Source organism: Adiantum capillus-veneris, chromosome 12 (assembly GCF_014529385.1).
Source record: "Adiantum capillus-veneris isolate H3 chromosome 12, ASM1452938v2, whole genome shotgun sequence".
In the NCBI taxonomy this organism is placed as follows: Eukaryota; Viridiplantae; Streptophyta; class Polypodiopsida; order Polypodiales; family Pteridaceae; genus Adiantum; species Adiantum capillus-veneris.
Window position 1 is genome coordinate 122,380,611 of NC_140942.1, and position 72,089 is coordinate 122,452,699.

At 41.9% G+C, this 72,089-nt stretch overlaps 1 protein-coding gene across 1 annotated transcript; it reads right to left on the reverse strand.

Annotated features, from left to right (window-relative positions):
* Positions 1-5,276: 5,276 nt before the first annotated feature.
* On the reverse strand, positions 5,277-57,342 carry LOC147446445 (uncharacterized). The gene is made up of 4 exons (XM_086526231.1): positions 57,220-57,342; positions 6,343-6,593; positions 5,484-6,262; positions 5,277-5,410 (listed from the first exon to the last, which is right to left on the reverse strand). Exons 1-4 carry the CDS (start codon positions 57,294-57,296, stop codon positions 5,357-5,359), a joined length of 1,161 nt encoding a protein of 386 aa, XP_086382357.1. The 5' UTR covers positions 57,297-57,342; the 3' UTR covers positions 5,277-5,356.
* Between the last annotated feature and the right edge of the window lie 14,747 nt (positions 57,343-72,089).

Consider the following 72,089-nt stretch of genomic DNA (forward strand, 5'->3'; position numbering starts at 1 on the left):
ACTCTATTCGCTTGGTTATGTCCCGTGCGCTAATGTCATATTGACGGGTTATGTCCTGTGCGTTGATGTCATAAGTGGTGACGTAAGTTGAGTCAGTACCAAGCGAGTAGGGCCCCCAAGAATCTCCGAAGGGTCCTATTCGCTTGGTTCTGTCTTGTGGCATTCGGAACAGGTGGATAAGAACAAAGCATATTATGTTTTTTTTTTTACCATAAGCGCGAGTGAATAAATTAGAAGAGAAAAAAATAATTTACTTGAGGGGTAGCTACACACGACTGCTGCATGACAGTGATAGATTTATAGTTCACATAAGGAGTAATTATTCCAACCATGAATGCGATACGGTCACCACATAAGGAGTAATTATTCCAACCATGCATGCGTTTTTACCCTAACGCAGTGGCTTCGGTGCGCACACATTTAACAACAAACAGGAAGGGGAGAGGCAGGGAGAAAGAACCTGTCTCTGCAATATCCAATGGCGCCGAGTTGGATGGTGATGTCGCAGACCACCAACAGCAAGAACCAATAGGGGGGCGATGGCGATGGCGACGCGGCAGCAAAGGACTCGACCCAGTGGAGGTCACTCAATGCAGGATCTCGAGAGCTGGGCAAGGGGAAGAGCGCAAAAAATGCAAAGGCGATGGCGAATGCAAGGGCGATCGGCGTCTGAATCTAAACGCAGGATCACGAGAGCTGGCCAAGGGGAAAGCCGCAGAAAAGGCAAAGGCGATGGCGAATGCAAGGGCGATCAGCGTCTGACTCTAAACGCAGGATCACGAGAGATGGCGAAGGAGAAGGGCGCAGAAAAGGCAAAGGCACGAGAGCTGGCCAGGCAGAAGGTGCGAGATAGAGATGGAGATGGTGACTGCAAGGGCGATTGGCGTCTGTCTGACCCTTAACGTTCACTCAAAAAGGCACGTGGGCTGCGCTCTCAAGGACAACCAGTATTAAATGGTCTCAGATTCCCATGCAGTACGGTTTACCAACCGCAATCTCGCGCATAAGTGAAGTTGTCACCCTCCCCGAGGTAAGCATTCTAAGTTAAGGCATTACCCCCGCCAAACATCTCAAGTTTCAACTATTCTGCCTCTTTTCGCGTCCTCTACTACGCATCATTCTAATTAACTCTACCCCCATCGACGCCACGCGGTAAGCAAACTCCATCACCTCTTACTCTCGCGCATCCTCCTTCTCTTACTCTTGTTCTGCAGTGCTTCAGCGACGCGGAACTCTACACACAGTGAAGAGGTATGCTACTTACTACCCTTCTGCGCACTTGTATTTTGTGTATTTGGTGAGTACCAAGCGAATAAGGTAAGGTCACTTAGTCCGAAGAGCCCTATTCGCTTGGTATTGACCAAAAGAAAAGTTAAGTGATGTCTGCTAGTACAGAGGTCAATACTAAGCAAATAAAGGGAAGGTAACCCCTGCTTGTTGCGGATTTAGGGTTTTCCTTGCCAAATACGCCTTTTGATTCCGGTCCCGTGCGCTATAATTTGCTGTAGTTGGTCACTACCAAGCGAATAAGGTAAGGTCACTTAGTCCAAAGTGCCCTATTCGCTTGGTCTTGACCAAAAGAAAAGTTAAGTGATGTCTGCTAGTACAGAGGTCAATACTAAGCAAATAAGGGGAAGGTAACCCCTGCTTGTTGCAGATTTAGGGTTTTCCTTGCCAAATATGCCTTTTGATTTAGGTCTCGTGCCCTTTAATTTGTTGTAGTTGGTCAGTACCAAGCGAATACGGTAAGGTCACCTGGTCCGAAGTGCCCTATTTGCTTGGTACTGACCAAAAGAAAATTTAGGTGATGTCTGCTAGTACAGAGGTCAATATTAAGCAAGTAAGGGGAAGGTAACCCCTGTTTGTTGCGGATTTAGGGCTTTCTTTTGCAAAATACGCCTTTTGATTTTATAAGAAAGAAACAAAATTACAACTGAACACCGGGTTTGAGTTAGAAAACACTTCAGACTTTACAAAGAGTGGCCTATTAATTTCCGGAGGGTTTAGGGGTTTAGGGTTCACAGCCAGCTTATCCCTTCGCAAAGCATGTTTGCAAAGTTAATGGCCTCCTCATATTTATTGGCTAGCTCAAGCACTTCATCCTTCATTTCCTAAAGCCAATTAATGATTGCCTCCATAGAGCCATTCTCGACGAGCAATCGCTGCATGTCTTCAGGCCTTCTTGATTCTAGAGAGTTTTTAAGGATTGAGACCCTCTGCCTGACGATCAGGATTTGCTGCAGCTTCAGGCTAGCATCCTACACAGAGCATTTAGCAAGTAAGCTCTTCAAACTAGGAGCTTGGAAATTGGGAGCAGAAAGCAAAGAATTACCAGTAACTTACCTCTAGAATAGACTCCCGTGTTGACAGCAGCCACTCCCGAGGTGTGTCGGTCGAAAACACTAAAGGTAACATCGGGGGAGGGCCAAGGGGGGACCTCATGAGGAGGGCCCGGATGCGGTGTTGCTCGCGCTGCGGGAGTATACCTTGGAAAGGCATCGCCACTATCCTAAGCTTCTTTTAGTTGTTCTGCGAAACCCTGAGGGAGGTTCTGAAACAACTGCTTCTTAAATAGACTTTCAGACAAGCCTAAAAAGCAGAGCTTGGGCATGAGGTTTTATGAGAGGGTGGTACTGCCATGAGGTTTCATGAGAGGTGGACGTAGGAGAGAGAATCAATGGTATCATCCCCTCGATATTAGCGGAGGTGATCGGAGGGAACGACATGACAGTTAGAACCACAACGATTTAAGATCTCCTTCACACTGCTATTTTGTATAAGTGGATGCAAACCTGTTCGCTTGCTTGTACACTTTTTTGAAGTCACCACTCAGCGAATAAGGTATTTCTTTGCAGGGGTTGCAAACCTATTCGCCTGGTAGTGATCTCAAAAAATGTAAGTGATATCTGCTATTACTATTTCTGAAGTCACTACCGAGCGAATAAGGCAAGACAAACTCTTTCCTATGCACCTATTCGCTCGGTAGTGACCTCAGTACATATAATTCATGTCTACCATTACTATTTTCTGAGGTCACTACCGAGTGAATAAGGCAAGGCAACTCTTTCCTATCTATCTTTTCGCTTGGTATTGACCTTTCCTTAAATCTGAAGTCCCTTGTGCTGACAAATGAATTGTCTTTTGGTGTTATTGTATTTTTAGAGATGCCTCGTGTTAAGGCCTACGCTAGGAGGGCAACAGGTGAATCTTTGAATGCTCAAGCAAGAAGACGCCGATATGAGATGCACAGAAGTGTAGTACAAGAACTGCGCAAGATAGAACGACACGTTCAACCTGCTATTCCACGTCTCCCTTTCCAGCGAGCAGTGCGGGAGATTTGCGAGCAGTGGAGAGTCGGCATGCGATGGGCCAGCAGTGCACTCCTCTGCCTTCAAGAAATTGCTGAGGACTACCTCGTGGAATTCTTCAGTGATGGATATTTTGTTGAGCTCCGCGCCTCTGCATGCGCACATACAGCTGCCTACAAGGTCAGAGGAGGCCTGCATTACCAACCTCGATAGAGTAGACTTCATGTGCATGCGCAATTTCATGGACTCGCTCGCAACAAATGAGGTCGTCAATTTTGCTTTGTGGTAATTCTCATTCTCTTTAATTCTTATGCTCATTAAATGGGTCTCTACCGAGACATGGGTCAATACCAAGCGATACAGTGGGTAATGAAATTGAATTTTGGTATTACTCGCTCGGTAATGACCCATGTCTCTGTGGCCGGTGCCAAGTTTTTCTTTATAATGGTTCACTACCTTAAAGACATGGGTCAATACCAAGCGTGTCAGTTGTTTATGGAATTGGAATCCGCCGCTGACTCGCTCAGTATTGAACCATGTCTTTAAGGTTGTCGTCAAGTTCTTTATTTCAGCCAAGACAATGGTCAATACCAAGCGAATCAGTGGCGTATGGAATTCGATAGCTGCCCCACTCGCTCGGTATTGACTCACTTGGTGTTCAAGTCTAATTTTTGACTTTTGTTCATGTTAGCCACGCTGTCTCGCTTCTGCCCCCTGAGGTTCAAGAGAAAGTATACGTAATAGATCCGCTGATATCGCCTTATCTGTAGAACAAATCATATTCCTTTTTGAGTCTGATGAACTGGTTTAGCAGAGTCAACTTTGATCTAGCACGCTTTCTGGTCACTGCGTACAATCAATCGTGAGTATTTTCTTGCCTTGTAAAAAACATCTTGCATTGCGAATCTCTCCTCATCTTTGATGGTGTCTTTGTAGTGATCATTGGAGTCTGATGTTATTTGACATGGAAGCTACGATTGTTTACTATGCAAACTTCGGGCAAAGCAGGGCGTATCACGGTCGTGTAAAAACGTAAGGTCCATTTGGGTACATTTGGAAAGCAGTGTAGTGTCTCTTTGGAATGTGTTGCTGACTCAAGTGGTTATGTATGTAGTGCCGCGAAAAAACTTGTATGTTGTGTAGAGCATCTTTTGTTAGAACATGATCTAGGAAATGTAGTCAAGCACGAACGGGTGACCGTGCCCACGCAGACTGATGACTATAGCTGTGGCTGGCGAACCTGTTTAAATTCCGCGTTGCTCATCAGTCAAATTATGGATATACCGAACGTAAGTAATCTGCTGTTTTATTGTTTGCTGCAATGTATGTATGAAGCAACAGATGTCTGTATCACGCTTCTACAGGAACTTCGATTACATAACTACACCAACAACAATGTGCGACATTTTTCTGTAATGGCCATCCAACATATTATAATCTCGGTAAATAGACGCACAAGAGAGGAAGCGGCGAGAGCTGACGAGTTCGAAGAGGCTCGCATTAACGAAATGACCCAACGCCACAATCAAACTCAAGAAGAAGTTCGAAATATGCAAGAAGCAATAAACCAATATTATGCGGACGCCACAGAAGTAGAGGAATGGGCTGCACGTCGACCGCAAGAGCAAGAACAGTGGGAAGCTTCACAGTTGCAAGAAGCATGGGAAGCCATGGAAGAGGCCCATGATTTTGAGCGACGTGAAAGGATGCACGAGACCAGCGTCCCCAGAGGCAGAGGTAGCAGCAACCGGAGCAGAGGGCAAGGGACGAGTGGCACAAACCGGGGGAGGGGACAGGGGACGAGTGGCACAAACCGGGGGAGAGGACAAGGAATGAGTGGCACAAACCGGGGGAGAGGATAGTAGTTGGGAAAGGGAGCAAATTACTGTTGACAGATACAACACAATATGTAAAGTTTTGAAACATTGAAAATGTACATTTTTGAAACATTGTTTGAACGCCAAAAAATATCTCTGCATTAGTCATTTTGAAGAGTACATCATGGTTTGCATGGCATCAAAGCTCTTTGCGTGCACAAAGTATGTGACCTAGCTTCCGGTGGACTCCTTGCACAATGTTGTTTTCTCCTTGCGCCTTGGAATCTGAAAAGAAGAAAAAGTTAGATTCAGTCATAATATATTAAAGACAATCAAAATTTATCGATTTAGTAAGCACCTTTCTATTGTTGAGACTGAATGCATACAATTCCGGCAAAAGTGGAAGTTCTTCACATGTAAGATCTATCCTGAGCTGTGCCAGAGTTGTGCTTGACATTGTCTCCATCACAGTAAGTAGGTTGTCTCGAAAGTAGAGCTCCATTGAGAAAGGTTTGTTCTCGAGGCTGTTCTCTGTATCTTGGTCGAGTGGAATAAGCTGCCGACTAAGAAGATGATATCTAATATAGTAAAACGATACTAAGATATTTTGAGAGCTTATAATGAAATTGCAAATTATGGACTTCTTTTGCAAAATACAGATTTTGTTATGTGATTGTTTCCTATCCCACTTATCATCTAAAAAGTCCAAACAGCTCTCAGACTTGCAAATGAACATTGTTGCGGTAGTTCTTATTTGCTCATCGAAGAAAAAAACTGCAAACACTTCAAGAGGCATAAATAGTGCGAGCCGAACTATTTTTGTGGCAATTGAATACTTGAGGGACTTTTGTATATCCTGAAACAACTTATTCCTGAAGCTTTCACTAGTTTGCAAAGTAGGTAGGAACCAATCCTTGCTGTCAAAGGTTGGAAGTGACAAAGGAGCTACATGACCCCAACCAATGGAAGTTCTCGGTTCCACATATGACATATCATAAAAGAAAATTCCATTATCTGCAAGTTCCTTGTGTTGTCTTCCTCGGTACATTTGCTCACCAATAAATGCATGGAAAGCATAAAAAATCCCAACTATACTCTCAACTGGTTGCCAATCTGTCCTATTCGATGGATAAATATCTGAAACATACCAAAGATGATATCCACCACTTAATATTCGAATATAATCATGCACTGAGCGAGATGCTGAAATAACTTACAGTTGGGTCGATGCCTTGGAAAACTTGGAGGAGATGTTTGCAACCTTAAGTCTGCATGCTGGAAAGCATGTTGTATGAGGACCTCTTTCACCCGCTTGCTTTGTGCACACACTTTAAACTCTTTAACTTGACCCTTGAAAGCCTCCACGAAATCATTGCGTTGCCTCCTCTTCCTCCTCCTAGTTTGCAGTAGAACCCAACTTCCGATAGTTATACGAGATGGAATCCATGCTTGATTGTCTGTAGTATAACTGTTAAAAATGCTAACAGAGTCAATGGTAGTGCTAGGCCTTCGAGAAGTAGACATGATTTGCAGTAGAATGAATACACAGAAAGGTTAGCGAAAATATAAAAAAGGGAAGAAGTTTTGAGAGGGAAGTAGAGCTACTCAAAGTCATATTTGGGCGGGAAAAAAGTACTAGATAGATTCTTCAATGAAAGTTCTGAAATTCCTCGGTACATAGTTAGTACGACTTACGGCATTTATGCCTTGAAAGCATGAAATTGTGCAAATTGATGAACCAAAATAAAATTTTCTCCCTTTTTTTAAAAAGAGCTTGACTCCAAAATGTCGATTGTCAACGTAACGTTAGCCTCCTCCTCATTGGTCGAGCGCCACTCTCTCTCTAGAACTGAAAGGCCAAAAAGTGAGTCCAACTTTCTCCTAATGAAAGATCAAGCGCATCAGAGACGAACGGGAAATACAGGATGAGACAGGACAGGTTCTACGAGTTTCATAACCAAAAACCTAGTCGACAGGAGCGGTATAAATCCAAGAGAACCAGAAAATCAAGGGCGAATAAGCATAATCCGATGCCTCTTGTCAATGACAGAACGGGATATCTAAAGCTTGTCAAAGCTGAGGATTGTGTCAAAGACGAGGTCACTGGCCGAATTACCAAATCTAAACCATGGAAAAACAACAAGAAGAACAGACATGAAAAGCGGATGACTAAGTCGCAAAAAGAGAGGAAAACATAGTCTGGAATGACCAAAACAGAAAGGAAAATAGAGTACAATAAGCTCAAGCGAACCCTTAGAGACATATGGACGACCGACTTTGGAACGAATGAGGACACGAGTTCTGACAAGATAGATGCACCATCCCTTTATAAGAAATATACCATATAAGATAGGAAAATCATAGTGCAACAACCTATGAGGGAATTGAAAGAACCAGGTACATCGTACGACGGTCCTGAAAAAGCCAAACGAATAGATCTAGCGGAGCCAGGAGAAGATCCAAAACCTGCATATATTGCCACGGATCTTACTGAAGAAGAGGAAAAGCTTTTGGTAGCTACTCTTAAGCAGTATAGAGATGTGTTTGCGCGGTCGTACAAGGATCTTAAGGGGGTGGATCCCAGTATCTGTCAACACACGATACCCCTTAAGAATGACGCCAAACCCAGCAGACAACGTCCCTATACTTACAATGAAACATTTGCTAAAAAGATCAAGGAGGAGATAGATAAACTTAAGGAGGCAGAATTTATTTACGAAATTGAGCACACCGATTGGGTTTCACCGATTGTGGTGGTCCCGAAGAAAAACGAAAAGTTGAGAGTGTGTGTCAATCTCAAGAAAGTAAACGCTGCTACAATTCGAGACAACTATCCCCTACCCTTTATTGATCATGTAATAGAAAGGGTAGCAGGCAAAGAGGCTTATAGCTTCTTAGATGGCTTTTCGGGTTACAAGCAACTCGCAATAAAGCCAGAGGATCAGCACAAAACAGCTTTCGCAACTGAATGGGGTATTTTTGCATTCCGCGTAATGGCTTTTGGCCTAACAAATGCACCAGCTACATTTCAGAGGCTAATGGGTCATGCTTTTAAAGAATATCTAAGACAATTCTTAGAAATTTACATGGATGACTTGTGCGTTCACTCCCTTGTAAGACTGGAGCACATAGAGCACTTGACCAAGGTGTTCGAAAAATGCACGCTGTATCGGATTTGCCTGAATCCAAAAGAATGCGTCTTCATGGTAAGATAGGGAAAAATACTGGGACATATAGTGTCCAAAAACGGGATTTCAACAGACATGGAGAAGATCAACGTCATTGTTGATCTACCACGACCAGTAAAGGTGAAAGAGGTACAGGAATTTATGGATCATTGTGGATATTATCGAAGATTTATCTACTCATACGCTATAATTGCAAAACCACTTTACGCGCTGATAACTAAATTTGAGTGGACAGAAGAGTGCGAGGAAGCTTTTCAAACGTTGAAGCAGAGATTAATTTCCGCTCCAATATTGAAAGCTCCAGATTGGAAAAAGATCTTTCACATTCACGTGGATGCATCAATGTATGCAATAGGATGCATACTTGCACAACCTGGAGAGAACAACATGGATTTTCCAATAAGTTACTCCAGTAGACAATTGAACAATGCAGAGAAGAATTACACGACAACTGAGAGGGAGGGATTAGGTATGGTCTATGCGGTGAAAAAGTTTAGACACTACTTACTTTCCAATAAATTTGTATTCTTCGTTGATCACCAAGCACTGCTGTATTTAGTAAACAAACCTTGCAGTACGGGAAGGATTGTTCGATGGTTCATCATACTGCTTGAGTTTGATTTTACAGTAGTGGTCAAGAAAGGTACTACACACCAAAGAGCGAATCATTTATCTAGAATGATGCATGGAGAAAACCCTGTAGGAGTTGATGATGATCTGCCAGATGCATATCTTTTCAACATAGAAATGGTTCCAAGATGGAGCGAGGACTTAATTCCTTTGTTGACTATCGGGTCTTTGAATATGACAAGACAATCATCTACCATCGCAGCATCCAGATCATTGGTAATGTTGGCGGGCAGGCTATACAAAAAGGGAACGGATCAAATCCTTAGGCTTTGTGTTGAATCTAGTGAGCGGGAATTGTACCAGAGATTGATGAGAACGGGTGTGTATTGGAAAAAAATGCAACATAGTGTTCATATACATGCCAAATCTTGTGTCAAATGCACGCTTCAAAAGCCAATAGAACACACGACTCTATTCAGATTGTCTGTAGCACCCCGATGGAGTAACTACATCATTGAATACCTCACCACCAGGATACTGCCTGAGGGGATGAGTAGATCACGAATCAAAACGATCATGAAAGAGGCAGAAAACTATGTACTGATTGAGGACGCTCTTTACAAGAGGGGAAAGGACCATCAATTGAGAATGTGCGCGATTGAAGAGGAATACATTCCTATCTTAGAGCAAGCACACAGCGGACAAGCTGGTGGACATTTCTTAGCTGACAAAACGGCCAAAGCAATTCTTATTGCAGGCATATGGTGGCCTACACTATTCATGGACGCTGAAGAGTTTGTGAAACGATGTGATGAGTGCCAGAAAACGAAAATTCCGAGAACGCGAGACGATATTCCCTTAAGGCCAATGATGGGGGCAAGAGCATTTGCAAAATGGGGAATAGATTTTGTAGGACCGATAGCGCCTCCGAGGTATAAAAAGCACGCTCAATACATTATAGCGGCAACAAATTATCTAACAAAATGGGTGAAAGCGAAAGCAACAGCCAGAAATGATGCAAAAACGACAGCACAGTTTTTGTACGAGAACATTTTCACCAGATGTAGCTTACCAATTGAGCTCGTGAGCGATAGAGGTACTCACTTCATCAATGAAGTGATCGAATTCCTATTGGACGAATTCATGGTAATTCATAGGAAGTCCGCCCCCTATCACCCACAAGCAAACGGCCAAGCAGAAAGTACGAATAAAATTTTGGTGACAATTCTCACCAAAATTGTCGGCAAATTGAGAGCTGACTCGGATCAAAAGCTGCATTCGGCTTTATGGGCGTATCGAGTAGCTTACAAAATATCCATCGGAACGACTCCATTCAACATGGTTTATGGAATGCAAGCGATTTTTCCACTTGAATTCCTTATTCCCACACTTCGAGTCGCTAAACAATTAGAATGGACGGGCCATGAATTATCCAATCAGGTAGATGTCCTAGAAAAACTGGATGAAACTAGATTGAGAGCCGTTGCATCAATCTACGTGCAAAAATGAAACATGAAATCATTCTTTGATCAACATGTAATCAGCAAGGAATTTGCTATTGGGGATTACGTCTTAATGTATACCCTAAAACAACATTCCCAAAAACTCTAAAAGCGAGGGAATGGACCCTACGTGATTCTTGACATATCATCTAGCGGTGCCATCAAACTTGCGACATTAGAGGGAGAGTAAATGCCTAACTGGATTAGTGGTTGCAGACTAAAGAAATACAACTTGCCACTAACCACCGAGATGCTTGCCAAAATACACGCTGCGAAGGAGCGCAAGAAAAAAGTAAAAGAAACAAAAGCTCAAGCGCAGGAAGAGGCCAAAGTCACGATTTTAAAAAGAAAACAAACATTACAACAACAAAGACTTCCTCCGCCAGCGGACACGGCTCAAATTCCTTTATCTATCATTCAAACTGATGAGCAATGGGAAACCGGAATTGATGTTCGAATCAATGTCAAACTCTCGCATGGAAGGTATCAGCGAGCATTAATTGACACAGGTGGAAGAGTTAATGCGGTCAACTTCTCCACTTACAGGATAATTACAGATGAACCCCTCGTGCAATCCACACGTGATCTACAAGTGGCAAACGGTGCAACAATGCCAACAATGGGGTTAGTAAACTTACCAATCAATCTTGATGGAAATAGTTGCCCTCATCAATTTTTCATAATGAAAGACGGAGAAATCAGAGAATCAATATGTTTAGGAGTCCCATGGATGAGAACGTACAATGCAGTCATTGAATGGTTAGAACATGCGTTAAGGTACACACACAACTCTAACGTGTACATGACTCCTGTAACATTTAATGGCCTAGAATCTTATGTGTAGCGGAAATTAGCATGAACATAGTGGGCATTTCATTAGAATAGATTCCTAATGAGAATTACAAGAGTGCTTGGGTGGAGAGAGAGAGCAACAAAAAGCATAACACCTAGTTAGATAGCATCGACAATACTTTCAAAAGAGAGAGAAATTAAGCTATTGACAACAGTTGAGGACCGGATTTGCATGGAGCCGGTCCCCCCTCCAAAAGGCTTTGTATTATGGTTTCTCCCATCAAGAGAGACATTGTACAATACAATTCTTTGTGTTCCTTCAAGACTAGCTAGTGCAATGAAGATGGAAGCTTCATACACCAAGCAAAACACTTAATCAAACACAACTTGAATTATCCCCGTTCTCAGACCCAAGACCTCACACACCTTCGAAGATGGTGAGAGCTAGCAGGGTATGAGAGTAGATTGAGAGGAAAAAGAAGTATCTTACGAGAAAGATGTACATCTCCTCACATAATCACTCATATTAGCATAGCTTAGCTTAGTAATTAGCTTGGTAGAGAAGATGAGCATGCATTGAAGCTTGGCTCTTGGTTGGATTTGCATCCACATGCCAAGAGAGTGTTGATGTAGGCTTCTATCTCACAAGCTTGGAGTAGGTGATGAGCTCTCCATTAAAGCTTGGGAGGAGATAGAGTATTCTTCCTTCACACATGGTCAAGTGTGTGTGTGTGTGTGTGAATGCCAAGCAAAAATCAGCCCCCCCCCTCTCTTGGGCGAGCCCTAGCTGCTAAATAAGTCTGGCTTTTGCCTCATTGGACCTCCCCAGGTCAAGCCAATAGGAATTAAGCAGCATAAGTGATAGCCTTCTGACATGTGTCCCCCTTTCCCCTTTTGTGAGAGCTTTAGGTAATTAAATAATTAAACTAAACTCTCATTGGACCCCTTTGCCTCCTGGCCAATAGGAATCAGGCAAGCCATGGGGCTCCTGAATGCTCATTGGACCCCTTGGGAGACTGCCCAATAGTCTTCTAGGAGACTTAATTCTCATTGGTTTCTTTTATTAAATGTTTTTAACTTAATTAAACTATATTTACTCTAGCTTAATTCTCATTGGTCCACTTCAAGGGTCTTCCAATAGGAACTGGGCACACCTTGTGGGCATTTGGCCTAGGGAGCTAACATGTGTCCCTCATCCCCTTTGTGTAAAGGGAGCCTGTGTGTGTGTGTGTGGCTTTCTCTCTCATCCCCTAGCTTTGGGGCTCGCCCCCTCCCATGTAGGGATGTGCAAAGACTTTTAGGGCACACCAAAGCATCCAATTTTCCCTAGGGTTGACCTTTGGACACAACCTTTGAATTTTGAAACCTTAGCATTTTGGAAGTCTTAATGGGCTGAACCTTAGGGTCTTTTTGGCCCATTGTTTCACATGGCTCTTTTGCAGATGGCCCCCCCTTTGGATCCCTATTTTCCCTCCTTTGGATCCCTACTGTGGCCGGTCTGCTAGCTTAACCAATATTCTAGCTTTTTCTCCCTTGGCACTTCCCCACATTAAATGATCAGTTTAATATGAGAAAATCATTTAGGAGAATTAGATATTGATTATTATGACATTACCTCTCTCTTGAAATCATAGTCGTCCTCGACTATGGTGTAGAGAAGATAAAGCATATGCATGAGTCCTTTTCTTAGCGGGTAGAGGATCCCTATGTTACCCTACGACATCATTCCATAATGGATGACTAGTCCATTTGGCGCTTGAGAGCCTGAGGCTGCCGCAAGCATGTCTGCACATTAGTCCTATCAGTGTTCCATAGTAGAGTGACAAGCTCTACTTGGTGTTTGGGAGACGTCGTCTCCGCAAACTTGATCTAAGCATGCATACTACTTCATTTTTGTGCACAAATAAAGAAAAAGAGAGTCTTATAAGTCAAAAATTTTGTTCATTTTTAACATTTTGTACATTTGCTTACTCTTGGGAAGCATTGTAAGCATTGACAAGGCTTAGGTTATCCTTTAATTGTATGCCTTGCATCCATCTAGCATCTTCAAAAGGATAATTCTTAAACTTAATAAGATATCGTCGGATAGTCTTACCGCCTCTTAATACCTTGTCTTCATGTCGGAGAATGGACTCGGGCTGCAGCACCTCCTCGTGGTCCTCGATCTCCGGTGGGTCTTCAATAGTTGGTTCTTGAGGTGGCTCTCCTTTGTAAGGCTTTAATAGGCTCACATGAAAAGCATTGTGTATGAGCCAATGATTGGGCAACTTAAGTTGATAGGCCATCTCATTGATTGGCCTAAGAATCTGGAAGGGACCATAATACCTTTTTGCTAGTTTAGCATAGTACTTTTGGTGGCCCGTAGGATTCTTGCCCGTCGTGTGCCTTAATCGAGCCTTGGGAAACTTTAACAAGACCCAATCGTTTTCTTTAAAGGCTTGGGCTCTTCTGTGCTTGTCAGCAGCAGCATTTTGCCTTTGCTGTGAGATAGAGATAGCATCCTTAATCTTTTGGAAAGATTCTTGTAGGTCTCGGCTATACTCATCTGCAGCGAAGATCTTCCCATGTACCTTAAGTAGCAAGGGACTTTTTGATCTTCCCTCAATTACCTCGAAAGGTGCTTTTCCTGTGGAAGTATGTACAGTGTTATTGTAAGCATACTCTACTAAGGGTAAGTACTTCTCCCATTGGGATCTTTGATCTACTTCCGTTACATAGGCTTTTAGTAGATCAAGAATGGTTAGGTTAGCTATTTCACTTTGGCCATCAGTTTGTGGATGATAGGCCGAAGAGAAGTTTAGCCTTGTTCCTAAATTCTCAAAGAGACCCTTCCAGAAATTACTGGTCATTCTAGGATCTCTATCCGACACTATGGACATTGGTAAGCCATGGTACTTGAAAATTTGTGAAATGAAGAGGGTTGCCATTTGATGGGCTTTGATAGTCTTTTTGACAGGTATAAAATGAGCTTGTTTACTGAACCTGTCTACTATCGTCCATATTCCCGTATTCCCATGGATAGACTTAGGCAATCCAAAGATAAAATCCATGGATATGCTCTCCCAAGGTGAATTAGGGATTGGCAAGGGTTGAAGCAATCCAAGTTGCTTCCCTCTATCAAATTTTGTCTTTTGACATACCACACATTTGGAAACATACTCGTGTATGTTCACTTTCATGGTAGGCCAATAGAAATATGTTTCAATTCCCTTTAGGGTAGACTGAATCCCTCTATGCCCCGCATATGGGGGAGCATGAGATTCATACATTACTTTCTCACGTAGTGAGTTAGTAACGCATAGTCTATTGCCATAGAGAAGATAACCATCTTGTAAAGTAAATGGTTCTTCTTTCTTCCCTAATGCAAGGGCTGAAATCACATCTCTAAAATCGGGATCAATAGCATACTCATCTATCATTGAAGATAGATCATTGTGAGTTGCTATGGAAACCGCATTCACTCTCGGTCGTCTTGAGAGTGCATCGGCTACTTGATTATGCTTGCCAGCAATGTGAGCAATATGAAAATGAAATTGCGAAAGGAAATTTGCCCACCGCATTTGTTTGTCGGAAAGCTTGGTCTGCGTCATGAAGTACTTAAGACTTTGGTGATCCGTTCGTAGAATGAAAGGAGTCCCCAATAAATAGTGCTTCCATGAGTCTAAGGCATGTAGAAATGCAAGGAGTTCTTTTTCGTATATGCCTAGAGCGTGCTCAACAGGGTCGAGCCTTTGACTCTCATAGCCTATGGTGTGCCCTTCTTGGAGCAGAACAGCCCCAAGGCAATCACCACAAGCATCACATTGGACCTCAAATGGTTTTGAGAGATCCGGTAGTGTAAGCACAGGTTGAGAGATAAGCTTTTCTTTAAGCTTTTCGAAAGCATTGTTCTCCTTAGCAGACCACGTATACCTAACATTTTTCTTTGTTAGGTCATGTAATGGTCCTGCAATTCGTGAGAACTTTTCTATGAAGTGTCTATAGTATGCACACATACCTATAAAGCTTCTTAGTTCATGAAGATTCCTTGGTTTAGGCCATCCTTTTATTACCTCTAACTTGGATGGATCCATTTGGATTCCATATTGAGAGATAATGTGACCTAAATATTGAATCTCTTGCAAGAAAAATTCACTTTTCTTTCGATTAACATAAAGTTTATTCTCTCTTAAAACTTGAAATATTACCTGGAGGTGTTGCTTGTGTTCCTCCAATGAATTAGAGTAGATGATAATATCATCAAAGAACACTCCAGTGAAGGTTCGATGAGGCCTGAACAGCTTCTCCATCAAGCGGTTGAATGTGGCTGGTGCATTGGTCAAGCCAAAAGGCATGACAATGTATTCGTAAAGACCAAATGTAGTACGAAATGCGGTCTTTACAATGTCTTGATCAACTATCCTTATTTGATGATAGCCACTTTTTAGGTCAATCCTACTGAAGTAGGTCGATCCTTGTAGCTTATCAAATAGGTCTTCTACCCTTGGAACGGGAAACCTATTCTTGATAGTGATCCTATTTAGTGCTCTATAGTCGACACACATACGATATGTGCCGTCTTTCTTTTGCACTAATAGCACAGGTGAGCAAAATGGAGATGAGCTAGGCCTAACCATACCCTTCTCAACTAACTCATGCACTTGCCGCATAATCTCCTCTTGTTGAGCTTGAGAAACTCTATAAGGAGGTTTGTTAGGCGGTGAACTTCCTGGAAGAAGTTCAATTGCATGGTCGTCATTACCTCGTTTAGGAGGTAGCTCACAAGGGATGTCGTCAATAAAAACATCTTGAAACCCCTTGAGAAAATTGGATAACTCTAATTCCTTTTGGTTGCTTTTATTTTCTTTTGTTAAAGCATTAGGTTCATTTTGAGAATCTTTAACAAAAATCATGTACACGGAAATAGAGCTCTTTATTGACTTGTTGAAAGCTGGTGTATGTAAAATGGGGATGGTGTTACCCATCTCCTTAGCATCTATATACATGTCCTTTTCCCTGAACTTAAAGGAGAAGTTCAGGCACATGCACCACCCTTCGTCCGGGACGACTAAGACAAGGAAGGGGGGAGTAATTGATGAATCTAGCAACAGTCAGGGCCATTAAGAGGTCCAATGTGTATATATTTACATAATGTGTGTGTTTTTTTCATTATTTAGAGTTCAGTTTTGAACAAATTCGATCAAAACCTCGCATTTTTAGCAGCTTTTTTTGCATCATCCGACTAGCATAATAATGAGCTGTAATGACAAATCCGGAGCATTGGGATGCTTCTAGAGAAAATATATGCTGAGGGGTGAGTATAATAATTTTAGCTAAATTTTCGCCAGTTAATAAGTATTTTCATTTTATTGTGTTTGATTTTCGTTAATAAAACATCTAAAATTCAAAAAATCTCACTCACAAGTGTCGGAATCAAGTTCTGGAAGCAAACGCCGAAGTATCATGATAAAATTATCAAGCATGGAAGATATGAAGCTAATCTGAAGATGTCAAATTTTGGCCTCAATGATCATGACTACATTTCGCCAAAATCGCATCAAACGGTCATACGACGCCGGAATGATGAACGGTTCGACCCACAAGTGGTATGCAGAGTAAATCAGGATCAATGGTGAGAAAAATCAACCCTGTGTTATGAAAATCTCGGGAAGATATAGGTCAGGTAAGCCAAATTCTAGCTCATTGTTCATTTTCACCTTTTGAGAGAGAAGGAGAGAGCTTTTTTGACCTAAAGTGAGCTGTCACATTTCTACCCCGTACGGACGGTCGGAGCCAACATTTCACACCAGATTTCATAGGTATGTTCCCTATTAAGTAAGGATCAAGTCTATTATTCATGCAAGCGCGAATCTTTGCACAAACGGGCGAAGGGATCGAATCAAAGTCGGATCGGTTCAAAGAGGTAGAGGGCCCTTATAGGCATCCATACAAAACTTTTTTCAGCCACAGAACAGATCAATGTGCTTCCCACAAGCTCAGGAACAAAGCCTTGTAGTCAAAACCAAATTTGGTGGTGGTACACCAATCGCGCCCTGAGGAAAACTGGGACAGATTTTGCAAAACACCTCCCTCAGCCTCGCCTACAACCTGCTGGTGTCAAAACCAATTTTGGCCTCCATGGTAATATCGCGATCTATGCCCCCACATGCAGGTTTTGCAACTTTTGAGTTGTCCCATGCTTGGAACTCAGTTAAAAGTCCACCCTCTTGAATTTTCAAGGAAAATGCACAAATTTTGTTCATAGAATGGGCCCAATTTGTCAAACACAACCAAAAAGGGAAAATTTGACCTACAACTACCCAAATCTGGTTAAAAATGATGATGGATGGTTTGGAAGGAACACTTGTCCGACTAAGGGTCAGGACAGTTGCAGAAAACCTCGGATGGATCTCAGAATCTCCTACAAGTACAGATATGGTAATTTCAGTCTCGAATGATCACACAAAGCTAGAATTGGAGCCGAGGCAATGCCAAAACCAAAAGATCACTTAAGGATGCTCAAACATCACATGGATATCCAAGAAGTGCCTGAAAAATGCACAAATCTGGAAAACCTCCTACGACAGGGTATAAAGTGACTGATAAGGTCAAAATCAGACAATGGAGTAGGCTGATGGTAGCAGAACATCATGGGAGCAGTGGGAGCTCTAGAACTAACTTCAACTAACTCCAGGATCCAACCAAAATTCATCAGGGAAACCAAATATGGTTAGACTTAGTAAAATATGGTCAAATAGTGAACAATTGCTCTAAATTGTTCATTTTGAGTCCAAACTTGAAAATAAATCATCAGTGGGCTAGGCAAGCATAGGAGTTCATGACCATCTAGTTTTCCCCAAAAACAGGCTCTGAACTACGATCGCGATCGGTGTACCTCAAACCCATAATTTGACCAAAATCTATCAGATCCCTTGTACACATCTTGTTCAAGTCACCATCCAAGTTTCAAGCCAATTGGACATCAACAACTCATAAAAAATCAGAGTCTAGTCCAAAACTCCCTTGTAACCGAGAAATGGGACCTGTAAACTCAAAAGTGGTTCAAAAGATACACAGAGTGGACCAAAATGACCCTCCAACTATCAGCAACCCACTCATATGATCAAATCCAAATTTGGCCTCTGTACTACGATCGCGATCGGTGTACCTCAGACCAAGAACTGGCTCAGATTTTTATCAGTCATAGCTCTAGTCTTCCTAGTCCCACTAGTGAAATATGGACAAGAATGGATGAAATTTTTTCAAGTTATGATCAGTTTTAACTTTTGAACTGTGTTTTACTAAGAGTCTAAATGCAATTGATTACAAAAGGGAAATCCTGACAGCTTGTGATTCTTCTGACACAGAATGCCTCGCCAAAAGAAAGACAAGCAGTGGATAGCAGCACCATATGAAGTGGAGGAGCTTGCCACAAATGAGAAGGCTCACATCTCGGATGAAATACTGGCTCAAATCCCTGCCCACATCTTCATCTAGAATTTTAAGGATGTTGATGGCGACTTGGTAAAGACAACTATCATGCCACGGGAGATATGGAATCTTCACCAAAGGCCGGAAGTAATAGAGGCTGTGCGGGCGATACACTTAGAACAATTTTTCAGATTACAGCCATGGGAAATAGATTACATGAGGGCCCACGAACTCATGAGCTCGATACAATATGATGGGCAGGCAATGCTCACAGACAAAGATGGGTCAAAGGTTAAAGTAAAGATCACGAAGGAAATCATCAATGAAGCCTTGCATTTCCTCCCAGGGCAACACGATTTGTTAGCAAAGACAAAGTCACTAGACAATGAGAAGGCATTCGTCAAAGAGAAGGGGAACAAATACAAATACAGTGACATGATCTACGGAGAGCTGGAATTGCCGATGAGATTGATATCTCAGCATTTTAGAGTTCAAAAGCCTCCTCACGACACAGAGCCAATCCTGCACATTGCCGTAGTCATGGCTCTAGCGACAGCAGAAAATAGATCCATTCACTACGACTACGGATCTTATATTCTGGATAATCTGATTGAAGCAAATTTGAAAATCTCGGCAAAAAACAAAACCTACATGAGTGCAGGGCCGATGCTAACCAGAATAGCATACCAATCTTTGGGAATGATCGAGGATTTTCTAGCTGCCAGCTCACAAACGGCCTTGATCCAGAAAGCTAAGCTTGTTGCACACTCTGTGAGGACGACACCTGGCGCGACATCATCGCGCTCAACAAAGGCCACCAATAAAAGTTCGAGTGATGAAGAGAAAACGGAGACAGATGACGAAGGGAAGTCTCAATAGTCTAAAGACAAAGTGCCTTCAGAGTTTGAGGAAAGTGAGGAGGAAGATTCAACAAAGCCGCTCGACAGAAAAAGAGGAGAGAGAAGTGCAATACCGCAGTCGGACATGCAAAAAGCATATGCGGAAGCCCAGAAAAGAGTCGAAGAAAGACACACAAAATTGCGGGCTGACAGACAGGCTCAAGCAGTTGAAATACAACAGGCACAAAAACGAAGACTCGAAAGGGAAAGGCAAGAAAGGATAGAAAATGCAACTCGCCTACGGGCTGAGAAGCAAAGATTGGAAGCATAACAAAAGGCTGCGGAAGTGGACATATCCTCGCAGTCCACTGAACAAACGAAGGAAAAAGACGCAGCTGAAGAGCAAAATCAGGCGGAATAGCTTAAGAAGATCCAGAGAGATAGGAATCTGGAAGCACGATGCGTGGCGGATCTCACCCGCTAAAGAATAATCAGGATTTTAAAGAAAAGAAAAGCGGAAGCATCTGCTTCGCAAAAAGCGAGGAAACTTCCAAAAGAAGACATGTGCGAGAAAAATCGAGTCCGCCTCCTCCCTCGCCCAAATCACCCCCTCCCTAGCCTAGAAAATCACCTCCGCCCTCACCCAAATCTCGACCTCCTTCCGCTTCTCCATCGAACAAAAAACAGCCAACTCCTCCCCCTTCAACCTCGCAAAAGGAAGTTTTACCACCTACAGAATCCATCGGATACCAAGAAGCATGCCAAGCAGTGGCTGGATTTGATTACAAACAAACACTGCGGGAGTTAGAACGGCAATTTCAGTGTCAGTATGTGGTGCAGGTACAGGAAGCCCGACAAAAGAAAGAATCAGAGCAAGAAGAGTTAGACAGCCTGAGAACGTGACTAGAACGCACAACGGAGGAAAGAGACCTTGAGAAGCAGCAGGCTCAGTCTCTGATCAAAGATTTGGTGGACGTCAAGACAGACCTGACTGCCAAAGAGAAAGAGTGCCAAGAGCTGACGGCAAGAGTCCAGAAAGCGACAGAGCAGCTTGCCTACGAGAGTGCAAGATTTCAAAGGCTTAGCAGCTCCTACAGCACTGTCAAGGGCACTTTGATGACTTTGATGGCTAATCAGGAACCTGCTGGAGCATTGGTCTCCACATATGACAATGCCACAACAGCGAACACTATAGCAGCGCTAAAAGCAAAGCTAGAGCAAGAACGGCTTCAAAGACAGCTGCTCGTATTAGGAATGGTGGCCTAGACAGCGGCAAACGAGTTAAAATTAAAAGAAGTGGAGCAGCAACTCGCTCAAGCATGCGCTGAACTACAGATTCAGAGACGGACCGGTGACATATTGCTAAAGGAAAAAGAAGATCTGCTTGTCCAACAACAGATCAAAGCAGACAAAGACCGGACTCAACCGCAACTGCTGCTTGGACACCGTGCGACAGATTTGCATGGAACCTCACACCAAGGGCAACAGGAGTAGGAATTTGAAGGGCCCGATCTGGACATACGAGATGAACTCAGTGAAAGCATTCAGGACATGCTAGAGGGGCCAGCCAAGGAGTATATGCTCTATGAAAAGAAGATACTGGAGTCAGCAGCCTTGGCATATTTACAACCAGAAGAGCATGTGGAAGGATTTGGCCACGAATACCTCCCGTTTCCTCTGCTATGCCATGAAGCGAATTTGTGGAAAGCAAAGATGCGGCCAGCCTTGCCACGAAACAAAGAAGGGGGTTACGAGGGCATTGCACTCACAGTGGAAGAAGCTCAGGTGCTTGTCGATGACCACCCCAAGTGGAGGCAAAAGTGGTTGGACAAGAGGCAATAGGATCTAACAAATTACCACAACGCTCCTCAACATATACAAATAGATCCTACATTCTGCCCTGTCCCTCGCAGACGCACTTGGAAAGATTTCACAACATGGAAGGGGCCGAGGCAACACAAGCTAAATTACTCCGTTCTAACAGCGTAGCAACCCCCTGCACTGGCTTACATGGTCAGCACACTGAACTCAACAGTGACTTTGCTACGGGATGTCCCCAATTTGGCTTGCCAGATGTTGGTAAAGATAGCCTGGATGATCGTCACTTGCATCCAGGTGTTTAAAGACACTGAAGGCGACGATCATCCGTGGAATCTATTCTTGGAAGGACACAGAGGCATCTCCTGGAATCTACAGGATTCACCGCCCCGGCACATCTTGATGGCCATGTACTCCAGGCTAATGTACCTGCCATCACACTACCTGCAAACATTTGAAGAGGCCTTCGTCACACGATTCTTCGAAATGGATTCAAGGATTTTCCATCCCATGGCGAAGGACCTCAAGGCAAGGTACGTGGCATACCAACACACATTATCAGAAAATCCATTCAGACAACACCAAGAAGCCCTCGAAGCCGTACTGCGAACAAGAAGCTTTTCAGCGACACTCGCTTCATTAGAGCTACATCAACGGCCAAAGCACTGAACATGCACGAGGGCGTGCAAGGATAAGGAAGCGGGGAGTGTTTGGCGGAAGAGGCAACAGGCGGCCGTGGCCAGAAGGACCATATTTTCCTGAGAAACCATTGTAAAATTCTTTTGTAAAGAAGCATCTCTAAGCCGGGACATTGTCAAGGATGTATGATTATTCTTTTGGGAGCAATTGTATATTAGAGAGCCAGTTTTAAGATTAGGGGCTTATGGACGAACAAGCCATTTTTTGCAAAGACCTAATCTATAAAGGTCATTTTCTGTAATTTGGGGATAATCTTTTGGAAGGAGAAACTGAGAAGACAACGTACAAATGAGAGCTCCTTCTTGTTCAAACTTGTAATCTTCGCCATTGCGGCTATGATAATCCGAATTCAATTTTGATTATTGCATTGTGTTCCTCTCCTCTTGCTCTTTCCTTCAAGTATAATCATTCAAGATTCGGTGAAGGTTTCCGACTATGTGTTTGAGGCTTTAAATCACTGTTTTGAGTGTTTATATGCGTGTTTTATGTCGTTTCGACCCCAGAATGGGCTTTAGGGACCCTAAAACGACCCATTACGATCAACTGTCAACGCGAGAGTACACGTGGGGTGTTGCTGCTTGGCCCACCCTCACGAGCCCTGCACTCCAGTTTGAGCTATCTTCCACCAGTACGATGATAGTGATCCAGGGGGTCGACCTACACTTTAGCCTGCTATAGATCTTACCCCCTAGGAGTGGTGCAATGAGAGACAAGTGTGTTGGAAGCTGGTCTATGACCCAACACTCTGGCTCATTTGGTGGGCCCGGGTTGCTTCCGCATCTTCGAGGCTCACCCTATCCCACCGGCAAAGACTATTCATGACTTCTGGCTAGAGTTGATTCATACTCTCAGGGGTCTATTTGAGAGAGTTTAGGGTAGCTCCAACCTCATGAGGGAGCGTAGAGAGGCCTTCCTGTGTCTCTAGCACCCAGGGCCCTTCTTCACCTTGGACCAGGATGTGCCCAAATGGCACTATCGGCCACTAGTGTGGCTTTTCCCTGCTTCCATCTTGTGATTTAGCCGCATTGTACATATTTTTGTCTACACACTTTGAGAGTCTCCCCATGCTTTTGTTGTCACCCTCTCTAGTGGAGGTGGTTTGTAGCCCTATGGGCAGTTTTATTAACTAATGGAAGGATCTTTTTCTCAAAAAAAAAAATCTAGTAATATTATGAACCACCTTACTATTTCACATATGTTACATGGTTTGTTAGCGAGATACAACAATGCTTATTGATCAACAAAGAAAATGAATTGATTTGCGAGGAGGTAATGCATGAATTCCTTCACTGCATGAACCATTCCCAATCCTTTCCTTTTAGTGGTTGAGTAATTTTGCTTAGCACTATTTAATTGGTGTCTAGCATAGCAAATTGGGAAATCCATATTGTGTCAATGTACATCTTGAAAGGTGGGCATGGGAACTCCTTCTACACCTAGTGCAAGTGTTTATGTGACACATAATACATATATGTGTAGCCATTTTAAAAAGGCACGTGGAGATATGAGCTGCCGGATATATTCTATGAAACCTCTTGTACATATACCCTTTCTTGTGTATATGGAATAACATAGCACATGCTGTATAGGTATTGTACATTGTACTTATTAAGGATTGAGTGTGACTCTCTCTCTCTCTCTCTCTCTCTCTCTCTCTCTCTCTCTCTCTCTCTCTCTATTGTGCGTAGCTATGGCTATTTTCTTCTTCAAACCCCCATGAGTTAATTGCACCACCCGATCCTAACAAGTGGTATCAAAGCTTAGGTTACGATGCAATTGATGATGATTGTAATCACTTACTAAGCTCATTTATTGAGCATCCTATTAAATCTTTAATTGGTGTGTTTATTTTTCTATAAAAAGCCCTCTCAACTGAGCATACAAATCAATCATTAATCTGGCGTTTGAGTTAGCATATCCTCTTGGATTTCACCTCTTTTGTGTGTACAAAATCTCTGCCACGTTCTTCCCCCATCTACACTTCGGATGTGCCTAAGGTCGCCACCACTCGGTAGTAGTAGTAGATTGCATCCAAAATCAACTTGCAACAGCGTATAAGAGCACATCGACATCTGGTGCTTCAAACATTGGTTAGGAAGGCATGCAAGGTGCTCAATAGGCGGACAAGTCTTTTGGCAGTTGCCACATCTTTCGCGAGCATCTTCTTGGACTCAATTGTATGAGTCACAGCTTGTCTGCCTCAGCTCCACAATGTCACAAAATAATTTTGCGCATAACTAAAGTCGCCTTGGTGCACCCCTCATCGGCTGCTCTAGCTGCATCGCCAGACAAGCTTGCTACATTGCATTGCGTATGTGATTTTGTGCATCATTGAAGGTCACACACACACACACACACACACACACACACACACACACACACACACACACACACACACACACACACACACACACACACACACATTTCACCACTTGTTGGTAGCCTTTTTAAGCATCAAATTGAGGTGTATCATCCCATAGGTTGTCGACACTCTCGGTTCTATAAAAAGAGACCCACAACTTTTGTTGCTAGACATGGGATAAGACCCTTAAAAGGGTATGATTGTTACAGGCGTGGTTAAAATAACTACTTACTACTTTCATTTGCCATGCCGTGAGATGCTATGGTTAACCTCCTACGCGAGATGGCATCACAGGCGGCTACTCTTTTGCAAATCCCCAAGGGGAGCTTAATCTACTTACTATACTCTACAAGCAATTAGCCATGAGTGATAGCGGCCTTCCTTCTTCTATTTAAAGAGGTGAGGGTGCATTTTTCCCCTCACTGTAGCTCTACGTGTGTTTTACTTGCGTTAAGAGTGAGAACTGTGTGGTTTTTTAACCTCTGTTGCACCAAACATGGAGCTTACAACTCAACCAACTCAGGTTGGTCACTAAGCTTAGCATCAATGATCTCATTTCTGTCATTTTTTTAATTAAATGGTAAGCGTTTTTGCATAAAAATCCTGTACTTAGCAATGATTTACTTAAATGTTAGGGATGGCTATACTAAGTAGTGCATGGTATAAATGGTTGGACCTCTGTTTGGTTGGCTCAGTTTGACAATAACAAGCATTACTTTTTAGCTGTCATAAATAAAACTTGTTGGTTATTTTGAACAAAAATGTCATTTATACTGCTTTTGCTTTATGGCAAAGTCAGTACTCTTCATGTGTGAAAGAGTATCCTCAAGCCTTTTAATTACATTTTCCTTGGTTGCGATGGTGCTCGTTGCCTCCTCAAGCGCACTAGTAGCTGTTTGCATCTGATCTTGAAGATTGTGGAAACTCCCATTCAACAACTGCCAATGACGCAAGTAGATCTCAGACCGCACAATCTCATGTCTGTTGAGTCTCTTGCATTAGCCCAACAAACCTTGCTCTCCATTTCCAACGTATTGCAACAGTGATGGAATGTTTCTAAAAGGCGGATGGACATTGAGAGGAGGATATTTTGGGTACAAGCATCCCTCTGTCCAGAGATCCACATTCTTCTCCCCTTGAGCGCGGTGTTCATTGGCTGAAGGTAATGTACCCAAGCATGTCTTCTTTGCCGGAACATACTCTTGAGGTAGGTGTAGGAAAAGCCCTGGAGACCTACTACGTGAAGAGCTTGTTGGGACATTGGTCACGTCGTCAAGAGGCATTGTAGGATGGAGAGATGGAGCTTGAAGGATGGAGAGATGGGTGTGTAGGTGCAGCAGCAGGTACAGGTGCAAGGGGGATGGGTGTACGAGAGGTGCTTAGATTAGGGGGAAAAGTGCTCAATTTTGGGGGGATTTTCTTAAAAGTTTTGAAGGGAGTCAAAAAATGCTGAATTATGAGTAATTTAGCTTTAAAATCTGTTTTTTAATATGTATATATGTTGGGGGTACTTTTTAGGGGGAAATATAGTTTTTTTGAAAGTTTTTCAAAAAAATCATTTTTTTGACCTCTTTGACCCACGGATTTGACTAGGTGGCATGGGAGAGTTAAGAGGCCACTTACAAGTTGGCCAAAAAGCTAGAGAGAGAAGACCCCCTTACTTTTCAAATGGTTTAACCCCCCCCCCCGCCCCCCCTTCCATACTTTTTAAATGGTTACCCCCCCGTACCTTTTTAGGGGGGGTCTAAGGTGGAGGAGACCCTACCAAAATAGCCCCATTCAAAGCCTTTGTCCCCCTTAATCTTGGCAGGCTTCCTTGAAATTAGGGATTCTTACAAGGCCCATGGAGAGTCCATATTTTTCCTAATGTGTGATTTCATTAGAGAGAGGGACCTTCCTAAGTATTTGGTCCTTACCCTTACAGTACAAACTCGTTGATGAGCCGATACCTTGTGGCCTTCCGCGTCAGCCATTGCTTCTATCTCTTTGTTAAATCTAATGGGTATTCCCCTGTTTCCAAAGAATACATGATGTCAGGTAAGGCATCACTACCTTGAAATAGCGGGAGCTTTAGCTTTATAGCCCCAACCACCACTTCCTGTAGTCTTTCACTTGCTAGGGTATCTGCTTCATGGTTTTGAGCCCTTGGGATATGGTGTATTTGAACTTCTTCAAACTTACCCAGCAAGGTTTTACACTGCTTAAGTGAGTCCTCAAGCTAAGATTTTTGCATGTCCATACTCCATTTACTTGCCTTATCAAAAGTAGAGCATCCCCAAATACGTTAAGGCGCTTTACCCCTTGCGAGACGCACCATTGTAAACCCTTGGTTAGTGCTGCATACTCAGCTTCATTGTTAAAATGTGATTCTAACAATTGGCCAAGCAAAAATACCTTGATACCCTTGTCATCAAAGACCACTATGCATGCAGTTGCTTTGTCGGATGCTCGTTTGTAGGCTTCATCAAAGTAGAGAGAGTGTGCTCCTTCTACCATCGGTGGCACTGGAAGTAATCAAATTTCTTCCCCTTTAGATTGCTTCACCTTCCTCTCAAAGCCTTGGTAGGTCATGAGTCCCCCCAAGCTTTCCCTTGTCGTGGTTTCCACTTGTACCGTGTAGTCAAATTCTTGCAGACGAACTAGCCATTTAGTAATCCTAGCAAAAACATCCATGTGTTGTACAACATAGGGAAATATCTCATCCATGGTTAGAATCACAAATTGCTTAGGCAGCAAATATGATCTAAACTTTGTAGTTACAAATCTAAGAGCTAGGAATAGGTGTTCTACATGGGTGAAACCTTTCTCTGCTGCTGTCATCATTCGACTAGAGAAGTAAATTGTCCTCATGAAAGATGTTGTTGTATCCTTTTAATGTAGCACAACCCCCAATGAGTCATCACCCACACTTGAGGTGACATAGAATTTTTCATCCCACTTAGGTGGTGAGATAGTTCGCAGGGTGGCTAAGACCTCCTTTACCTTGTTGTAGTGATGTTCGCTTTCCTCATCCCAGGTGAAAGTTGACTTTTGAGTGAGCTGTTGTAGTGGTAGAACAAGTTGTGATAATAGATGTATGAATCTACTCAAGTACCTCACCTTTTGTAAAAAAGAGACCAGTTGACGTGCGGTTGTTGGTGAAGGTAGGGCTATGAGTGCGGACACCTTACTTGGATCGGCGTTGATACCTTTTGTTGAAATTTCATGGCCTAATAGAATGACTTTACTTTCCCCAATGTGGCATTTGTCCACATTTAATTGCCCGCCTAGGCTTTGCAACCTGGCCAAACCCTCAGTTACCTTTTCTAAGTGTGAAATGCGAGAGCTATATATACAAAAATCATCAATGAACTCTCTTATGGATGTTACAAAGAACGGTTGAAAGACATATGTCACATATCTTTGGAATGTGGCAGGTGCATTTGTGAGACCAAATGGCATAACCGTGTATGCAAAACATCCCCATGGCATGATGAAAGTGGTTTTTAGCTGATCTTCCAAGGCTATGTGTATTTGAAAATATCCATAATAACCATCACACACGGTGTAGTATTCAAAACCGGCTACTTCATTCAAAATTTCATCCAAGAAAGGGAGAGTAAAGTGGTCTCTCTTTGTAGCTGCATTTAGTGGTTTGTAGTCAACGCAGACCATCTACTTACCTTTTTTAAAAAGGTGTCACTACTACGGGTGACACCCACTCTGAGTTTTCTACAGGATAGATGAACCCTGCTTTTAGTAGCTTCCTTACCTTGACCAGGAGTGCCTTTTCTTGTATGACTCCCAACTGTCGTAGTTTTTGCACAACTGGTTTTACCCATTTCTTCAGCTTAATATGATGTTCCACTACTGTAATACCTGTGATTCTTTCATAGTTGTCAATGAACAGGTCAGGAAATCCCATCAACATTTCCAAAAAACTATCTTTCTCTTCTTCAAATGTTAATTCCATAGAAAACATACCCTTCAACCTACTTTCTCCTAGGCCAAGTGATTTTCCCTCCTTTTCATTGCGTTTCCCTTCTGGTGACGGATCACTAGTTGTGCTTACTCTTTGTGGATCCTTTATGATGATACCCATCACATCGATGGAACTGTCACTTTCGTTGGTGGATGTGGTCTCCTCCTCAAAAGTGGAAGACTCACTAGTGGTTTCATCTGCTGATGTTTCTAGGTCCATTTGCTTCTGCTTGCCAGTCTTCATGTCGTAGTAGATTGTCTCCCCTTTCTTACCAGTCATGCGTAGAAGGCCAATGCCCCAGTCCTATTTTACCTTCATGGCCATCAACCATGGCCTTCCCAAGATTAATGGATAGCTCTCCCCCTTAGTAGGCATTAAAAAAACACCTACTTCTACCTCAGTGTTGAAAGCTTTTATCTTCACAGCACTTACCACACCTACACACTTTACTTTTGCATTGTTTGCCATCTTTGCCTTGCATGGAGAAGGCCTGTCAACCTCAAGCCCCAACCGAAGCATCATAGCTTCACTCATCACACAGATTTTTGAACCTCCATCAATGTAGATGTTTCCAAGCCTCTTTCCTTTTATGTTGACCTTGACAATTGGAAGGATGTCATCCATGTTGCAACCCAAAATTGCTCCGACTACCTTTGCTTTGGAGCGTCTTGTACTTACCATTTTGGACCATTGCCGCCTTGTATTTGGTGCGAGATGTAGTAGTTGTGGCCATGTAATCTTTGGCCCTTGCTCTGCCACATCCAATGTTAGATCATAGGGCTGAGAGCTTTCCCCTAACTGGAAGTCGGTGATGCCTAATTTCCATCGTGTTCTGGATGGCCTCTTGCTAGTCTCATCATCCGATTGTGTAGCTTTTTTTGTTGACTTTGGGACAAACGATCGCGATCGTGGTACCTCTCCAGAATGCTGTGACAGTCATAGGATATGATCCTAATAGTCCCCTGAAGCCTCCCTTCAAGTTTTGTGCGATTCCGAATAGATTTGCATGGTAAACGGGCATGACGACTGTAGAGCTGGGTAGAAGGACATAGTCAGATTACTTGGCAGTGATGCGTTTGATTTACTTGTAGAGATAGTAGTTGCATTTCATCAAGTTCACTTCATTAGGCTTGACAACCTAGTGAGTTTCCATGCCTCATCCGAGTCGCTTCCCCTGTATTGATAAATATGTTGATGCTTGAAAGCTATGCTATGGACGTCCATCGCGGTGACCCGCAAACACTCTCTCTCACTCTCTCTCTCGGTGTGTAAGTTTGCCGTGTTCATATCATCGTGGTTTGCATCCTAGCCGCTCAAAGCTAGGTGGTGCCCCCTGTTCCCTTTACCGTGGCAGGCTTGAGGAGCGCCATTCGGATCCCGGCGTTGTAGAGGCCGTCGGGGTTCGGGGTCCGCTTTGTGTCCGTCATTTGGTGCCCCCACGGAGGAGGGCTTTCTATGACCCTTCAGTTTACAATGCTTAAAGTGGCGCCCACTATCAATCATGGACGAATGGCTGAAGGAATTTTCTAACTGGAGGACTGAAGAAGGGGAGACAAAGGAGGCACCAGCAGCCTTCATTGAGGTGCTACTGCCAGGCTGCAGTGTTGTCAGCATTCAAGAGGTAAATTCTCCATCTCGTGTCCCTCGTTCTAACTATAAATTGAGAGCATCATGTGGGAGGTCGATGAAGTGCCATCAGTATTGTCAACCAAGGCACACTGTCAATGAGTGCCAGCAAAACAAAGGCATCGAAAGGGTTGAAGTCATCTACATCGACATTCATCATGAAGAATTCATTCACATCAAGGGAGGGAAGCAAACGGTGAGACCTATTTTCCTTAAAGAAACTGCAGTCAAAGTTATAACTCCAAAGTGGCCTTAAGGGACTGCTCGAGCCAGAGGCAAGGAGAAGATAAACCAGTCTCGAAACACATGACCTCGAAGGGAGAATCATCTGGCCAAGCAAGTGCTTCAAGCGCAGAAAGCCGGGTTGTACCCACTTTGCCAAAGAAGAAGTCATCCGAAGCTAAGCGGCAAAAGGTCGCCTACCGATTTTCACGACGCATGCGAGTGCTACAAATCCACTTCGACAATCCGGAAGAAGAAGTGGTAAGAAGATTCCCATGTCCTAGAGAAGAGTGGTTCGGCTACTGCTGTCGCTGTTTTGGAAAGCGAGTGGAGGATCTTCCTCCTCTCCCTGTACAACTTATCCTGAAGAAACTCTCTACCACGAGAGAAAACCAGTGGGCTGGGGACGAGTTGCAACTGAATGGAGTAGAATTCATGCAACACGCCGACTATGGAAACTACCTGCAATTGTTGTTAGCCAAGAGGCTGGGAGTGGTCCGACGCGTCGCCATCACCCCGTACGTGCTGAGCAACAAAGGAAAGGTAGAACCCATGAAAGGCGACAACCTCTTGTGGATGTGCTGACTCATCAGCACTGGCACGGTAAGAGTATGAGTAAGTATTCCACCCTCTGTGCATGATGGAAAACGGGCCGACGGCATTCCCGTTCAGATTCCTACAGCATATGCATGTGAATATTTATGTAGATAGGAAAGTCTTCTACCAAGAGAAGATCGTACACCTATTCGGTGCGGCGGTCTAGGAGAAATCCTCAATTCCCGAACCCTATCATTCTCCCCATATTAGATTACCATCATTCCTTTAATGTCTCTATCTTTATCTTGTTTAACCTATCCACCCACCCCTGTAAACAAAGCCGCTACTGTTAATGTAATGTAAAAAAAAAGAGAAAAAAGAAAAAGAAAAAGAAAAAGAGATTTGTGATTTCCTGAGTCACTACCATGGCAAGTGTTTCTTTCTCCACCTTCAGTGGAAAGAAGGGAGAGGATCTCACCACCGACTTTTTGGATGTTTTTGACATTGCTTGTGTCGTCTCCAACAAAGATGACGACGTTTCACGACATAGAATTTTTCCTCTATTGATGAAAGTAGAGGCCAAGTCCTGGTATAATGCATTGCCCCAACTACCAATAATGCATGGGAAGTGTTAAGGGTTGCTTTTGTAAAGAGGTTTGGTGGAGGCACAACCTCGGAGAAGCTATGGCAGCCTAACAGAATTAAAGCAGGGAGGCCTGCTGGAGTATGCCACCTACGAGTCCAAATTTGTGGAGTTATGGGAGAGATGGGTTGCCTCACTGGAGGAAGGCAAAGGAGCGTCTAATTTCCTAAAGAAGGACCGTTTCATTGCTAGTCTACGGTCGCCGCTTAGAGAGAAGGTGAAGGGAAGGTTTCCTGCAACATATGAGTTGGAAGTCGAAGTAGCCCACCTTAAAGACAAGAAGCTGCGCATGCAAGCAAGAGTAAACGAATCAAAGGAAACAAGCTCGGCCCGACCAACCCCATGGCTGCCAATCATAGAGTCCAACCGCAGGAGGCATCAGAAGAGCAGCAAGACCTGCTGAGTCACATCACCACCCAACTAGAGAGTTTATCTGTGCATCTGGTGAAGCAAAGGCATGCATCTGGCACGCAACCAGAACAAGGAAGAGGACAACGAAGGCAGAACCCAGAGTACCACTGTTACAACTGCGGGGAAGATGGCCATGGAATGTACTACTGCCCACACCCTAGGAGGAAAAATTTCAATAGAGGGGGGAGACAGAATAAGATCTCTCCGCCAAGAGCAAGACCACCACCACCTAGGCAACCAGGACCAGTCCCACCGGTCCAAATCCTTCGACCACCTGTACAACAGCAACCACCACCCCAACCTCTCATTCCGCCACTACCCCCACCACATGTTTGCTCTGAACCAAGCGGTGAGTGTTATTAGCTTGGAGGCTAAAGGGAAGGCGAAGGTAGAAGAATCAGCTCAAGAGAAGCACAAAAGAAAAGCGAAGGTAGAAGAAGTGGATGCTATGGGAGTGAAGCGTGCGAGGCACGAGGAGGCATCTCAAAGAGAAGAGAAGATGAAAGGAAAGGACGAGTCTAGCAAGCAAGTAGCCAAACCGCGGTGGAAGATAGACAGCGTGGACTTCTCACTAGGTGAGTATGCAAAACCCTATGACTTAGTTCAGGATGTGTTAATGGAGGGCCCGAAGATAAGTTGTCCCCAATTTCTCCACCTTGCACCCAGAATGAGGAGGCAATGGACAAAAATGGTAAGTACCAGGAAATCAAGGCCCAGGATAGCTGGGGCTATCTCCGGGAGGGATCTCGACGACATCCTGCCAACCATGGACGCTCACATCAAGGGGCAACGAATTTCAACGTCTACATAGATGGTGGCACGCAAATATGCGTCATGAGTGAAAAGATGTTGCACCATCTAGGTCTAGAGGTAAGTAGGCCGGCACCCTGCCGAGCCAAGATGGCAAACAATGTAAGAGTGAAATGCGTAGGCATTGTAAATGCGGTCAAAGTAAAAGAATTCAATACAGAAGTGGAGGTAGACATCTTCGTCATGCCCCACAAAGGGGAGGGCTACCCCATCATTCTTGGGAGGCCTTGGCTTATGGCTATGGAAGCTAAACAATACTGGACCATCGGGATGATCCAGATGAAGGATGGTAAAGGGAAGTCCATATTCTACGACATGAAGACTGGAATGTAGCGCAACATGATCTTGGAGGCTTCAGAAGATGAGTCCACCAGCGACTACTCGTCTACCTCAGGAGAAGAGACGACCACCACCGACGGAAGTGACAGTAGCATCAACGTAATGGGGGTCATTCTTAAAGACCCGAATAGATTAACACAATATGAAACAACCTCGACAAACCAAGAGGGATCACCAGGTATGCATTCCTTGGAGGATGCAGGTAAGTTACAAAAAATGCTCTCGAATGAGTTAACCAATGAAGAAAGGAAGGAGTACGTCTCCAAGCTAGGTAACTTCACTACTTTGTTCATTGATGGCTATGATAAGATCACAGGTATTATAGTAGTACAACACCACATAAAGCTCAAGGAAGGCAGTAAACCCGTAGTACAAAAGCTCAGAAGACTTGGAGTAATCCAACAAGAGGCGTTTCTTAAAGAAGTGAGAAGTTTGCTACAAGCAGGTTTCATCTACCCTGTCGAAGACTCAGAATGGGTCTCCCCAGTAGTAGTCACACCAAAAAAAAATGGTAAGTGGAGAGTCTGTGTGCATTATAAACCTCTCAATGCAACCACGAAGAGGGACCACTTTCCCCTCCCATTCCAGGATGAAATACTCAATGAAGTGGCAGGTCACGAGCGATACACAGTATGCGACGGCTACTCAGGATACTTCCAGATTAGCATTGCGGAGGAAGATAAGAAGAAGACAACCTTCATCACACCTTGGGGATGTTTTGCCTACAGAGTGATGCCGTTTGGCCTCACTAATGCCCCGGCCACGTTTCAACGCTATGTGACTTTTGTTTTCCAACCCTAATTTGGAACATCAATACGGGTTTTCATAGATGATTTTTGCATTTATAGCTCACGAGCCCTTCATTTAAGCAAAGTCTATGATGGCTTAACCAGGCTGAAAACCTTGGGGGGCCAACTCAACGTGGACAAGTGTCACATTGGTGAAAGAAAATTCACTCTCCTTCGTCATGTAATTTCAGCAAAAGGAATCGAGGCTGACCCTAGCAAGATTGAGGCCCTGGTATCTTTATCGTCACCCACCCCCACCAAGTAGCTGGTTTCTTTCCTTCAGAAGGTAAGATACTTAAGCAGGTTCATTCACCTACTATCTCAAGTGCTCCTTCCCCTACAACAACTCACCCAGAGGGATGTCTTCTCATGGAGTGAAGAGAATGAGCAGCAGTTTACTGAGGTAAAGAAAATCCTAGCTAAGCTTCCCACTATTTCACCTCCTAAGTGGGACAAGCCATTTTATGTGAACCCTAGTGTGGAAAGTGATACACTTGGAGAAGTGCTAATGCAAAAGGACCCCAAAACTTCTTTCATGCGCCCTATTTACTTCTCTAGTCGTGTCATGGCCCCGTCAGAAAAAGGATTTACCGAAGTAGAACACATGGTTCTGGCACTAATGTTTGCTACCACAAAGTTCCGCTCCTATCTCCTACCTAGACCCTTTGTAATCTTGACAATGGATGAGGTTTTCCCATATGTAATGCGACACATGGATGTCTCATCTAGGATCTCAAAGTGGTTAATTAGACTACAAGAGTTTCAATACACCATGCAAGTAGAAAACTCCACCAGGGCTAGTTTAGCGGGAATTCTCACTCATCGCCATTATGAGAAGAAGCTGAAGGTCAACACGGAAGCAAAGGAAGAAACACCAATGGTAGAAATTCCTAGGCTAGAAAGAGCTCACTCTCTTTTCTTTGACGGAGCATACAAGAGAACAATGGATTAGTCTGCAGCAGGCATGGTCATTTTCAATGAACGACAAGAAAGAGTATTCTCCATTGGGCAGTTATTACACTCCCACTCCAACAATGAAGCAGAATATGCAGCCCTAATTCTTGGGTTGGAACAATGTATTTCACAAAGAATTCAGCGCCTAAATGTGTTGGGCGACGCTTTGCTTTTGGTAAGGCAGATAAATGGCACCTGGGATTGTAAAATCAGGCTTTACTTGGTCAACTTCGCCAAGTTAAGGACCTTCTAAAGAAGTTTGAAGCAGTGAAACTATTCCATGTCCCCAGAGCAAAAAATAAAGAGGCAGATGCTCTAGCTAAAGAAAGAAAACAAGCTTGTGTGTTGGGTTTGCCTTGGAAATTGCACCATACGAAGGGAACCACACCCATCTCTCGACCCCAATGGTCGATGCACACACGTATACACGCGCTTGGTAGTAAGTTTCACAATCATTGAGTCGTCTTAGAGAATGCACCAAGTAGGTTGCACCACCTCCTCTCCCTACCTCTCTACCACCACGGCGTGCCACTTTGTAAATACTGCAAAAATAATTCAGCCTCACACCCCCCCGAGGGTTTTCATCATTTGCAGTTTCTCTCTCTCTCTATCTCTCTCTGTGTGTGTGTGTGTGTGTGTGTGTGTGTAAGTTTGCGTTGTTCATATCATCATGTTTTGCGTCCTAGCCGCTCAAATCTAAGTGGTGCCCCCTGTTCGCTTTACCGTGGGAAGCTCGAGGCGCGCCATTTGGATCCTGGCGTTTTAGAGGCCGTCGGGGTTCGGGGTCCGCTTTGCGTTCGTCAGTGCCAACTTGAAAGTTTACCAAGCGGGTTTTCTATCAAGGGTTGAGCTATTTTAATCATCTTTTGACACATTTTCAACCTCTGTTTTTCTATTTCTGCATATGGATAGGTCATCCATCTTTGCTCTTGGGTTTGGTTGTTTTTTAGTGTGGCTTTGTAAGCTTTTAAAAGTGAGTCTAACTGCTCATTTACCTATTTTGCCAACACTGATACTCCTGATCCTACATTTTGGGTTCTGCTATTTCCTTGGGTACTATAGTTGCCGCAATGTGTAAGCTTAGACTAGCTAGATCCTCTAACCGCTCTATTCTATCCTTTGTGTGTTTTAACTCTTCGGATAGAGCCGTTTTCTTTCATTTTCTCCTGGCTTTCATACGCGCCTTTCTAGCTTTCCAAGTGCTTCTCTGATTTTTCATTTCTGAACTTGGGGCATCGGTTTTTGGCTCTTCAATTATGGGTTCATTCTTCATTCTTTGAGCTTGGGCTCGTGTCATTGCCTGAATAGGTATTATTGTCTCGTTTTCTGACCCTCCACTGGAAGGCGCTTCTTCCAACACGTTCAAAGTAGTTTTTGCTCCTTTGCTCGGGTTATTAGGGAAATCAAGAATCAAATGAGTAACTCCACACTCACTGCAATATGTGTTGACTCTAATGATTTCATCATGAGGACAGTCTCGTAGCCAATGGTCTCCACCACACTTGTAGCAGGGTCCCTTAGGCTATTGAGGTGCTCCTTAAGCTCCTCTTTGTTGGTATGCATGTCTCTGCCCGCCCATGCCTCCGTTGGCTATGAACAAGAATGTTCGTTTATCCAAGCTATATCTTCCTTCTCCTGCTGCCTGTGCGGTTGTTGGTGGTCCTGCACTTCCCATCATGCTCCATGGTTCTGGCGTTGGGGGTTCTTCCGGTGGATAAAAGACAGGATCTGCAGCATATCCATTGGGATCTTTGTAATATGCATGCATAGGTACCAAAGCCTTCTCTTCTAGTTCGGTTACGGTTGGTGTGCATCTTATGCCGATGACTGGTCGTAATCCTGGTAGGGTTGGTTGCTGCCTCAACACTGGTTGTGGTCTTTCTACTCCTACAGGTCCTGGTAGGTTGCCTGTTTGATACCTAGGCATCGGTGGAAGTTGAGGAGATGCTACCTGAGCTTGGGGAGTATAATTTTTGTTCAATAGCACACCACTTTGTCTATTTAGCCTGAGGTTTGGCGTACAAGTTAATCTTTTTTAGCACTTCCTCTACAAGCTGCTCTTGGCTTACAGCTACTTCTCCTTTTGGTGCTGTCTTAGCGGACTTGCTTCCACTTTGTTGTGAGGATGAATCGTCATCAAGATCCTTGAATTCACCCTCCTTGTAGACCGCACAATTGTCTACAAGGTAAAGAGCCCCCTTAGTTAACTCATTTAACGTCGTGCTCCTCTTCATATGTAAGTCCTTCTGGAGATCTGCATTTCTTAGTCCTTGAATAAATATAAGCATAAGTCTGGACTGAGTTGGCAATTCTTCCACAGGGAAGAACTTAACATATCTTCTTAGTCGTAGGGCTGCCTTTCGCACAGATTCCCCTTCTTTCTGTTTGAATTTATAGATTTGTGAGACTGTATTTTGAGCTATCCCCCTTTGTGAGAATTCCTCAATAAACTAGTCAAACACCTCCTCCATAGACTCAAAGTCTCTATGCTCCATAGAGTCAAACCAAGTAGCACCATCCTCCTCTAGGGTCAATCCAAACCCTCCAAATTGGGTAGGAAAGTCTAACACCTCTTCAGCTCTAATTACACGCACAAAGGCTGCTACATGATCCCTAGGATCTCTGCTTCCCGTGTATTTCTGTTTACCCATTTTTGCAATTCAGAAGGTCTAATTCTACGATGGTCTACAAATCTCATCATTAGTTCTCCTCGTCCCAACGATATACCTCCTCTTGCCTTCGGTAGTGGGCGGGTTCCTGTAACATTTAATGGCCTAAAAACTTGTGTGTAGCGGAAATTAACATGAACATAGTGGGCATTTCATTAGAATAGATTCCTAATGAGAATTACAAGAGTGCTTGGGTGGAGAGAGCAACAAAAATCATAACACCTAGTTAGATATCATGAACAATACTTTCAAAAGAGAGAGAAATTAAGCTATTGACAACAGTTGAGGACCGGATTTACATGGAGCCGGTCCCCCCTCCAAAAGGCTTTGTATTATGCTTTCTCCCATCAAGAGAGACATTGTACAATACAATTATATGTGTTCCTTCAAGACTAGCTAGTGCAATGAAGATGAAAGCTTCATGCACTAAGAAAAACACTTATCAAACACAACATCAATTCTCGCCGGTCTGAGACCCAAGACCGCACACACCTTCAAAGATGGTGAGAGCTAGCAGGGTATGAGAGTAGATTGAGAGAAAGAAGGAGTAGTCTTACGAGAAAGATGTGCATCTCCTCACATAATCACTCATATTAGCATAGCTTTGCTTAGTAATTAGCATGGTAGAGGAGATGAGCATGCATTGAAGCTTGTCTCTTGGTTGGATTTGCATCACAAAGCCAAGAGTTGTTGGTGTAGTCGTCCCTTCTCACAAGCTTGGACTAGGTGGTAAGCTTTTCATTAAATCTTGAGAAGGAGAGAGAGTCTTCTTTACTTCACACATGAGATTGTGTGAGTGTGTGTGTGATAATGACTTACAAAAATCAGCCCCCTCTCTCTCTTGGTCGACCCCTCTTGCTATTTGCTCATGCTACCCTCTCATTGGACCTCCCTAGGGCTAGCCAATGATAATTAAGCAGCATAAGTGATAGCCTTTTGACATGTGTCCCCCTTTCCCATTTGTGAGAGATTTAGGTAATTTATTAATTCAACTAAACTCTCATTGGACCCCTTTGCCTTCTGGCCAATAGGAATCAGGCAAGCCATTGAGCTGCTGAATGCTCATTGGACCCCTTGGGAGACTGTCCAATAGTCTTGTAGAGGGCTTCATTCTCATTGGTTCTTTTATTAAGTGTTTTTAAATTAATTAAACTAGATTTACTCTAGCCTAATTCGCATTGGTCCACCTCCAAGGTCATCCAATAGGAATTGGGTACACCTTGTGGGCATCTGGCCTAGGGAGTTGGCATGTGTCCCTCATTCCCTTTGTGTAAAGGGAGCTTGTGTGGCTTTCTCTCTCATCCCCTACAAGCAAGGCTAGCCCCCTCCTAAGTAGGGCTTTGTAAAGACTTTTTTGACACACACAAAGCATCCAATTCCCCATGGTTGACCTTTGGACACAACCTTTGAATTTTGGAACCTTAGTATTTTGGAAGTCTTAATGGGCTGAACCTTAGGGTCTTTTTAGCCCATTGTTGCACATGGCTCTTTTGCAGATGGCCCCTCCTTTGGATCCCTATTTTCCCTCCTTTGGATCCCTACTGTGGCCGGTCTGCTAGCTTAACCAATATTTTAGCTTTTTCTCCCCTGGCACTTCCCCATATTAAATGATCAGTTTAACATGAGAAAATCATTAAGGAGAATTGGATATTGATTATTATGACATTACCTCTCTCTTGAAATCATAGTCGTCCTTGACTATGGTGTAGAGAAGATAAAGCATATTCATGAGTCCTTTTCTTAGCGGGTAGAGGATCCCTATGTTACCCTACGACATCATTCCACAATGGATGACTAGTCCATTTGGTGCTTGAGAGCCTGAGGCTGCCGTAATCATGTCTGCACATTAGTCCTATCAATCTTCTATAGTAGAGTGACAAGCTCTACTTGGTGTTTGGGAGACGTCGTCTCCGCAACTTGATCTAAGCATGCATACTACTTCATTTTTGTGCACAATAAAGAAAAAGAGAGTCTTATAAGACATAAAATTTGTTTATTTTAAACATTTTGTACATTTGCTTACTCTTGGGAAGCATTGTAAGCATCGACAAGATTTAGGTTATCCTTTGATTGGGTGCCTTGCATCCATCTAGCATCTTCAAAAGGATAATTCTTAAACTTAATAAGATATCGTCGGATAGTCTTACTGCCTCTTAGTACCTTGTCTTCATGTCGGAGAATGGACTCGGGCAACAGCACCTCCTCTTGGTCCTCCATCTCCGGTGGGTCTAGTTGGTTCTTGAGGTGGATCTCCTTTGTAAGGCTTTAATAGGCTAACTTGGAAAGCATTGTGTAGGAGCCAATGATTGGGAAACTTGAGTTGATAGGCCACCTTATTGATTGGCCTAAGAATCTGGAAGGGACCATAGTACCTTTTTGCTAGTTTAGCATAGTACTTTTGGTGTCCCGTAGGATTCTTGCCCGTTGTGTGCCTTAATTGAGCCTTGGTAAACTTTAAGAAGACCCAATCATTTTCTTTAAACGCTTGGGCTCTTCTGTGCTTGTCAACAGCAGCCTTTTGCCTTTGCTGTGAAATAGAGATAGCATCCTTAATCTTTTGAAAAGATTCTTGTAGGTCCGTCTATACTGATCTGCAACGAAGATCTTCCCATGTACCTTAAGTAGCAAGGGACTTTTTGATCTTCCCTCAATTACCTCAAAAGGTGCTTTTCCCATGGAAGTATGTACAGTGTTATTGTGAGCATACTCCACTAAGGGTAAGTACTTCTCCCATTGGGATCTTTGATCTACTTTCGTTACATAGGATTTGAGTAGATCGAGAATTGTTAGGTTAGCTATTTCACTTTGGCCACCCGTTTGTGGATGATAGCCGAAGAGAAGTTTAGCCTTGTCCCTAAGTTCTCAAAGAGATACTTCGAGAAATTACTGGTCATTCTAGGATCTCTATCCGACACTATGGACATTGGCAAGCCATGGTACTTGAAAATTTCTGAACTGAAGATGGTTGCCATTTGATGGGCTTTGATAGTCTTTTTGGCAGGTATAAAATGAGCTTGTTTACTGAACTTGTCTACTATCGTCCATTTTGGCAATCCAAAGATAAAATCCATGGATATGCTCTCCCATGGTGAATTAGGGATTGGCAAGGGTTGAAGCAATCCAAGTTGCTTCCCTCTATCAAATTTTGTCTTTTGGCATACCACACATTTAGAAACATACTCTTGTATTTTCACTTTCATGGTAGGCCAATAGAAATATGTTTCAATTCCCTTTAAGGTAGACTGAATCCCTCTATGCCCTGCATAAGGTGGAGCATGAGATTCATACATTACTTTCTCACGTAGTGAGTTAGTAACACATAGTCTATTGCTGTAGAGAAGATAACCATCTTGTAAAGTAAATGGTTCTTCTTTCTTCCCTAATGCAAGGGCTGAAATCACATCTCTAAAATCGGGATTAATAGCATACTCATCTATCATTGAAGATAGATCATTGTGAGTTGCTATGGAAACCGCATTCACTCTCGGTCGTCTTGAGAGTGCATCAGCTAGTTGATTATGCTTGCCAACAATGTGAGCAATATGAAAATGAAATTGAGAAAGGAAATTTTCCCGCCTCATTTGTTTGTCGGAGAGCTTGGTCTGCGTCATGAAGTACTTAAGACTTTGGTGATCCCTTCGTAGAATGAAAGGAGTCCCCAATAAATAGTGCTTCCATGAGTCTAAGGCATGTAGAACTGCAAGGAGTTCCTTTTCATATATGCCTAGAGCTTGCTCAACAGGGTCGAGCCTTCGACTTTCATAGCCTATGGCATGCCCTTCTTGGATCAAAACAGCTCCAAGGCAATCACCACAAGCATCACATTGGACCTCAAATGGTTTTGAGTGATCCGGTAGTGTAAACACCCGGGGCGGTCACTTTTTAGAATGTGTATGCTATCACGTGAGTTAACCGGAGAGGATTATTAAAAGATCAAAATGTATACATACAGAGGGGGGTGGGGTTTTTTTAAATAGGCAAGTAGTGTAAATATATTATGTATATTGAGATATTATTAATAACCTCTTGAACGCACGTGATAGAGGAAGCTTTGGATAAGTGACCGCCCCGGGTGTAAGCACACGTTGAGAGATAAGCTTTTCTTTAAGCTTTTCAAAAGCATTGTTCTCATTAGCAGACCATGTGTACCTAATGCTTTTCTTTGTTAGGTCATGGAATGGTCCCGCAATTTGTGAGAACTTTTCTATGAAGCGTCTATATTATGCACACATACCTATAAAGCTTCTTAGTTCATGAAGATTCTTTGGTTTAGGCCATCCTTTTATTACCTCTAACTTTGATGGATCCATTTGGATGCCATCTTGAGAGATAATGTGACCTAAATATTGAATCTCTTGCAAGAAAAATTCACTTTTCTTTCGATTAACATAAAGTTTATTCTCTCTTAAAACTTGAAATATTACCTGGAGGTGTTTCTTGTGTTCGTCTAATGAATTAGAGTAGATGATAATATCATCAAACAACACTCCAGTGAAGGTTCGAACAGCTTCTCCATCAAGCAGTTGAATGTGGCTAGTGCATTGGTCAAGCCAAAAGGCATGACAATGTATTCGTAAACACCAAATGTGGTGTGAAATGCGGTCTTTACAATGTCTTGATCAACTACCCTTATTTGATGATAGCCACTTTTTAGGTCAATCCTACTGAACTAGGTCGATCCTTGTAGCTTATCAAATAGGTCTTCTACCCGTGGAATGGGAAACCTATTCTTGATAGTGATCCTATTTAGTGCTCTATAGTCGACACATATCCGATATGTGCCGTCTTTCTTTTGCACTAATAGCACAGGTGAGAAAAATGGAGATGAGGTAGGCATAACCATGCCCTTCTCAACTAACTCATGCACTTGCCGCATAATCTCCTCTTGTTGATCTTGAGAAACTCTATAAGGAGGTTTGTTAGGCGGTGAACTTCCTGGAAGAAGTTCAATTGCATGGTCATCATTACCTCGTTTAGGAGGTAGCTCACAAGGGATGTCATCAATAAAAACATCTTGAAACCCCTTGAGAAAATTGGATAACTCTGATTCCTTTTGGTTGCTTTTCTTTTCTTTTGCTAAAGCATTAGGTTCATTTTGAGAATCTTTAACAAAAATCATGTGTACAGAAATAGAGCTCTTTATTGACTTGTTGAAAGCTGTTGTATGTACAATGGGGATAGTGTTACCCATTTCCTTAGCATCTATATACATGTCTTTTTCCCTGAACTTAAAGGAGATTCTCCTTTAGGAAATTTAACATTGGCAGCCAGGCGATCAAACCATGGTGCCCCTAGGATTACATCCGCATGCTTGAGAGGAGAGATAAATAAGTCCTCTTTGTCCACATAGCTTTGGACATGGAGCCTCAATTTCCCGATTAAGGGAGTGACTGAAGCTTCTTGCCCCTTAAAAGCACTGTCTGCGGGTAGGACATCTCCCATCTCGTAGGCTTGTATGCCTAGCTTGGTGGCCAACTCTATAGATATAAAATTGTGAGTAGAACCAGGGTCAAAGAGAATAAGAGCATCATGTTCTCTTACCTTTCCCCAAGCATGGCATAGAGGAGATCCTTTGTGGTGAGTTTGGTGAGTCTCATCCTCTTGGATTTCAACCAACGTAGCTCCAGGAGGATCTTGGCGGTTGTTCTTTTGGGGACAAGCGCGGTACGCATGCCTTTGTTTGCCGCACTTGAAACACCGGTTATCCTTGCGATAATGCTCAAGCTCTTCAGGAGAGATTTTGTTTTTACCTTTGTAAACTCCCTTCTCTTTAGCTTTATTGGAGTTTCCCTTAGGAGACTTTTGGACATTGTCCTTCCCCTTAGGCTCATTGGAACCCTTGTTTTCCGTGGGCTTATTATTTCTTTTAGCCCCCGTTTGGAAATTGATTCGAGAGGCCACCATAGTATAGTGTATTACCACCGATATGGTACGTGGCCTTTGAGAGTTGACATACTCCGCCATTTCTTCGGTTAAGCCTGCACAAAATTGTTGCTTTTGCTCTCCAAAATCCAATTTTTTGAAGACAGTGGCTTTGAGTTGTAGGTCCCAAAACTTGTCTACATATTTGTGGATGGATTCATAAGGAGAGAGATTTAAGCTTCGCCATTCGGTGAGTACTTTGCCTTTGGCATCGATGGCCAAAAATTTCTTCATAATGGAAGCTCTTAAAGCTTTCCATGTTCGAGGAGCTTCACCGTTGGCTTGTAGGCTAGACCACCATTGCCTGGAGGACTTTTGAAAGTGCATAGCTACATGGTGTAGCTTAGAGGACTCCGTGAAGCCCTCATCTCCAAATGCCGCATCAAACTGTTGGATAAAGGCCAAGACTTTGTCCGTAGCACCAAAGGTGCCATCATAGGTTAGGAAAGAGATGCTCTTCCCTCCCCATTTGAACTTCTTCAGCTTGGACGACCTCTTCCATGCGGCATAGGATTTCCTATGGCCTCTTCTTTTTGATGGTTCAAAGGTTGCACCATCACTTTCTTCAGAAGGTGAAGAATTTAAAGAAGGTGGAGAAGAGGGTGACCTCTTTCTCGCCTTTTTCTTGTCTTGATCTTCGTCGTCTTCACCATCACTTTCATAAGAGGAAGAGGATGAAGAAGATGGAGAAGAGGATGTCCTCTTTCTCGCCTTTTTCTTCTCTTGATTTTTATCATCCCTCTTTGAATTATGGTGTGGAGAAGGGTGCGATGGTCTTCTCCGCTTTGGTGGTGATGGAGAGCGTTTAGCCCGCCGTCTTCATGGAGCCATCTCCGCCGAGGTGGCGGGAGACTCACTTCTTTCTCGTTCCTTTGGTGGAGGCTCTTGAGTTCTCCTTTGGGAAGGAGATGCATCATCAAGAAGTAAATTCTTGAGCCCTTCGTATGGATTCTCTTCTTCTTCCCGAATCGGAGAGAGACCTCTTTTGGAAGTCTCACAAGGAGGCTTCCTAGGTGTTCTCTCATCATGGTGGTGAGCTTGGAGAATCCCGTGAGCACGGAGCTGCCGTTGCACTTCACTTTGGAGAGATGGAGCGGCCCATGGCTTGTTGAAGCCTAGAAACAAGATAGTTAACAAGCATCGGAGCATCATTAGTAGCTTGCTCATTAGCAAAATCAGTGATGTCAACATTAATTTCACTCTCTTTACTATTGTCAGCCATTCTAACAACTTTTAGGTGAAAACTTTTTAGCTGTACTTTGGCACTTCAAGCCCTAGTTGCTACTCCTCTTTACACCTTTAGAAAAAGCACTCAAGCTAATGTACCCGTGGCTCGAATACCATTAATTGCAAGGAATAGAAGAGAGGGTCGTTCAACACCAAAACAGCACCGGCTCCTGTCAAGCTTCTAATAGCTCAATAGCGGTTAAGCCGTAGGCAAGGCCCGTAGGACTCCACTATTAAGACATAGCTCTCGACGGTGATGCCCCGTTAACTGCACAAAGGCAGGCGCACTGCAAGGCTGGAAAATCCCTATTCTACTTACTCACAAGCAATTAATAATACCAACCATTTATAGCTAGCTTGAGGACCTCCCTTCTTGAGCAAGAAAAGAGAAACCTTCTGCTCTGATACCAATGTAACATTTGATGGCCTAAAAACTTGTGTGTAGCGGAAATTAACATGAACATAGTGGGCATTTCATTGGAATAGATTCCTAATGAGAATTACAAGAGTGCTTGGGTGGAGAGAGCAACAAAAAGCATAACACCTAGTTAGATACCATGAACAATACTTTCAAAAGAGAGAGAAATTAAGCTATTGACAACAGTTGAGGACCGGATTTACATGGAGCCGGTCCCCCCTCCAAAAGGCTTTGTATTATGCTTTCTCCCATCAAGAGAGACATTGTACAATACAATTATCTGTGTTTCTTCAAGACTAGCTAGTGCAATGAAGATGAAAGCTTCATGCACTAAGAAAAACACTTATCAAACACAACATCAATTCTCCCTAGTCTTAGACCTAAGACCTCACACACCTTCGAAGATGGTGAGAGCTAGCAGGGTATGAGAGTAGATTGAGAGGAAGAAGGAGTAGTCTTACGAGAAAGACGTACAACTCCTCCCATAATCACTCATATTAGCATAGCTTCGCTTACTAATTAGCATAGTAGAGGAGATGAGCATGCATTGAAGCTTGGCTCTTGGTTGGATTTGCATCACAAAGCCAAGAGTTGTTGGTGTAGGCCTCCCTTCTCACAAGCTTCGAGTAGGTGGTAAGCTTTTCATTAAAGATTGAGAAGGAGAGAGATTCTTCTTTACTTCACACATGAGATTGTGTGAGTGTGTGTGTGATAATGCCTTGCAAAAATCAGCCCCCTCTCTCTCTTGGTCGACCCCTCTTGCTATTTGCTCATGCTACCCTCTCATTGGACCTCTCTAGGGCTAGCCAATGAAAATTAAGCAGCATAAGTGATAGCCTTCTGACATGTGTCCCCCTTTCCCATTTGTGAGAGCTTTAGGTAATTTAATAATTCAACTAAACTCTCATTGGACCCTCTGCCTCCTACTCAATAGGAATCAGACAAGCCATTGGGCTGCTAAATGCTCATTGGACCCCTTGGGAGACTGTCCAATAGTCTTGTAGAGGGCTTAATTCTCATTGGTTCTTTTATTAAGTGTTTTTAAATTAATTAAACTAGATTTACTCTAGCCTAATTCTCATCGGTCCACCTCCAAGGTCATCCAATAGGAATTGGGTACACCCCCAATTTCTCTCTCATCCCCTACAAGCAAGGCTAGCCCCCTCCTAAGTAGGGATTTGTAAAGACTTTTTTGACACACACAAAGCATCCAATTCCCCATGGTTGACCTTTGGACACAACCTTTGAATTTTGGAACCTTAGAATTTTGGAAGTCTTAATGGGCTGAACCTTAGGGTCTTTTTAGCCCATTGTTGCACATGGCTCTTTTGCAGATGGCCCCCACTTTCGATCCCTATTTTCCCTCCTTTGGATCCCTACTATGGCCGGTCTGCTAGCTTAACCAATATCCTAGCTTTTTCTCCCCTGGCACTTCCCCATATTAAATGATCAGTTTAACATGAGAAAATCATTTAGGAGAATTAGATATTGATTATTATGACATTACCTCTCTCTTGAAATCATAGTCGTCCTTGACTATGGTGTAGAGAAGATAAAGCATATTCATGAGTCCTTTTCTTAGCGGGTAGAGGATCCCTATGTTACCCTACGACATCATTCCACAATGGATGACTAGTCCATTTGGTGCTTGAGAGCCTGAGGTTGCCACAAGCATGTCTGCACATTAGTCCTATCAATCTTCTAGAGTGACAAGCTCTACTTGGTGTTTGGGAGACGTCGTCTCCGCAAAATTGATCTAAGCATGCATACTACTTCATTTTTGTGCACAATAAAGAAAAAGAGAGTCTTATAAGACAAAACATTTGTTTATTTTTAACATTGTGTACATTTGCTTACTCTTGGGAAGCATTGTAAGCATTGACAAGGTTTAGGTTATCCTTTGATTGTATGCCTTGCATCCATCTAGCATCTTCAAAAGGATAATTCTTAAACTTAATAAGATATCGTCGGATAGTCTTACCGCCTCTTAGTACGTTGTCTTCATGTTGGAGAATGGACTCGGGCTACAGCACCTCCTCTTGGTCCTCGATCTCCGGTGGGTCTAGTTGGTTCTTGAGGTGGCTCTCCTTTGTAAGGATTTAATAGGCTTACATGGAAAGCATTGTGTATGAGCCAATGATTGGGAAACTTGAGTTGATAGGCCATCTTATTGGCCTAAGAATCTGGAAGGGGCCATAGTACCTTTTTGCTAGTTTAGCATAGTACTTTTGGTGTCCCGTAGGATTCTTGCCCGTTGTGTGCCTTTATTGAGCCTTGGGAAACTGTAATAAGACCCAATCATTTTTTTATAGGCTTGGGCTCTTCTGTGCTTGTCAGCAGCAGCCTTTTGCCTTTGCTGTGAGATAGAGATATCATCCTTAATCTTTTGAAAAGATTTTTGTAGGTCCTGCTATACCCATCTGCAGCGAAGATCTTCCCATGTACCTTAAGTAGCAAGGGACTTTTTGATCTTCCCTCAATTACCTCGAAAGGTGCTTCTCCCGTGGAAGTATGTACAATGTTATTGTAAGCATACTCCACTAAGGGTAAGTACTTCTCCCATTGGGATCTTTGATCTACTTTCGTTACATAGGATTTTAGTAGATTGAGAATTGTTAGGTTAGCTATTTCATTTTTTCCATCCATTTGTGGATGATAGGCCGAAGAGAAGTTTAGCCTTGTCCCTAAATTCTCAAAGAGACACTTCGAGAAATTACTGGTCATTCTAGGATCTCTATCCGACACTATGGACATTGGCAAGCCATGGTACTTGAAAATTTGTGAAATGAAGAGGGTTGCCATTTGATGGGCTTTGATAGTCTTTTTGGCAGGTATAAAATGAGCTTGTTTACTGAACTTGTCTACTATCGTCCATATTCCCATATTCACATGGATAGACTTAGGCAATCCAAAGGTAAAATCCATGGATATGCTCTCCCATGGTGAATTAGGGATTGGCAAGGGTTGAAGCAATCCAAGTTTCTTCCCTCTATCAAATTTTGTCTTTTGGCATACCACACATTTAGAAACATACTCTTGTATGTTCACTTTCATGGTAGGCCAATAGAAATATGTTTCAATTCCCTTTAAGGTAGACTGAATCCCTCTATGCCCCGCATAAGGTGGAGCAGGAGATTCATACATTACTTTCTCACGTAGTGAGTTAGTAACACATAGTCTATTGCTGTAGAGAAGATAACCATCTTGTAAAGTAAATGGTTCTTCTTTCTTCCCTAATGCAAGGGCTGAAATCACATCTCTAAAATCGGGATTAATAGCATACTCATCTATCATTGAAGATAGATCATTGTGAGTTGCTATAGAAACCGCATTCACTCTCGGTCGTCTTGAGAGTGCATCAGCTAGTTGATTATGCTTGCCAGCAATGTGAGCAATATGAAAATGAAATTGCGAAAGGAAATTTGCCCACCTCATTTGTGTGTCGGAGAGCTTGGTCTACGTCATGAAGTACTTAAGACTTTGGTGATCCGTTCGCATAATGAAAGGAGTCCCTAATAAATAGTGCTTCCATGAGTCTGAGGCATGTAGAACTGCAAGGAGTTTCTTTTCATATATGCCTAGAGCTTGCTGAACAGGGTCGAGCCTTCGAATTTCATAGCCTATGGCATGCTCTTCTTGGAGAAAAACAGCTCCAAGGGAATCACCACAAGCATCACATTGGACCTCAAATGGTTTTGAGAGATCTTGTAGTGTAAGCACCCGGTGCGGTCAGTTTTTAGAATGTGTATGCTATGACGTGAGTTAACCGGAGAGGATTATTAAAAGATCAAAATTAACAAAAAGTATACATACAGAGGGGGGTGGGGGTTTTTTAAATAGGCACGTAGTGTAAATATATGATGTATATTGAGATATTATTAATAACCTCTTGAACGCACGTGATAGAGGAAGCTTTTGATAAGTGACCGCCCCGGGTGTAAGCACACGTTGAGAGATAAGCTTTTCTTTAAGATTTTCAAAAGCATTGTTCTCCTTAGCAGACCATGTGTACCTAACGCTTTTGTTTGTTAGGTCATGGAATGGTCCCGCAATTTGTGAGAACATTTCTATGAAGCGTCTGTAGTATGCACACATACCTATAAAGCTTCTTAGTTCATGAAGATTCTTTGGTTTAGGCCATCCTTTTATTACCTCTAACTTTGATGGATCCATTTGGATGCCATCTTGAGAGATAATGTGACCTAAATACTGAATCTCTTGCAAGAAAAATTCACTTTTCTTTCGATTAACATAAAGTTTATTCTCTCTTAAAACTTGAAGTGTTTACCTGGAGGTGTTGCTTGTGTTCGTCTAATGAATTAGAGTAGATGATAAGCCGTAATTTCAGACGGTTTTTGCAAGAGATGGTTCATCTTGTCGAACTCGTTCTATGGGTGGTCTTCCAGGCTCTGTTGACCCTTGAGTTTTTGGCTTACTCTCGCCTTGATACCGAGAATAGAGTGGTGATTCTTGTAAATCCCTTAGCCCTCGTGCGGTTGGATAACCATCTCGGTTTCGGTCTTGTTCTATTGTTGGACTCCGTCGAAGCGATGCCTGCAATGATGGTTGAGTTGTTGGTTGGTTTTAGTAGTTGAATGTCTGTTGTCGGGTAGAATGTGAGGTTGCGTCATATTCTTCTGAAAATGGATTTGTCGATTTGCTAGGGGTGTAGGTGACCCTTGGCACTTCTTCGGGGGCATATGTTGATGCTTCTGGAACTGTTGCCTTTTCTACCTCCTCTGGGAGAATACATTTATATTCTCACCCGTACCTATCAACAAAAATGATATCCTTCCCCATAGCAATTTCATAAGAGAATAAGTAAAGAACCTTGTCTTTGCTTAACTCGTTTGGGTAGGGTTCTTTGCATCGGAAGTAAGAGACTACTCCCTTGCTCTCATGCTTGTAAATCCCCACATTCTCATTATAGGTTGAGACCCTGGTTGTTTTCTTATCATACATAAAAAGAGCTCCAGGTCGATCAATGTTTGGGGACGGTTCTTGGGTTTCTGAAACTATTTTTCCTTTTGCCACATTATGTCCATATGTATTGTAATCCTCAGGGTTACTAACTATCAGATAGTGGTTCCCCTTTTCGTCTCGGAATCTATCTCCATCATCATAGACTCCAATTATTTCCAGTCTCTGAGCAGGCCTTTCCTCTATACAAATACACTTGCGTACTCGATAGTCAGAATAAACTAGGGCTCCCCTAGAGTTTGTTCCTTCTAAGAAGATTATAGTGAACTTGGAATCATTCAAAGGATTCTGGGAGGTGCTTCCTTCTGACATTGGTCCTTCATTGGAGAAACCTCCTGGTTGTTGACTACCCATCATGAAGAAGGAATTATCTGATGAAGTGTCAGTATCACTACCCCCTCAATAATCGGTGCTAGTGGATCTAGCCTTGCCTGTGAGTTACACTCTCCTCGCTGGACACTAAGCTACCTTGATCACCTACCACCTTTTGATCTCTAAGAATGTGTCTTCCTTATCTTAAATTCATCAAACTTAGCAATGCAATTTGTCACAAATCCAACCACTCACCTGGCAAAGGATCGGTTTCTGCACAACTTGTTGCTTTGCCGCTGAATATACTTGTACACAAGCGTTTAATTTCGGCAATCGAATCAAAGCATTTAACCGCTAGAGGTGGTCTTAGTAATGATTGGTATAACTAGAGGGTTAAACTCAACCACTACTGTATTTTATACACTTCTGATGTTCTGGATTAGGTCTACTAATCTGGAACTATACTTCCCTTGGATGTTGGTCAATTTACATGGAAAGTCTTAATTCCATCTTTGCTCCGTCAAAAGGTCAAACAAGGTCCAAATTCACTTCTGAAAGAAGTTCTGGAACTCGTAAGTGAATTGGAACATCACTCTATTTCCTCAATCATATTTTCTCTTCACTAAGCCCCTGTAGGCATCCCACGTGTAGTATGTCTTCCTGCCTAGTTTTGCCTGGATTTTGCACTATAGATTCCCCTTGATGTGCTGAGTCCACATTTGTTTTTACTTTTTGATTTGGACACTTATAAGATGTTCAATGGATTAGAAATCTGTTCTAGCAGCCTGATGTTGGTCCGACCAGTCAAATCAACTCCAATTTGGACCAAAATTGACTAGGAGGCTTGCCTCGGGCTATACAACACCCTATTATGCCTACAATCAGCTTCTGGCTTCAATTTCATGCACTAGACATTCTACACGTAGCATGTCGAACTGATCAAAATGACTTCAAATGCAAAGCATAGACTCCTCTTAAGGTGCTGATCACTTTGGTATGCTCAAAGATGAGTTTGGAGTGCTAAATCACACATAACACATCCTACGCGTAGGATATCTATATGGCTTGTTTGACCTTAAACTTGAGCCACATCTTCCCCTTGATGTCGGCAACCCAGTGCTATGCTTAGATTTTGGTTTGGATTTCAAAAGACCCCAATTTTAGCTATTCCACCTTTTTCAGTCAAAAATGCTAAAGTCTGCTTAAAACCCAATTTTCTCACCCAATTGAGATGAAACCTTCCTCAGGCACTCAATAAATCATGCAGATCATGCTCATGTAGCCATCCTATGTTTTTGGCCTTAAAATAATGCCTTGGCACAATTTGGGTAGGATGTCTGGCAATTTCCTTTCTACTTGGCCTTATCCTGTCAAGATATGGTCAAACTTCCATTTTCCAGGTGAAAATAGGGTAAAACCTACCTTCTGAACACACTGGTCAACTCAAAATTTCAAAATTTCCACCAGATCACCTTGTAGACATCCTACGTGTAGGATGTCTCCTGGCTTAAAATTTAAATTTTCCCTAACAGAAATGCTCCTGAAACACTCACATCAACTTTTGAACTTCACTTCAGCTTTCAAACACTATTTTGCGTCTTTTACAACCTTGTGATGAACCTAACAGCAAGTATAACATGCATGAAGTGCTCCAGATCATAAATCATGATGTCCTACTTACTCTACTCCTACTCATCATGTGAGATGGTGATATTGGTGTCTCGGTCGCTTCCTGGACACTTCGGACTCTCAAGATCTCCTTTCACCGCTTCTACCACTCTAACTCAACTAATACCTATAAACTATCTAAGTCCACTTAACTCTACCTAAGTCAAAGGATCTAGGCCAGACTCACGCTCCCTAGACTCCCTCTAAGACCTAGAGAGTCGTCCACCCTCTGATCCTATCTAAATGTAAAACGAGACTCTGGCAAGCCAGAGAATCCCTATCCTCAAGGACTAGTCTCAGTCACCTACCTAGGGTTTTCGTCCCCGGCAACGGTGCCAATGTTGGCGGATACGCCGCGAGGACGTCAGCATAGCGAGAACTCACCTAACAAGATTTGTCAGCTAAGGACAAAGCTCGACCTGCAGGCACGTGGAAGCAAGCATAAGGTGTCAACCTACACTCGACGGACTCTCGACTAATTCCTACAGAGGTCTCTACCCAATGTCTAAGCTACAACCTTCATGAGTGCATAAGAGGAGATTTCCTACAATGCTTCCAAGAGCCAAATACCCATCAAACGTTCTCAAAATGCCACAGAACTTGAAGGAGACCCTACTAACACCAATAGTTCACTCTCCCTAAGGTCCATGAACCAAAATCCCAACCCTAAACACCTGGTACAAAATCACGTAGGATGTCTGGTCAAATTCGCAGCTCGTCGTTTCCAAAAACTAAAGTATCTAATGTGTAGCTCTACTCAATGCGAACGCGTGGATATGCTGAAATGCGAAAACAGACAACGTATGCTCACCGAATCACCAGATGTAGCTCGTGGGTCGAGTTCGCAAACCAAGACCGTACACCCGCGACATAGGTATTGGCGCGTAGCTCTTGTCGAGGGCAACACACTGCACTTCTCCACATTTGATTCTGACCACTGGTGCGCGCGTAGCGTCAAGATGAAACTCTCACTCTCTCTCGTACACAGTACGCTCACTCACACAGACAGAACTTCTTTTAAAATGACAAAGGTTTTTTTCATTAAGGTCAAAAGTGGTATAAATACCTTACAATCTCAAACCGTAATGTTCCAATTTAACCATCTACTCAATCTAAATATCAAAAATGGGATACAATCTGGAAGCTTATGTAAGCCCCACTATTTACAAAGATGAAATGACAGGTTTTTTCAATTTAAGAATAATTTTTTTAAAAAATTATTCCGTCGAGCAATCATTCTCCATAGGGTGTGTCCAGTTGCTAACAACGTTCTTAGTGATCATTTGTGCCTCTAATGATAAGGAAGAGTTACATGTTTACACAGATGATGAATTTTTTTTCTAACGATGACAAGGATAGGAATTTAGACCTAGGGCTACCCTTCCATCTATTCAATATCCTGTTCCCTTGCCTCTCTAGGGGGGTGCAAATAACTAGGTTAGGGTTCCTTATGTTGTTTCATTGTGTTCAATAAAAGTTGGTGCCTCTTTCCACGGATGTGCCTCTTAGAGGTATTCCTTGTTTTTTCTAATGTGTACAAGAATGCATTGCAAAATTGTGATTTTGACCTTCATGGAATCTTTGTCTCATTCACCCTTCGAATCGAGCACAATTATCAACACGAACAGGTGTTTCTAGTCCATTAGCATTTTTCCTTGTCTTTTTCTTTTTGCATCTTGTCTGTTTTAGATGTGATTGGTAGCACAATATTCAACACATTTGCTTAGATTAAACATTAAATTCTATATAATTTTTTATCATAAACTCTTGTCTAGTTTCAAGAACCAAGTAATCTGACTAAGCTAGATTGACCAAGCTAGGTGTTAGAGATCTTGTCATAATACCATGGGGAATGCCTTCCTATTAATCAATGGTTACTTTAGGTTCTTTATCCGATCTAGGCAGCATTGTGTGCAATGTAGTAGGGCTTTCTAGTGGGCTTAGTCCATATTGACCTTTATCCTAAGTATTATAAAGGAGTTTACTAGTGTGATGAGCCTGGGAAGGGTAACAATGTCATATGACCCCCCAAAGTTACAAAATTGAAATGCTAAAAACGAACAAACAAAAAATCAAAACTGCCACAATGTAAAATCTTAAGCTAGAAGAGAAATCCCAATTTGATTTGGCACTTCACTCACATGTATTACCTATGGTACTAGAGCCCTAGAGGTTACCAATGTGGGAGCCTTTCGTAGAAATAAAAATTCCCAAGGCATACAAAATAAGCACACACATCAAAATTGAATCAATGTGAAAAAAACTTTGGGGGGTCAAAGAAAGGGAATGATTCAAGCAATGATTTCATAAGCAATTCCTTTTATCGTAGCTTAACTACAAGGTCTTCTAGGTATAGCCTCTAGTCAGCCCTCGGACATAAAATGCTTTGCTCTCGTGATTAAACAGTTTAATTGAGCAGAGAAAATTGAGAAGCTTGCCCATGGTATTAATAGTTCACCTCTAGTGCCTTTCGACTGTTAAATTAGCCACCCCATACTTGTTTAGTTTTTGACCTATATAATTGCTTATGCGTTTGATTATATTGGAGTTTAATATTTACTACTAACAAATTGTTTAATATTTTGTTACCAATCAGTTTGTGTGCCCTACAACTTCATATGCTTTTTAATTGTATTTGAGAATTCAATTACTGTGCCAATTTTGGTTGATTTCGTAGTGATTGAAGAAGGATAAAGACATTCAATCTCGGATGCTCTTCCACCTCGATAAACAGGCTTCATTTCATTAGATTCAAGAAGGGGAATATGTTAACCCTCCCGGACACCCTATCACCTTCGACGAATGCCTTATTATTTATTTGAATGAGTCATGGGCCGGGCTTTTCAGTCCAATAGGTGTGTAGGTGATCATCACTAATGAGAGACTCACCACTTATCTTATTTTTATAGTAGTTTTGCAACGACCGGGCCACTGTGGGCGCCCATGTGTGAATGGATCAAACTCTTATAAAAGGTCCATTTGACCTAAAAATTCTCATTCTTTGAGGTGCAAGATAAAAAATGCTCTTGCTCCACCTCTGTCTTCTCTTCCTTTGTGTGCTCACGTGTGTATGTGTGTGTATGCGAGAGAGAGAGAGAGAGAGAGAGAGAGAGAGAGAGAGAGAGAGAGAGAGAGAGAGAGTGATCGAGCATTGCAGCGACATCGATGGTGGAGAGGCGATTGAGCGCGGCGGCAGCGACGGTGGCAACTCCTTCTTCTTTGCTGCAAAGGATCCTTCACAACAATGAAAGCCATTTAGCGACGGTGAGTGATGCACCCCTGCTCCTTTGAGCTTACTAAGACTGTCTAGTTGTGTGTTTGCAACCTTTGGAGGCTCGCACACAGTGCACATGCAAGTTCCCAGCCTCTGACACGTGCAGAAAAGAATACATGTTATCATTCGATGAAGCCATGCTGATGAGGAGTGATGACTTTGTTCGACATTGGAGTCAAATTTACAGCCACAACCTTGGCAATGAGCTTGTACGCCACCATCATCATTGAGATAGGGCGCTAGTGCTTTAGCAGAGAGCAACAAACAAGTTTGGGAATAGGTTTGACCAACCCTTTTTTGCGGTTGACATCCAAATGCCCCTCCAGGAGGGCCCTATTCACAATCTTAACCCATGCAAGGAAAATTTCCTTCCCCATCATTTGTCAACTGAAATTAATTTGTCCAGTACTATCTCTTCAACATGTAGCACACTACACTTAACAATACCAAAGAAAGTGGGCTTTTGCCTCCTCAACCTCCTGTGAGCATACTTTTGGTTGTCCAATAATTTTACTAAGATGGTCGAGCATGAGCTTGGCCATAGCTGGTTACTTGAAACATTTCTCTTTTTTCCATCGATCACTGTGATACAATCCCTTCTTGTTTTGACCTTTAGAGCTCTTAAAAAATGAGCCTCGTTAGCTGGGTAAGGTTTGAGGCGAGCTCTCTAGCCAACAGTCGAGTCTTTTTTATCTCATGAGCTTGGAGTTTAGCAAGAAGAGATTTAGCTTCAAACCATCTTTTATGCTCCTCTTTTGAGGATTCTCCTTTTTGCATGATTTTGTGAGCTCCTCCACTTCTTCTTTCAACTCCTTGTTTGTGTCCTCTTGAGCCTTTTTTACTAGAGGCCATGCTTGTTTGATAGCAGATTGAATATTGCACACCAGGGAGGACCAGGTGCAAGGGGCATTAGCATCCACATCACGCTCAAGCTTGTCAAGAGCCTTAATTAAGGACCTAAAGAGGGAGTTCTTAAGAGAGTTCCCCGGAGATTAGTTTCTTCTTTTTCCCCTCTGGGAGACAAGTACCATTACTAGCCCTTGGTATGTGAAGCTTAAGGGGAGGATGATCAGAAAAGCTCTTGGAAGTATCGGTTTCCAACATCACAGTAGAGGGAAGCCAATCCCGGTTGATATGAAATGTAGTTTCTGTCCAAACGGGAATCCATATTGGCGTACCGTAGGCTCATGTATGTCGAGCCCGGAGAACTGCTCCACGGACCAATAATCCATAGATCGATGAGCACCTATTTCTCACACAATGCTTGCCATTTGGATTTTTCTAAGCTGGCCAAAATGCTACCTGAGCGCGATCTATCCTTTTGAGCCTCCACCATATTGAAATCCCCCATGATGCACCAGTCTCCTTCCAGTGGTTTCTCCCTCAGATCCACCCAGAGTTTGGATCTCCCCGTATCATCACACGACACATATATGTTAATAAGGGTCAAGAATTGCCCTAACCAATTTACTCCTACTCTAAGGACGCTCCTTGAGGCATGGTTTAGCACAATCTGTGGCTCCAGCCCCCTGTCAATAATGGAGAGCACCCCACTAAACCCAAGAGCTCCATCGTCGTAAAAGACTAGCTTACTCCCTAACGACTGCTTCTTGCAACACATTTTTGGCAGGGCAAAGTTGTGGGGCTGAAACACCATCAAGCCTGTGCAAGTTGCCTGACAATATTGGCATGCTAGGATGGATTCTCAATTGCGTTGGAGCAGTGTAGCTAGAGGTAAAATGGATGCACCAATGGATAGCATCCCATAGGCCAGTGTCAGTGAAGTGGGCAAAGATACTACTACCATTTGTGCATTGGTGTCGATAGCTATTGTGCACGTTATAATGAAATCAAAGTGATGTGATGTGTGCGATGCTGCAGCATCATCATGGCTCATGCATGGGCTTCTACAAAAGCGGGTGATCATCTTACGCTTATGCAGGTAATCATGGAAGCAAGTGATCGTCTTGTGCTTGTGGAGTTGATCATGGAAGCGGTCTGCGGCACATACTGACCTCTTGACAGATGGAAACGACCAGAAGGAGAGTGCATTGTTGAGGAGCACGCATAGGAAAATGAGGAGAGTTGTGGCTACACTATTGAAGAGCTGAAGAATGTGCAGGCTATGGCTACAAGTTGAGGCATCGACATACCTTTCAATGGCTTCGGTCGGGGGAAAGTTGAAATCCACCAGCAACCTTAGCGAGGTTGCACAGGCTTGGCACAGCATTGCACTTTTCTTTATAGTGCGTTGCAAATTGGGATATGGCCATGAAGATTTGGGACCCTTGTGCTGCATCTTTATTTGTGCAAGTATGGCTATAGCCGGTTTCAAAGGCGAGATGCATTTCTGGAGGGTGGTTGAACCAACATCAACTGAGGCAGAAGGCCTATGGGAAGGCCTTGCAAGTTGAGAGGGGCCATCCGCGGCAGTTTCAAAGGGTCTACGTGAAGGATATCTTAACCTACCAAAAACTTGCCAATCGATATTGAAAGGGCTAACTTTATATTTGTCCTTTTTCTAAGAAGTGGTTGGAAATCATTCAAAAGCTACAAAGTGATGAAGTGGTGCCTCTCGAGATATTTGAAAAGCTATGGAAGAGAAAAAATTATTGCATAATTTAACATACACATACACATCAAGGATAATTCTACTTGCATGATCAAAGAGAGAAGAGCATCACAATCTTAGTAAATTAAAAATAAGAATAAAAGTCCCTAGGATTAATATGTCTAAGAAATGATGTTAGCCATCTTTAGGCTCTGATACCACATGATGGGACTTGGTTAAAGTGGATGGGTCTTAGTGCCATTAATGAGTATTTAGCATGTGGGGTTAATCATGAATTAAAAACAACAAGTAGGCTCATTATAAGTGCAAATGAAAATAGCAATGCATTAAAGATTAAAATGAACAAAGTACATAGTGCTTTTATAGCCTAGAAGCATAGAATTCATGGAGTTTCTTTAATGAAGTCTTCATGGGTCATAGATGTATGCATGCATGTATGCCTCATTGAAGTGTATGGTTGTCATGTCGTCGAGAGAGAGGGTATTCCCATAGCACCTAGCTAGGGTAGTCCCAACACAAATGAGTGTCATCTTTCTCATACCGCGCACAAGTAGACTGCTTCAACCCATACAAAGCTTTCTTACATTTGCACAATTTATTTTCTTTTCCTTTCTTGACAAAACCACGAGCTTGCACTACATATACTTCCTCAAATATATCACCGTTCAAGAAGGCAATAACAATGTCTGATTGATGTACATTCCATCCAAAATGAGCTACCAATGCACATAGAAAACAAACAATAGTCATATGAAAAGTGGGAGCAGAAATCTCTTCATAATCAAATCCTTTTTGTTGTGCATAACCTTTTGCAAAAATTTTAGTCTTGTAGCGATCAATCCTACCATCAGGCTTCAACTTATAAATCCACTTCATACCAATGGCCTTTTGCTAGAAGCAAAATCACATAAAGTCCATGTATCATTTTCTATCAGTGTATCATATTCTGATTGCATGGTCGCCATCCATTTTTTTTAAATTCTATGCTTCATCAAAAGAAAGAGGTTTCTCCTCATCACATAGAAACAACCAAAGAATAAAAATTTGACGCCTAAGATGCATGGTGAGAACCTGAACAAGTATAACTAGACAAAGGTGCATCCAGTTTACTATCGCGCAAAGTATGCACCAACAATTTTGGCATACCTCTAGCCTCATCATTATCAACCGTTTTGACATCAAGTACATCATGTACATCTACATCAGTGAAATTTACATTTATATTTCCACCATAAAAAGAGGCAAAAAGTGTCATAAATGTCCGGTGAGCTTACATTAGTATCTCCGGTACATGATAACAAATGTTAAACAGAATCGTCCACAAACACAACATCTTGTGAAACCAAGATACATTTTGTTTGAAAATGGTATAACCTATAATCTTTTCTTCTAGTAATGTAGCCAACAAAAATGCATTTAACATCCTTTTCACTCAAATTTTTGCGCTGCGTTTGTGGCACCAAAGCATAAGCTAAACAACCAAAAACACGCATGTGATCAATAGATGGCTTCTTATCATGGCATGTTTCATTAGGTGTCATAGATTGAAAGGATTTGGTAGGATACCTGTTAGGTACATAAGTAGCACACATGATACCTGTTAAGTACATAAGTAGCACACATGATACTCAAGCCAAAACAAATGTGTCAAAGCTTGACTCTTGATTTTTCGTTTAGCAACAACATTTTTTTGAGGTGTATACAGCATTGTACATTAGGAAAAATGTGGACTTTCCTTGGGACATATAGGATTAAGGTTAATTAGGCTCCAGCCAATAGGAAGAGAGCAATGTATATAAGTTTAGAACTTAAGAAAGTAGATAGAATAATAGGGTTGTCCACTCATTTATTGCTTTGTATCCTAGAGGGAGGTGGATGGGTAAAAGAGAGAGGGGGGAAAAGGGGGGGAGTGGTGGGTCCACAGATACGTTTTTGCAAAAATCCTAAAATTTTAAAATTTTTAGAAAAAAATTAAATTCAAAATATTCCATCCAAAACTCCCCCCAAACCTACCCTATGATCAAAAAGTCATTTTCTCACTCTAGAACCTTTTTCCCAAGACTCCCTTCCTCCATAACAAAAAGCTCTCACTCTCTCTCTAAACTCTTACACCTTCCTCCTTCTTCAAGCTCTCCATTGCAACTTTAAGCTCCCACTCTCTCTCTAAACTCTGTCTCCCTCCTCCTTCCTCAAGCTCTCCATTGCAACTTTAATCTCCCACTCTCTCTCTAAACTCTGTCTCCCTCCTCCTTCCCCAAGCTCTCCATTGCAATTTCAAGCTCCCACTTAAGAAGCATCCATGGCAAACAATGGTCAAAATAGACTCCCCAAACCCATCATTCAAAGTATGGTTCTCCACAACTCGAAGAATAAGGAGCAGCAATGGGAACCTCAGGTTTTTCAAGAAGGTGCGTGGGTCTACATGCAACCTTCCGCAATCGGTCCCCATCGTGTTCGTGAAAGAACAAACGTTGATCTCCATTGGAAGGGAAGACTAATAGGCTTCAAGCAAGTAAGAGACAAGGGTACGGTGGCAATTGTTCAACATGTCTTCATGTTTGGACACATGTGTCTACGAGGGATCCAAATTTTTCTTGTAATTGTATATCCCTTGCACTTCAATGGTTTTGGTGGTAACAAAAAATTTGACTTTTTACATCTCACGGACTGTTTTGTTTCTATGTAGATGTTTGCCCTTCTAGCCTTGTGGAGGAGCAACCGCTCTCGTGCCTTTCAGGCACATTTACGGCCATGCATGCAAGTCTTGGGGATATGCTCTTCTCTAACACAACTTCATCAAACCTTGCACGACAAAGGGTGTTCTTCTACACCCACAAGTACATTGTACCTACAGATGAGGAAGGCTACGGAGAGTTACAACCTTTGGAGGCTACAACCTTGCATCGCATGGAGTGGACAAATCCAGATGCATTCAATGTAATGTCTTTGAAAGCCAAGATTGTAGCTGATGTGAGAGCATCATTAAAATTTGGGAAAGCCTCGCATTCCGTTGGGCTTGGATGGTGTTGTCCTGCTCATGTCTTCGCTAGCATATTCAAATCTTTGTCTTTCCATCATACAAATACTATGTATGTTTGCAAAGATCTACATTACAATACATTGGAAGCCATCCTTGGCGATAAGTGGGGGTATCTTGAAGGACTTCACAACGGAGATCGCTTTCGGTTTCACGTTGGAAGTTTCGGCATTGATATCCGTTTCATCAAGGTGCGCTCCACCCTTTACGTGCGGTACTTCTATGAAAGATGGATGTGCAAGCTTGGTGAATGGATTCCATTGCAATCCACCAATGCTACAATTGAGGTATTTGATATTGCAATCAAATTGTCGAGTGGTGCCATTGAGACCATCCAAGTGAGCAAGCATTGGACATTGGCCAATGTGTGGAAGCACTTAGTGATAATGATTTTAGAGCATAGAGAAGATACAAAATTTTGCATCGTACGACGTAAGGTGAATGATTTTTCTCTCTTAATTATGTTATCTTTATGTTCTTTGGATTATTACCTGCTCTAAGGTGGGTATGCTATTTCTTTTTTTTTTTGCTAGATTGGTAGCCGCATGGAGAGCACGATTCAAATTGAAAAGGCGTGGATGACGAAAGAGAATCTGATTTTATCATTAGAGTAGTTATGTTTTGTACTTAAATTTCTTATTATATCACAATTGTAAGTTCAAGCAGATGGTTGTCTCAAATTTGGGCAATGCACATTATCTTAAAGTCGTAGTGATGTGTTTTTAGAGTTAAATGATTGTAATTTAATTTGAAAGTTTTTTATAACTTCTTATTATTTGTGTTACTTTATGAAAATTGTTTAATATTAATTTTAATTATTGTTATTATTTTTTATTTTTTATTTTTATTTTTGGGGGGAGGGGGGGGCGCGCTATATAAAGCCGCCTAAACCCTACCATTTTCACAATTCACTTACATAGCCTGTTCACACTCTCATTTGAGCTCTAGCACTCTTTGCATTCCTACCTTAGGAGCTAGCATTATGGCATCCTCCTCCACCCCTCCCGAAGCCATGGCGTTACAACGCTTCCAAGCGTTTTTACAAACAATCGAGTAGCAAGATCGTGACGATCTCCACAATTTCTTCACCCAATTCCCTGATGTGAACGCAACTATTCACCTAAATAACCAATCCTTTCAGCCTATCTTGGAATTTTTTGAAATCTACATCGACAAGTATGTTGTACCAATTGTCGGACAAGGGGAATTGTGGATTCCATGCGATTTGCTTCGCTACATACACAAAGGCGATCGGCCTTTCACCCCGCGGCTTCAACGATTTTGTGTAATTGCGGGTGAGGTAGGTCAGTACATTGAAGATTCACGTTTGAAAAAGAAGAAGGTCGGCACCCAGTTTCTAAGTCGCTTGGCGACTTTTGTGTTTCTTCTTGCGGAGGAGCCTGAAAGATCTGAGGTGAGTTTGCCTCATTTGCGCCTTGGGGGTGTCTTCAAGGACACAAAGGAGCCCATTACACCGCCAAGACCATATTAGGTAAAGTGGGAAAATCCCAATTCCCAGGTTGGACAACTTTCAATATATCATGTACAAAATATAGAGATTTTGTGAAAAATTTGAGTTTTCTTAAGGTCTCATTCCACTTTATGTACATACAATACACAATGAAAATAACTAAAATACCATGGTTTCAATCAATTGGATTATTAGGAGACGAGTATATTGCATCGATTATCGTTGTCTATGTTCTATTGTCCTACCTACAAATTATCTCAACATGAAGAGCTTGGTTTCTAGGTCCCCCACTTGTCCAAGTTAATGTAAAAGTGACTCAAGGTTCACAACTTGTGAAAGCAAGGATCTATTGAGGAATACAATCCACTTGGCTATTTTTCCTTAATTTATTGCACGTGACATTCAAGCAAGGTCCACTTCTAATCTATAACTTCTTAATTTGAGGCATGGGGCATACATAAAATATGTAGCATATGCTCTATTGCCTCATAGGAAGGTTGGTTTCAAGGTGCACTTTTCCATGCTAGCCTATCTTGGAGAAATTATGGAGCTTGCTTCTCTCCTTGTTTCAATGGAGACTAGCTTGGACAAGTGGTGGACCTTTGCTTCTCTCTATGTTTCAATAGAGTTAGCTTGGACAAGTGGTGATCTTGGAACAAAACCCCCATGTAAAACATATCATGGGTATTCCAAGTGATTAGAAAGATTACCATTTAAGATATAACCTTATAGGTTGGACAAATGGAGCTTGGCTTGGAGAAATGGTGGACCTTTGATTCTCTCCATGTTTCAATGGAGCCTATCTTGGAGAAATGATGGAGCTTGCTTCTGTCCATGTTTCAATGGAGCCTAGCTTGAACAGTTGGTGGACCTTTGTTTCTCTCTATGTTTCAATAGAGTTAGCTTAGACACGTGGTGGATCTTCAAACTAAGCCAACTACTATCAATGTTTCCTAGCTTGGACAAGTGGTGGAGTGTTTCTCTACTCCATGTTTCAATGGATCTTAGCTTGGACAAGTGTTGGACCTTAAAAAAAAAACCCCATGTACAACATAGAATGGATTTTCTAGATTTCAATGGAGTCTAGATTTAACAAATGGTGGAGCTTGTCTTCATCCATGTTTCAATGAAACTAGCTTGGACAAGTGGTGGACCTTGTAACAAACCCCCCCATGTACAACATATCATTGGTTTTCTAAGTGATGGGAACGAATACCATTCAAGATATAAACTTATATCTTGGATAAGTAGTTGACTTTAAAACCAAATTCATCATAATACAATGAAATACAGGTTAGCCAATTCCTAAATCTTGAGACCAAACCTCCCATGCTATTAGAGATAATATATTGGATAAGTGGTGGACCTTCTATTATTTTCCCATGCCTAGTTTAGACTACCGGTACACTTTGTAGCTATAAAGGTTGGACGAGTTGTGGAGCCTTGTTTCTATCCATGTTTTAATGGATCCTAGCTTGGACAAGTGGTGGACCTTGGAAAAAAGCTTCCATGTACAGCATATATGAGGTTTTCCATGTTTTAATGGAACCTATCTTGGACAAATGGTGAAGCTTGCTTCTCTCCATGTTGATTTTGGAACTACCTTAGACAAGTGGTGGAGCTTTGCTTTTTTACTCTTCATAATACAATGAAGTATAGGTTGGTTACATGGTGAATAGTAGAGATGTCATGTTTGCTACGATGGACCCACTTAAACAACAAGGTGAAAATGTCACATTGGCATTCTAGGATAAATTTTAAAAAAAAGTAAAATAAAAACATTAAAATAAAAAAATTTAAATTAAAAACAAAAAAAAGAGACCCTATTAAAAACTAAAAAGTAGATTTAATAAGCAAAGGATATGCCAAGGCTCTTTCTAAATTTCTGGTTTTTAAACAATTCAAGCTCATCTGAGCACTTTTTAAAAAAAATTCTTTCACAAATCAAAATATTGTAATAGGCCAAACCTCCCATTTTACTAGAGATGATAGGTTGGACAAGTGGATCAACCTTCTATCATTTCTCCATGACTATATTGGACAATTAGTAGACCTAACATCTCTCTATGTTGTCTAGAGATAAGCTTGGACAAGTGATGGACCCTGCTTCTCTCTTCCCTTGGTTTACTAGTTTGAAGACTCAGTATATATACTTTCCTAGATCTAGCTTGAACAAGTGGTGGACCTTGTATCCACAATCTTAATTCATTACAAAAAAGTATATGAAAAAATAACATAGGAATATTGGTTTGAAGGTCAAGCAATTAGGTTCCAAATGCACATAATAATATATTTTCCACCCATAATAAAATAAAGTTAAATATGTTATTACCAAATTGACAAAGGTAACGTCCAAGAATTCTAGCTTTGCATCTTGTCAGATCTAAATCTTCATCAAGGCGACATGCATGTATACATCAACTTTCAAGCCATTTAAGAATACTTGCACTTAGATTCCATAGTTTTGTTTTCAAAGTCTTTTAGGTTCTAAAACTCTTTCACATAAAGTATGTAATGACAAAATTCTTGAAGAAAAAATTTGTGCCCAAGAAAAAGATCCCTCTCACATATTTAAAGTCCATGAATTCTCTGATCCATACTTACAAGTTTTATTTTGACATCAAACATCAATTCTCTCATAGTTACAAATAAATGCAACCTCGATATGAATTGACAAAAAATGAATTTCTTTTACTATATGACCCAACATAGGCCCCAATAAAATAAAAAATGAGTCCCCAAAAATTTGGGTGCACTCTAGCAATACATCAGAGTCCCCTTACAATAGGATGCACTCTAATAGTACATTGAAGTCCCCTTAGAGTAGGGTGCACTCCATTCAAGTGTTCATAAAATTGACACACCTTTGTTTTTTTATAAAAAAGACTATATCAAATTATACAAATTTTGAAAGATACACACTAGAATAAAAAAAGCATCTTATGGCCATATTTATTCAATGCTTTCGTGTTGACAAGTACACACCAAGGACATAATTTGTCTCAGAATCACTATACTGATTTACAATTGTGTTGTATGTATAGACTCTCTTATCTCTTGCATACAACCATCCTACCAACCATGGAATTATGGTTCTCTGCAAGAAGTTTTGAAGTTGCTCGGAAGTTTGCCTCCACATCTTTGGAAATATAAGATATGTCCCTGGCATGTTCCACATCACCCTATATGGAGTGTCATAAAAAATTAAGGTATTGTTTGCATCCAAATCCTCAAATATCTTCCAAATATCACTCAAATTTTTGTTGTAAACCCTTGTAAATCCTAACATGATATTTGGATTTTGGCAATCTTTGTTACTCATAAACACCTTGAACTTGGTATACTGCTCAGGAAAACATTTTTGTGTGATGCGTTGCACCCTTGTTAAGTTATAGCAACTCCATATCCATAGCTCAAAGTATTCAGCACAAAAATCCAAAAAACTTTGTGCGTCTGGTCGCACCAAATGATAAACTTCATCTTTATCCTCCACAAGTCGCATGTGTTGAGCCCAAGATGGCATAGAATCTCCATGTTTCATTTCAATTGTCTTGAGAAGTAACCCCTCTAGATCCAAGATAAGTACTCTTTTGATGTCCTTGAAAGCAAGTGGTAGGTGATAAGGAGGTGATTCATTCCTTGGACAAGGTCTTGGAGGAGGTTGGATGGGTAATTCAATAGTTTTCTTCAATTTATGCCAGCATATAGCCAATCCATTTTTCTGTAATGGTTCTGAAATTAAAGAACAAGAACACTTAATGCAAACACAACAATAGACATGAGTTTTACATTGTCTACCCTAAGGTTTTATTAGATACCAAAATCCATCTATGATCTACTCATTAATAGAAAGAAAGTCAAATTAAAATCCTGACTCTTTTTTATGCTACACTCTCTCTTAGTCTCAATACCATGGAGTTCAACTAGACTTAAGTCAACTAATAACTACTACTTGTTGTTAAAGGTATGCTTGAAGTGCATAAGGCTTAACCAATGCTCTAGTGTAGAATGGGTATTTAGGTCTCAAGGTCTACCACTTATCCAAGCAAAGATCCATTTAGATATGGAAACCCATTTTTTCTTAATATAATGATATAGAGTGGACAAGTGGTGGACCTTGAATGTAAACCCCCCATGTACAAAGTATCAGGGGTTTTGGGTATTTCAATCGACTCTAGCATCTTCGAGACATGGTGGAGCTTACTTCTCTCCATGTTTCAATGGAGTCTATCTTGGATAAATGGTGGAGCATCATTCTCTCCATGTTTCAATGGAGCCTAGCTTGGACAAGTGGTGGACGTTTGTTTCTCTCTATGTTTGAACAGATTTAGTTTGGACAAGTGGTGGACCTTGGAACAAAATCCCTATGTAAAACATATCATGGACATTACAAGTGGTGAGAAAAAATACCATTCAATATATAACCTTATAGGTTGGACAAGTGGTGGACCTTAACACCCAATTATTATTAATATAATGACATAGAGTGGAAAAGTGGTGAATCTTGCGACCAAACCTACTAGGAAAAGTAGGTTGGACAAGTGGTGGACCTTGAATGCAAACCCCCCATGTACAAAATATCACTCATGCTACTAGGAATAATTTGGTATTAAGGTCCATGTTTCAATGGAGCATAGCTTGGAAAAGTGGTGGACCTTTGTTTCTCTCTATGTTTCAATAGAATTAGCTTGGACAAGTGGTGAACCTTGGAACAAAACCCCCATGTAAAGCATGTCATGGGCATTACAAGTGGTGAGAAAAAATACCATTCAAGGTATAACCTTATAGGCTGGACAAGTGGTGGACCTTAGCACCCAATTCCTCTTATTATAATGACATAGAGTGGAAAAGTGGTGAATTGTGAGACCAAACCTACTAGGGATAATAGGGTGGACAAATGGTTGACCTTGAATGCAAATCACCCATGTACAAAATATCATGGGTTTTGCGTATTTCAATGGAGCCTAGCATCTAGGAGACATGGTGGAACTTACTTATGTCCATGTTTTAATGGAGCCTATCTAGGAGAAATGGTGGAGGTTCCTTCTCTCCATGTTTCAATGGAGCCTAGCTTGGACAAGTCGTGGACCTTTGTTTCTCTCTATGTTTAAATATGATTAGCTTGGACAAGTGGTGGATCTTGGAATGAAATTCCCATGTAAAACATATCATGGGCATTTCAAGTGGCGAGAAAGGATACCATTTAAGATATAACCTTATAGGTTGGACAAGTGGTGGACCTTAACACAATATAATGACATAGAGTGTACAAGTGGTGAATCTTGAAACCAAACCACTCATGCTACTAGGGATAATAGGTTAAACAAGTGGTGGGCCTTGAAATAAAACCCCCTAGAGTGTTTCAATGGAGCCTAGCTTGGAAACATGGTAAAGCTTGCTTCTCTCCATGTTTCAATGCACCCTATCTTGGATAAATGGTGGAGCAACATTCTCTCCATGTTTCAATGGAGCCTAGCTTGGACAAGTAGTGGACCTTTGTTTCTCTCTATGTTTGAATAGAGTTATCTTGGAAAAGTGGTGGACCTTGGAACAAAACCCCCTTGTAAAACATATCATGGGCATTACAAGTGGTGAGAAAAAATACCATTTAATATATAACCTTATAGGTTGGACAAGTGGTGGACCTTAACACCCAATTATTATTAATATAATGACATAGAGTGGATAAGTGGTGAACTTGGGACCAAACCTACTAGGGAAATAGGTTCGACAAGTGGTGGACCTTGAATGTAAACCCCCCATATACAAAATATCACTCATGCTACTAGAAATAATTTGGTATTAAGGTCCATGTTTCAATGCAGCCTAGCTTGGAAAAGTGGTGGACCTTTGTTTCTCTCTATGTTTCAATAGATTTAGCTTGGACAAGTGGTGGACCTTGGAACAAAACCCCCATGTAAATCATGTCATGGGCATTACAAGTGGTGAGAAAAAATACCATTCAAGCTATAACATTATAGGTTGGACAAGTGGTGGACCTTAACACCCAATTCCTCTTAATATAATGACATAGAGTGGACAAGTGGTGAATCATGAGACCAAACCTACTAGGGATAATAGGTTGGACAAGTGGTGAACTATGAATGTAAACCCCCCATGTACAAAATATTATGGGTATTGGGTATTTCAATGGAGCCTAGCAACTTGGAGACATGGTGGAGCTTATTTCTCTCCATGTTTTAATGGAGGCTATCTAAGAGAAATAGTGGAGGTTCCTTCTCTCCATGTTTCAATGAGCCTAGCTTGGACAAGTGGTGTACCTTTCTTTCTCTATATGTTTTAATAGAGTTAGCTTGGACAAGTGGTGGACCTTGGAATGAAACCCCCATGTAAAACATATCATGGATATTTCAAGTGGTGAGAAAGGATACCATTTAAAATATAACCTTATAGGTTGGACAAGTGGTGGACCTTAACACATAGTTCTTCTTAATATAATGACATAGAGTGTACAAGTGGTGAATCTTGAGACCAAACCACTCGTGCTACTAGGGATAATAGGTTGGACAAGTGGTGGACCTTAAATGTAAACCCCTCATGTACAAAATTATGGGTTTAGGGTATTTCAATGGAGCCTAGCTTGGAGACATGGTGGAGATTGCTTCTCTCAATGTTTCAATGGAACCTATCTTGGAGAAATGGTGGATCATCCTTCTCTCCATGTTTCAATGGAGCCTACCTTGGACAAGTGGTGGACCTTTGCTTCTCTCTATGTTTCAATAGAGTTAGCTTGGACAAGTGGTGGGTCTTGGAACAAAACCCCTTTGTAAAACATAGCATGGACATTACAAGTGATGAGGAAAAATATCATTCAAGATATAACCTTACAGGTTGGAAAAGTGGTGATGGACCTTGACAAGTGGTGAAGGATACCATTTAAGATATACCCTTATAGGTTGGACAAGCGGTGGACCTGAACATCCAGTTATTCTTAATATAATGACATAGAGTGGATAAGTGGTGAATCTTAAGACCAAACCACTCATGCTACTAGGTATAATACGTTAGAGAAGTGGTAGACCTTGAATGTAAACACCCCATGTACAAAATATCATGGTTTTAGGGTGTTTCAATGGAGCCTAGAATCTTGGAGACATGTAGATCTTGATTCTTTCCATGTTTGAATGGCACCTATCTTGGAAAAATGATGGAGATTACTTCTCTCCATGCTTCAATGGAGCCTAGATTTGACAAGTGGTGAACCTTTGATTCGCTCTATGTTTGAATAGAGTTAGCTTGGACAAGTGGTGGACCTTTGCTTCTCTCTATGTTTGAATAGAGTTAGCTTGGACAAGTGGTGGACCTTGGAATGAAACCCCCATGTAAAACATATCATGGGCATTTCAAGTGGTGAGAAAGGATACCATTTAAGATATAACCTTATAGGTTGGACAAGTGGTGGACCTTCATGCATAGTTCTTCCTAATATAATGACATAGAGTGTACAAGTGGTGTATCTTGAGACCAAACCACTCGTGCTACTAGGGATAATAGGTTAGACAAGTGGTGGGCCTTGAAATAAAACCCCCCATGTACAAAATAAAATGGTTTTAGGGCATTTAAATGGATCCTAGCTTGGAGACATGGTGGAGCTTTCTTCTCTCCATGTTTCAATGAAGCCTATCTTGGAGAAATGGTGGAGCATCCTTCTCTCCATGTTTCAATATAGCTTAGCTTGGACAAGTGGTGGATCTTTGGTTCTCTCTATGTTTCAATAGAGTTAGTTTGGACAAGTGGCGGACATTGAAACAAAACTCCCATGTAAAACATATCATGGGTAGTTCAAGTTGTGAGAAAAAAAACCATTTAAAATATAACCTTATAAGTTGGACAAGTGGTGGACCTTAACACCCAATCCTTTTTAATACAATGACATAGAGTGGACAAGTGGTGAATCTTGAGACCAAAGCTATCAAGCTACTAGGGATACTAGGTTTGACAAGTGGTGGATCTTGAATGTACATCCCCTATGTACAAAATATCATGGGTTTAGGGTGTTTCAATGGAGTCTAGCATATTGGAGACATGGTGGAGCTTGCTTCGCTCCATGTTTCAAGTGGTGGACCTTCAATTATTTTCCCATACCTAGTTTAGACAACCCATACACTTTGCAACTCTAAAGGTTGGACGAGTGGTGGAGCTTTGTTTATTTCCATGTTTTAATGGATCCTAGCTTGGACAAGTGGTGGACCTTGGAAAAAAGTCCCCCCTGTACAACATAGCTGAGTTTTTTCATGTTTTAATGGAAGAGAGATTTGACAAATGGTGGAGCTTGCTTATCTCCATGTGGATTTTAGAACTAGCTTGGACAAGTGGTGGAGCTTTGCTTTTCTACTCTTCATAATACAATGATGTATAGGTTGGTTACATGGTGAATCTTAAGGCCAAACCTCCCATTTTACTAGAGATGATAGGTTGGACAAGTGGTCAACCTTCTATCATTTCTCCATGCCTATAATTAGACAATTAGTAGAACTAGCATCTTTCTATGTTGTCTAAAGCTTATCTTGGACAAGTAGTGGACCTTGCTACTCTCTTCCCTTGGTTTATTGGTTTGAAGACTCATTATATATACTTGCTTAGATCTATATAATTACTCATTAGTTAGGTTACAAGTAGGTATGTAATTTGTTAGCCTCAAGGGACTTCGAATATTGAATAGTAAGAAAGTCAAGTGCTGGTTTGAAGATCTTTTGCTTATCTAAACTAAAATCTAACTCAATAATAAGTCTCTTAAGTTCCACGAATTGTCCTATCTAGGATCCAAAAGAGTCTTAATTGGTTTGTGCTAGATTCTAACTTCCTTGATGGGGTAGAATCCTAGAAAAATGAGGCACTATAAGTTTTACCTTAGCTCAAAAGGATTTTCACTTAAACTAGACTGCAATTTGGTACTCTAGTATCTTTGTCTTGATGGAGTTTAACACTAGATACATAGTAGTGATATTTAAGCTTCATGTCTCTTCACTTGATCGAGATATGAGACCATACTTTCAAGGTCACCACTTGTCTTACCTAAAGACCAATGTGAGACATGGGAGCAAGAAATCCATCCGATATTGTTTTAAGGACTATTACATAGACAATCAATAACTTAAGTAAAGCAAAAAGAGTTGGATCTTTCACAATTAATAACTTAAGTAAAGCCAAAAAGACTTGGATCTTTGACAGTTTTTTTTCAAACTAAAAAAGCACAATCTCATGCTAACAAAACTATAAATCACAATTGAAAGTTTTGAACGAGAAAAAGATCAGCAATCTTATAAGAAGGATACTTTTCATTTCATTTGATGATTACAAACTAAAAGAAAGTCTCTCAAGAAATTGATAAACAAAAAATGTAGGTGACTGCTTCATTATTTTGAGCAAACATATCAAAATCTCTATTGATTGAGCTCCATCTAGTAGTATCCTTTGTAAGATCCTGCAGGAAGGAATAAAAAGAAAGATTTGTTAGATACCATGCACATGAGTGTTCAAGTATGTGTATCAAGAATATATGACATGTCACTAGTACCTTAGGGTTGCTTTCTATCCAGCCTTAGAAGATTGTTCTCAGCTTTCACCTTATTTATATAAGCCTTCGCTATGGTTGCCTTCAAAACTCCTTTTGTGTTACAACCCAATTGCCTAGCTAAAGTGGTCAATTGTGACGCCTTCATGCTTTCAATGGGTGTACGCTCCGTTGCTAAGATCTCTTGTATTTTGGCTCTTCTCATTTCATTGTGGTGGCTTGTGTCACTTGCATTTTCAATGATAGTTTCATCCCTGTCACCTTTTGCAGGTGGTATTCTTCTTGTAAAGAACACCTTAGCTGACCAAACATCATTTTTCTGCTTCCAATACTCCATGATTTGTTTGTATTCACTATCATTTGTCACTATAGGTTGTCCATAACAATTAGAAGAAATTAAATCACGCA

What these genes read in the sequence shown, in the direction of transcription:
- LOC147446445 (XM_086526231.1), bottom strand. Translation starts at nt 57,296, where the DNA reads ATGCTGTGCCAAGCCTGTGCAACCTCGCTAAGGTTGCTGGTGGATTTC. An exon ending in CCGACCGAAGCCATTGAAAG is followed by an intron (nt 6,594 to 57,219) that starts GTATGTCGATGC and finishes CATTTTTAACAG; the next exon opens with TTATACTACAGACAATCAAG. An exon ending in TCAGTCTCAACAATAGAAAG is followed by an intron (nt 5,411 to 5,483) that starts GTGCTTACTAAA and finishes TCTTCTTTTCAG; the next exon opens with ATTCCAAGGCGCAAGGAGAA.